Here is a 72,089-nt window from a genome sequence, read left to right as displayed (position 1 = left end):
ACATGGTGTTTTTAACCAGGTCATCAAGGTTGACCTTCCTTTTATCTTCAGCTGTCCACTCATGTCAAGGCTTCTAAATGGGTGAGAAACACCATCAGAAACATTGGTGGATGAGCGAGCCTTATAAATCTTTATGGGACTATTCGTAATAACGTACCACATGACGTGGTCTTGGAAAGCTAGGTGCACTTGCATGCGAATCTTCCAATTGTAAATCTTTTTGGGACCATTCGTAATAACGTACCACATGACGTCGTCTTGGGAAGCTAGGTGCACTTACATGCGAATCTTCCAATCACCATACTCTTCATTATTGAACATGGGAGGCTTCTTAAAGAGAGACATGATGATATCTTATTGCTTGAGAATATAAACACTTACTTTGATAACACTTGTTAGGAAATGAGTCAATAATAGAAGGGAGTTGACCAAGTATTGTTAACCGCAAAAACCTTCATTTCATATTAACTCTGTTATAAGTAATTATTTGTTTCTATTCTTCAAAAGTCTTCACAAACTCTTGAACAAAGTCAAGTACGGAACTGTTTGTTTAGACTTGAAGCGACAGATATAAAGTATGAAGATTTGGAAAGAAAAGAACACAAGACATAAAGTTTGTTTGTGGATGTTCGGAGAAAACTCTCCTACATCACCCCTTCTTCTCAACCTTGAGAATGATATTCACTAAAAGATTTGGTTTGAGTAAAACACTTACACAAACCCAGTCGGACAACCAGGACTTAAACAATGCCTATTTCCGAACTCCTAGCACACAACACTCTATTGAACAGAACAAATTATGTCAACTTACAATACTGAAATCTCACACAAAAAGAACAGTATGTAATACCACTTAATGATCTACAAAACATGTAGACCTTTAGAACTTGAAATCTTGAGCGCTTGATTACTGAAAAGCTTAAGAATCGTGAAAGTAGTAGTAGAAAAAGTTCAGTGAAAACCAAAATTACAAATTGTCCTCCAACTTCTTCTTAAATAGATATCTTCTCAATGGAAAAATTTGCTTTAGAGGACACCTGTCCTATTTCGGTTGGATGTTTCAGGGTAGTACATTAGAGCATATCCGTTAAAACGTGGATGTACTAGATGAAGATAGTGCACCGAATATCCTTTAGGAGATCGTGGTGTACTGGGAATGTACATAACATGAATTTGAATTAACTTGGCACGTGGAAGTCTTCTATAAGTTTAGCTCATGTGTCAGACTGTCAATAACGGATTTGATGAAGAACCTTAAGTGCTTCACAAAAGTCAAATACAGAGTTTGATCAAATACCGAAAAGGCTTCATAAAACCGAAGTTTTGGAAAAACCGGAAGCGTTTCATTTAAAACTGAATTTCATCAAATAGCGAATTTGATCAAATACCAGAGGCGCCTTGTATAAAACCGAACTAGTTAAATACGAAAAGCGCCTTGATATAAAACCAAACTGGACATAATACCAGACGCACTAATATAAAACCGAACTAGACATAATACCGGACGGGCTTCTTTAAAATACCGAAATGAACATAAATCCGGAAGCGCTTATTTAAAAACTAATTTGGACAAACTACTGGTCGCGCTTCTTCAAAATACCGAAATGAACATAAAATCGGAAGCACTTGTCCAAAAACCAATTTGGACAAACTACCAGATGCGCTTCTTCAAAATACCGAAACCGAACAAAAAACCGGAAGCGCTTGTCCAAAACCTGATTTGGAAAAATTACCGGATGCGCTTCTATAAAATACCAAAACCGAATAGAAAACCTTAAGCGCTTGTCCAAAAACCAATTTGGACTAACTACCGGACGCGCTTCTATAGAATACCGAAGTTGATCAAATACAAATGAATTCCCTTTCCGATTTTATTCACTTTGACCCTACACAAAATCAATAATACTACTCAGTTTTATTGATACACTTAAAATTAATCAAAAACATTAACTTAACATACGTCAATAACCATTAAAAAATAATTTGTAATATATTTAAATAAAAAAAAATTAATTCCTTTTAATTATTTGTCTTTTTTTATATTAAATTCTTTTCTCCTATTTAGGTTAAAGTTTATTTTTTTACTTTTTTTTTAATATTTATAAGATATGTCATTATTTTAATTTTTTTTCTGAACTTCTTTTTTAAAATCTTATATATATATTTTCTCTTGATTATTTTTTAATAAATAACATTATATTAACATCAATAACTCTATTTCTCTTTATTATTTTATAAAATATAGTTATATATATTAAAATTTAAAAAAATTTCTGCCTCACTCTTTAATTAAAATTTATAAATAATTTATTAGAAAAAATAAATTTTATACATTCTCAAAATATTTATTGTTTAAATAATTAATAAGAGTATTAAAAATTTATATATACATAAAATTATAAATTAAATTAAAAAATCACAAATGATGTAATGATTGAAATTTTTAAATTTGAAACTTAATACTAGGATTGGTGTCCTAACTTGTGCAAATTTTAGAAGAAATATTTTAAGTATTAAAATGATAATGATATATTTGGATACAAATTTAAAAGATTAAGAAAGTGGTCAAATTTTAGAAGAGCATGAATGCGAATTTAAGGGATTAAAACAATGCTAGTTCGAATCAAAATACATAAAAATATGGTATAATATGATCGATAATGAAGAATGAGTTGGAGCAAAATGCCCTATGTGAGAGTAGAAGGTAGTCGCGAATACAGTAGAATGTTAGCTTTTGGTGTTCAAACTTTTTATTATTTGCTCATTTTCATATATGTTATGATTGGAATTGCACAATATTAAATGTATCTTTAATAGTTTCTCTTACTTTAGAAAGGGTGACTTTAATTGCAAAAATAATCCCAGTTTGAATAATAATATTTTTTTTTATTAAAAATATTAATTTGTTTAAATATTTAATTTAAATATTAATTCAAATGAAATGATGGTCTAGAATATACTTGAATTATATATATAACAAATTCAATAATTTTTTTTTTATTTAAACACAATTCCAATTTAAGTGTTTCTAAATAAGTTTAGGTAAGATTAATCAATTTAATTAATAATTTATTAATATATTTAATTTGAATTAATTTAAAATTTATTAAATAATTTTGAATATAGATGATCTTGATTATTAAGTTCAAATATCTTTTTAAACTTTAACATAAAATATATATATTTAAAATATTTATTTAATATTTGATTATCACCGTTATAGTTTGATTTTTTATTCTCTTATTTAAATATATTAATTTTAATTTATTTAATATTTGATTAACATATTTCTAAATAAATTTTAACATATTTTAAGATTGAGGAAGAGAAGAAGGAGAAAAGAGAAAGATAAGATCGGTAAATTGTAACATAAGAAGAAGAGATGAAGGAGGAGAATCAAGTGAAGATTGAAGAGGAAGAGAAGGAGGAGAAGAAAAATAAAAAGAGAGGGGAGGAGGAGAAAGAGAAGGATGTGGAAGAAGTGAAGGGGAGTACAACCCAATATAAGCGAAGGAGGAGTTTGATCAAGAAGTCGAAACTATTTACTCCCTTGACCGACCCTACTAAAAAATAGATGAAGAACAATGAACCTAAGAAGGTCAAACTTCATCTTAATTTTCAACTTGAACTACTAAATCAATTGTTGAATTGGTTGAATAAAAGGATGTAAAATTGGTGGATGTCAATACTAGCAAGACACACTCTTTATTCTTCAAATGATTGCTAAAGAGATCTAACTATCTCAATGATGAAGTATATACATTTGAATTTATTCATCAATTGTCTAATTCGCGAAGCGAATTTTCTAATTTGTGATGCGAATTGTCTAATTCGTGACGTGAATTGTCTAATTCGCCACTCATATTGTCTAATTCGTCACGTCGTCATACATATTGTCTAATTCGTTACACGTATTGTTTAATTCTTCAAATGTTTTTCTATTGTGAAGGAGATTGTTGCCAACTGTTTCATACTAAGAAGAAGAGTTGCCAAATTACCAAAGACATATGGGAAGCATTTCACTATTGCGGATTGTCAGATCGTTTGTAGGTTTGCATTACAATATTCACTATTTGCTGAAGATCAAGAAGGATATTTTTTTTTTATTAATGCTTTCTCGAGTATTACTTGAGTCGGAGGAGAGACATATGCTCACATGGAATAAATTTAATGATATTTATGTCCCCTTGAACCTCCTGAATACACACTGGGTATTGTGCATCGTGCGTATACAAGAATGGTGTATCGACGTCTATGACTGCGATCAAACTATTTTCAAGGGGGGAATTGTTGACAACTTAATGAAACCCTTTGTGAAATGCTTCCTTATCTACTTGTGGTTAAAGTTAGGTATCCTAATATGAGCTTATGTCCCACAAACAAAATCACATGGGGATTGTGGTATTTTTTCACTTATTTATCTAGACTACCTAACTTCTAACCTTGATGTATCACATCTGACCTCAGATAACCTGCTTTTTTGGAGAAAGAATTGGACAGTTATGTTATTCCACCAAATAATATAACCATAAGTAAATTTATTTATTAATATACTATAAATACATTAGTCTTTTATTCATATACTGTAAATACATTAGTTTTTTATTCATATATTGTAAATACATTATTTACAAGTTTGTGATGATTTAGTTATTTTATTGTTTGTTATTCAGTTAGAAATTTTCAATTTTATGTATAAGGTAAGATGAATGTAATTATGTATCAAAAATATATCCCTTCAAGTTTAAACCAAAAGTTACGGGTACTTACATTGCATGCTTGTGATTTATACTTTCTAATTGTAAAGTTCGTGACGCTAATTGTATATTCGTCACGCGTATTGTAACAATACGCGTGACGAACTATACAATACGTCTTACGAATTATACAATACATGTGACAAATTATACAATACGCTTATTATATAATGAAATCTAATCAGACCGAAAAATTATTTAAGCTCAAATACTAGTAGACAACTCAATTCATACAAGTTCAAATACAATTATTCAAATTCAAATACAAGTTCAACATTGCAAAATTATTCATTTAATTATTAAAGTTCAATAGTGAAAATTTATTCATACAATTATTCAACGTTACTTAAAAAATAAGATATCTTAGCTCATGTATTAAGATAGAAAAAACATAAACTTCAGGAATACCACACATAAAATCACAAATTCAAGTTCAAGCTAAAGGTTCATGCTGTTGAAATGATGATGCTCTTGCTGTAGATGGTGTAGGAATCACTATTGAGCATGTTACCCTGTTATGACATTGACCACCACATGAACTGTATCGTCTCCGAACCTTAAAAAGACTCACATTGGAATGACCTACACTTTGTTATTCGTCGTCCTTTCTAAATCTTAACATGTGGTTTTAAGAACACTTGTTGCTTGATATTTTTGATAATATCCATAGCGTCTTCATTACAAACTAGATAACATGTATCCACATATGCATTCAACCACGATTCAGTTGAGTAACACTTGAAAAAGATAACGATTCAACATGTGAGCAAATTCACGTTGCGAATTATACATTTCACGTCACAAATTAAACAATTCGAATCACAAATGAATTATACAATTGGTTAGATTCAACATGTGAGCAAATAATTACCTTGAGCAGAAGTTATAGACATCCAATTTCAAGTTACGGGCAACAGCTATGGCATGCATAAAAGGAAGACCGGATACATCAAACACCCTACAACTACAAGTCATGCATTTGAAGTCAACTTTAAAATCAGATTCACCGACAAGTACATAAAACTGGAATCGGTCAAGAAGATGAACATTATAGAATTTGGCATTCTCGACTTGCTCACATAAGAAATTTTCATAATACTGATATAAATGTTCACACATTTTTCTCTTCTATTATGAAACTATTATTGTATTGTGAATCTTAAATAGTCAGCTTAACTTATTATGAGATACTTTCTGTTGGGAAATTGTTGGGAAAATTAAGTAAATAGTTTATTAAATGGAAATTATAAAATACTAAACAACTGAGTTTTGATGATGTTTAAATAAGAATGAAGCTAAGTTGTCTAATAGTTTTTGTGCAGGTGCATCATATTTTGCTAACTTAGACGTGGTCTAAGAAGGGTGACTCTAATTTAGTTAGAAGGCAAATCAATGGAGATTTCACAATCAAAGAACTGGGCAGCGTTACATAGTTAGATGTTGAGGTCTAACTCTATTAGACGTGGTAGTCTAATGGGTAACGTAGTTAGACATTGACGTCTAACTCCTTCAGACAAGTATGAAGTGATACGTAGTTAGACGCTGCAGTCTAATTCTACGTATTTAGACATTGAGTTCTAACTCCATTAGACATGGTAGTCTAATAGGTAACGTAGTTAGACATTGACGTCTAACTCCTTCAGACAAGTCTGAAGTGATACGTAGTTTGATGTTATAGTTTAACTCTATTAGACATGGTATTCTAATGGGTAACGTAGTTAGATATTGACGTCTAACTCCTTTAGACAAGTCTGAAGTGATACGTAGTTAGAAGTTGCAGTTTAATAGATACGTAGTTAGTCGTTGAGGTCTAACTCCATTAGACATGGTAGTCTAATGGGTAACGTAGTTAGACGTTAGCGTTTAACTCCTTCAGACAAGTCTGAAGTGATACGTAGTTAGACGTTGCAGTCTAACAAATACGTAGTTAGACATTGCAGTCTAACAGATACATAGTTAGACATTGAGGTCTAACTCTATTAGACGTGGTAGTCTAATGGGTAACGTAGACATTGGCGTCTAACTCCTTCAAACAAGTCTGAAAGGATGTGTAGTTAGACGTCGCAGTCTAACTCCATTAGACTTGGTGGTCTAATGGAAAATGCTATTAAACGTTGACGTGTAACTTCCTTGGACTAGGCAGTCTAATGGAGCACATATAATGCCTCGCTTCAGCAAACGTTTGAAGTTAGCATATATCTACCCAAGATAAACTAGCTATCTGCTACTCTTCTCCACTCACTCCTATGCAGTCTGACAAGCCAACTAATTGTATCCAATGAACGAACTCCACGTACACAAATGTCCTTTCAATGGTTTTTCTAGTACAAGACAATATCAGAGAGAATATCCGGCGCACTACCAGTTCGGTACAACCACGATCCATATGCTTAGAGTCTGTTGTACTCTTGTCTTATGGGCGTCCTTCCAATGGATGCTTGCCACGTGTCCATGATGAAGATTCGACCGTTGGTGTCCTTCTAATACAAATTGATGCTCAAGGACAATGGCCAAATCACTAGTTACTTTGCTCGCCATACTGTCTTACCGAAATACTTTTGCACTTACTAATTTCTATCATCTTCCAAGTTGAACAAATGTTAATCTATTCAACAGAGTGTTAGCTAGTTTAGTAAACTGTATTTGATTCATAGAGTTTAGTGAAATCCTTCCGATTGTGGAAGAAGGGGTGACATAGGAGGGTTTGCTACGAACATCCATAAACAACTCCCGTGTTCTTTATTTTCTGTCATTCATCTTTCATTGGTTCAAAGCTTCAAATCCGACGAACACTTCCACACTTGAAACCGTTTCAAGAGTTCGAAGGATTTGTGAAGAATTGAAACAAATTTTAACTTTTAACAAAGTTAAAATCGAATTGTTTGTCATAAGTTATTACCAATAGTCAGACTCTAGTCTCTATTGGTTACATCGATCCTATCAATTGGTATCAAAGCCAGTATTTCTATTCAAAAGCTTCTAAAGAACCTGAATCATGTCTAAAGATGCCAGCTCCTCCAAGATGCCCATGTTTTTGAAAGAAAACTACATGGTTTAGAAGAAGAGAGTTCATGTTCATCTTGCTTTCTTACATGATGACATGTGGAGTGTTGTTACCGAAGAACCTATCAAGATTGAGAAAGACAAATCAGAATGGACAAGTGAAGATAAGAGGAAGAACAACCTCGAAAACTTGGCCATAGACATCTTGTACAGATCCCTTGACGACAACATTATCAACTACATCATATCTTGCGAGTAAGCCAAAGAAATTTGGGACAGACTCACTCAAATCTGTGAAGGCAACGAGCAAACTAAAGAGAACAAGATTACAGTTACCACCCATCAACTTGATAACTTTATGATGCATCTTGGCTGAGTCTGATGCAAGATTCATCCATATTGTTACCACCCTATCCACTCTAGGCAAGACCTATAACAACAAAGAGATTGTTATAAAGGTCACGCGACCTTTACCAAGGGAGTGGGACATCAAGACTATGGCGATGAGGGAGTCCAAAGACCTCAATAAGATCTTCGACTTGTTTGTCGACCTAAAGACTTATGAGTTAAAGTTGAACTTTAGGAATGAAGAGGAGCACCCCAAATTCTGCATCATAACCAAGGCTTTGGTGACTTCCGATGAGTCACCAGTTTCCACTAAAGTAAAGACAGTTGTTCAGTAGTGACGCAATGGCTCTTCTTGTGAAGAAATTCGTTAAATTCATGAAGAAGAACAACAATTATAATTCAAGCTCTTCAAATAATACCAGTGATGATAAAGATAAATCTAAGGCTAATGTTAAATGATTTAATTGTGGTATTTTAGGTCATTACAAATCGGAGTGCAAAAAGTCGAAGCGTGATGAGAAGAAGAAGGACAACGAAAACGAGTTGAAGGACCTCATGGTGGCTGACAGCAAGGACAAGTGGATGCAAACCGACTCAGACTAATCATCATCCAGTGATAGGGATGATGAAGAGGTTGCTTGCTTTATGGCAAGAGAATAGGAAGATTCTTATGAATCTGAGGTATTAGATTTCTCTTCTGAAAATTTTAAACGAGATGAATTAGTGGCTGCACTATATGATATGGTCTCGGACTACAAAAGGCTTTTAGAATCTCAAAATGAAACAAGTTCAAATTCTGAAAATGATCAATATATTTTTTTTGTCAAACCTCCGAGCCAAAAGCTTTTGAAAACAACATGGAAGACCTCTCATCTGAGAATGAGACGCTCAAGGAAAAGATTCAAACTCTTTCTTATGAAAACCAACGTTTAACCTATATTATTAGTTCTTGGAAAAGATCTGGAGAAGTTGTGAAATATCATATTAGTCTGTTGAAGCCTGTTGGATGTAAATCCGGTATAGGATTTGACAGCGATGACTAAGATAAGTCCTATAAGAAGTTAAACTCATCAAATGACAAGCTTAAGCCAATAAGCTTTGTTAAAGGGAGTTTAACTGATACTAGAACCGATCCAAGCTATGTGGATCAAATTCTAAAGGATGAGATAATTTATGTTACGCCAACTGTTAGTTGGCTGAAACATAAGTTAGAAGTAGCCAGCAAGTCTGGCAAACCAAAAACTTACAGGAAGTCAAGAAGTTTTAAACGAAAACCATCCTCTAAGGTTAAGGGATCTGCTCCTAGAAGGAAGATGTCTGCTAAACCTAAATCATACACATTAATCACAACAAAAAATGAGAAATTCATCAAGATAACTCAAACATGGATCCTTAAGGGCTGATGGACCGAGGACCCAAGTGAATGTGGGTACCAAAAGATGTAAATACATTTTTGTGTGGGTGATACAGGGTAGCTGCATGGAGGAAACTTGGAGCATAATCTATTGAGAACATGCTCCAGAAGATCAACAAGTGGAACATTTTTCATTTCCACAGACTAAGTGTTTCTTCCTTAAAAATATTTTTGGACTTGAGGACCTCAAAACATTCATTTATTCATTCTATAAATATGCATAAATTGAGGGGAAAATTTAATGTTTATAACGTTTATACAAATGCACGCTGACAAAAGCTTTAATCGATCTATTAGACGAGGACGTCTAAAAGAGAAGCAAGTACTTAGACGTATATTTGTTTACACAGTCCGTGCTTTCTAGTTGGACTGTCTTGGTTTAAAACCTGCACTGTTAGATGTCGAAGTCTAATAGACATTTAGACGTTTATAAGACTAGTGTAATTGGACACTAACGTTTAACCAGACACACGTCTAATACATGTTGCCCATGCGTAATTAGACGTCTACGTCTAATAGACGCCTAAACATCTATAAGACAAGCGGGATTAGATGCCTGCTTCTAATAGACTCATACGTCTAATAGATGTCAATTCAACTTAGATGCCAGAATGTAGAAGCAAATGACACGTCTAACTACGTGTGCAATTAGACGTTTCATCTTTGGACTAATTGAGAACAACTGTTTTCTTGCGTGGTCATCTAATTTTCCCGCTCAAACATTAAAGTAGTCATTTATTAATGACTTGAACATGTGTGTTTTTCAATGTCAAGGAAAATGACTAATATACCCTTAAATATTAAACTATCATTGGTTTAAACCCAATTAATGATGACTACCCTTGTGAATAGCGTCTAACATTAATTGGTGGGCCCTCTTTGTCAAAAGTTACGGTTAAGACATGTGACTTTTCAGATTATATTTAAGGACATCGTGCATGTGTTTAAAGATTTTACACTCACATGTTTCTCAAGAACCCAAGTTTTTCTCTAACTTTTCTCTAAGAAATCGTGTTCATCTTCTTCATCCATTCTCAAATGGCTAACAAGAAACCTATCACTCTTGGTCACAACACCTTGTAGGTGGACTTCGCATCGGTTTACACCATTGATCAACAAGACATTGTTGATATGCTCCGTTCTCTAGAATATTCCGGTCTCAGAAAGTACCTTGGCGGACCGTTCATCTACTACGAGAATGAAGTCCAGGAGTTCTTCAAAGCGACGAACGTAGTTGGAGAGTCGATTATGACGACTGTCATTGAAACCTCTATCTCTTTCAATGAAGCTGTCTATGCTGAGTTTCTAAACTTCTATCAGAAGGTCATACATTCAATCTAACTCTTCCAGCGGAAACCATCTTGGAAATGCAAATCGCTTTCTCCAACGATGGCTCTTCAATCAGGCTAAACGGGAAGAAGAAGGCCCTAAAGCCGCATTTTATTCTGTTGAACGATATCGTGGCAAAGGTCTTCAACGCAAAGCAGGTTCGTTCGACCTGTACAACTAGGACTGTTTCGACTACATGAAGGCCATTTCTAAAGGTATGCAAATCATTTGGGCATCTACCTTATTCTCTAATCGGAAAGTCATACATTCAATCTAACTCTTCCAGCGGAAACCATCTCGGAAATGCAGATCACTTTCTCCAACGATGGCTCTTCAATCAAGCTAAACGGGAAGAAGAAGGCCTTAAAGCCGCATTTTACTCTGTTGAACGATATTGTGGCAAAGGTCTTCAAGGCAAAGCAGGTTCGTTCGACCTGTACAGCTAGGACCGTTACGACTACATGACGGCCATTTCTAAAGGTATGCAAATTATTTGGGCATCTACCTTATTCTCTAATCTATACCAGTTGATTTACTCAAGGAACATGGAGAGTGTGGACTTCTTAGCCCAACTTGGATGGTTTATGAAACACTTGGGTGTGTCTATAGGCGAGGGTGAGGCTATTAACTCGAGTCGCATATTCACCAATTTTTCTGTGAAGAGCACTCTTGCAAGGATGAAGCTCTCGAAGGACATAACTTCTAGCTCATCCAGCCAATAAACAGGAGGTGGCCAATTAGTCACTCGATCTAAGCGACAGGATGCTTCCGTTCAGTCTACGGGGGCGAGAAGAACAAAATATGTCATGGAATCTACGGCTAACACTAATAGCCAAAAGAGTTTCTCTAAAGAAGGATTTAGGAGTAGTTGACTCCAAGGCAAGACCAAGTATTCCTACTCTCGCTGCTATTCCCATCCAATCCCTTTCACCATCCCCCAGCCCGCTGAAGAAGCCGGTTAAGTCTTCTGGTCGTGATGCTGATTAGTCTAAGGCGTCTAAAGCATCTAAGGCGTCTAAGCCGTCCAAGAAATCTAATAAGGTAACTTCTTCCTCTCATATGGTCTCAATGCCTATTATTGATGTTCCTGTGATGGAACAAGCTGAAGGGCCAACTGTTGAACTAGTTGGTCCGAATAGTAAAAATATTGACAGGGTTGTGTCGCATGTCCTCCCCGAAGAATCAGTAGCGGTTGAGGCTACTATTAATGATGTGATTTCTACTGAAATAGAGCTGGAAATTTCTCCAATTCATGTTGTTGTTCTTCCATATGAACAGGCTCATACCCTGCCGAATATTGAGCCGATTGTGGTCAAACCCAAAGTCACAAGAAAGGGTGTTGTGTCTGGACTACCAAAAGGGGTCTTTTTGAAGCCTTTGTCCCTTTTCGAATTTATGATAACAATAAGGGGAGATCCTGGAATTACTATCCATGAATCCTTGCCAACTCCTAAACCAACTGTGGTTCATGGAAAGGGAAAGGGGATTGCTATAGAATCTCAAGAGAAGGTCTCTAAAGCCAACTGTATTGTCAACCTTGTGATGGAGGAAGTAGAAATGAAGGCTATTGAGAAGATTAACATCTTCGACACTTGGGTGAACTACATGTTAGTAACTCAATTTGATGAGATGTTCTCGAAAAAGGAAATTATGAATGAATGGAGGAATGGAGGAATCTTATAAAGACAGAGAAGAGAGTCCTGAAATAGCTAAAACTGATGAGGTCTTTAAAGCCCTTAAAAGAAAAGATCTGGTGGTGGAAAATATCATGGGAAGTATTCTATTTCTCATGATTAAGAAGAGGAAGTCCAACTTCAATTCGATCGATAGGGATGCTCCTGCAGAGCAGAATGCTTTGAAGCGATTGGATCGTATTATGAATGGTTATTGTTTGACAGTCCTTCAATAGGTTAACGAAACAATGTCTTCCGGGTTGAGTCTGTTTTATGACTTGTCTAGTGAAGACGAGCCAATGGAAATATTTGATGTTGATCAATCTGTTTCACAAGAAGATGAGAAAGTTGTTGCCCATCTTATTGAGTTGATCAACATATCGTTTGAGCAGTTATTGGCGCAACAAATTATTGAGCAAACCCCGATCTTGGGTCAACCTGAAATAAATCTGGACGTGGAGGTTGTTGCTAAAGCTCTTCAATCGCCTATTCAACAAAAAGAGTGTTCTGAAGTGGCTCTTGCTATTCTTGAAACAAAAGAAGTATCTCTAGTGGTTGAAGAAGAATCATCAAAGATTGTTGATTAGTCTCCAAATTCAGAAATAGAGTGGGATCCTTTAAAGGAGGCAACGTCCGAGAAGATTACCTCTACTGAGGGGGAACAAGCTGATAAAGACGAGTCTTCCTCATCCTCATCCTGGGAAGATAGTCCAATTCCCTCCCCTCCATCAACTCCGATCATAACACCAGCAGATGTTACCGATAATTTTATTGAATTACCTCTTCATTCTGAAGGTATCTCAGAACAGATTCATCAAGTATGTGTAGATATTCTCAATAATCAGGAGCAATCTAAGGATGTGTCCAAGGCTCCTTCTTCTCCTTCCAAATATAAAGAACTAGAGCGTTCTTTACAAGTTAATGTGCATGTGAGTCCGATTCGTACTGCTCCAGCTTGCTCTTAGGTTTTGTCCTCTACTGCTCATTCTTTAGAAGAAGCTTCTCCTGGAGGAGAAAAATTTTACAATTCCATGTTGGAAGCAATGAGATCAATTTAACAAAATATGCTGGATATGCAGTCCAGACTGGCCAATTTTGAGAAGGGCTTAATTTCAAGTAAGGAAGAGGTGTCTTCTATTCTGGCTACTCAAAAGGAACTAGAAAAGACTATGAAGAGAAACACTTATGAAGTCAACATTGTTAACTCTATGTACTCAAAGTTTGAGAATAATTTCTTCAATAGACAATCAGAGCAGTTTTCTAAATCCAAATCTCTCACCCTAGAGTTTCATCAAAATGTTATATCTGCAATGGATATTTTGCGAGAACAAATGATGGAGATGTCCAATGCAATGAATAGAGATGAAACCGAGCGAATAGAGCAAGCTTATTGTTTTTCTAGGACGGTTCAAGCTGTTGAAGTGGCTGAGGCTGCTGCTGCTAAAGAAAAAGCTTTTATTAAAGTCGATAATGTTAAAAAGGGGAAGGTAGCTCTAGACGTGGTATCTCAAGAGTAGGAGCTGCTAGAGGAACTCGATCGAAATCAAAAGGCAAAGCTTCTAAAGAGATCGAAGAAAGTTGCAGGCCTCGAAAGAAAGGTCCACGTCGTGGAGGCCAAAGATATGGTGGAAGTGGAGATGGCTGAGGTGCTATCACCCGATTTCACGACCTCCTAACGGGAAACTCTCTAGTAGAAGGAGAAGCTGATCCAAACATGAAAACGGAAGGACCATAAATATCTCTCTTTGCTTTTCATATTTTAAAAACTTATGTTGGAATATTTCTTTTGTGAATTACTTTGATTTCTATCGTATTTGATGGGTGTTTACATTGCTTTATTAAGATTACATGGTTTTAACATCATTAAAAAGGGAAATATTTAGATTAAATTATGAACTCATCTGATTTTGATAATTTATCTTAAATAATCAAAAAGGGGGAAATTGTTGGGAAAAATTAAGTAAATAATTAATTAACTTAAAAGAAATTGTTGGGAAAATTTAGTAAAGAGTTAATTAAACGGAAATTATGAAATACTAAACCTCTGAGTTTTAATGATGTTTAAATAAGAATGAAGCTAAGTTGTCTAATTGTTTCTGTGCAGGTGCATCAGATTTGGCTAACTTAGACGTGGTATAACTAGGCTAATTAAACGTGTTTCGAAGTTAGACGTTGAGGTCTAACTCCATTAGAAGTGGTAGTCTAATGGGTAATATAGTTAGATGTTAGCATCTAACTCCTTTAAACAAGTCTAAAGTGATACGTAGTTAGACGTTGGAATCTAACAAATATGTATTTAGACGTTGAGGTCTAACTCCATTAGACGTGGTAGTCTAATGGGTAACGTAGTTAGACGTTAACGTCTAACTCCTTCAGACAAATCTGAAGTGATACTTAGTTAGATGTTGTAGTCTAAAAGATACATAGTTAGATGTTGAGGTCTAACTCCATTATACGTGGTAGTCTAAAGGGTACTATAGTTAGACGTTAGTGTCTAACTCCTTTAGACAAGTCTGAAGTGATTCGTAGTTAGATGTTGCAGTCTGACAAATACGTAGTTAGACGTTGAGGTCTAACTCCATTAGACGTGGTAGTCTAATGGGTAACGTAGTTAGACGTTGGTGTCTAACTCTTTCAGAAAAGTCTGAAGTGATACGTAGTTCGACGTTGCAGTCTAAGAGATACGTAGTTAGACGTTGCAGTCTAACTTAGTTAGACGTTGAGGTCTAACTCCATTAGACGTGGTAGTCTAATGGGTAACGTAGTTAGACGTTGTCGTCTAACTTCTTCAGACAAGTCTGAAGGAATGCTCCATTAGACTTTGCAGTCTAACTCCATCAGACTTGGTGGTCTAATGGAACACTCTATTAGACGTTGATGTCTAACTCCCTTAGACTAGGAATTCTAATGGAGCACGTCTAATGCCTCACTTCAATAGCCGTTTAAAGTTAGCATATGTCTACCCATGATCAACTAGTTGTCTTCTACTTACTCCATTCACTCTTGTGCAGTCTGACAAGCCAGCTAATTGTATCCAATGAATGAACGCTACGTACGCAAATGTCCTTCCAACGGTTTGTTCAGTACAAGACAATATCAAAGAGGATATTCGGCGCCCTACTAGTTCAGTACGACCACAATCCATTTGCTTAGAGTCTACTGTACTCTTGTCCTATGGATGGACTTCCAATGGATGCTTTCCACGTGTCCATGAAGAAGATTCGACCGTTGGTGTCTTTCTACTACAAATAGATGCTTAAGGACAACGGTCAAATCACTGGTTACTTTGCTCACCTTAATGTCTTACTGAATTACTCTTGCACTCACTAATATCTATCATCTTTCACGTTAAAGAGAGAAAGAATCAAAACATTGTCTAGCTGAGAGATATTATTATAAGTTGAACAGAGGTTGTTCTATTCAATAGAGTGTTAGCTAGTTCAGTAAACTGTATTTGATTCAAAGAGTTTAGTGAAATCTTTCCAGTTGTGGAAGAAGGGTGACGTAGGAGGGTTTGCTCCGAACATCATTAAATAACTCCCTGTGTTCTTTACATTGTCATTCATCTCTCATTGGTTAAAAGCTTCAAATCCGACGAACACTTCTGCACTTGAAACCGTTACAAGAGTTCGAAGGATTTGTGAAAAATAGAAATAGATTTTAACTTCTAACAAAGTTAAAATCAAATCGTTTGTCATAAGTTGTTATCAATAGTCAGACCCTAGTGTCTATTGATTACACCGATCCTATCATTTTCTATCATTCATATTATGACTATTAATGCTCTCGGCATAATTGCTTGTTAGTTGATTGTATCACTTATTGGAGAAAAATGCACAATTTCATTTCTCCAGCACAATTTCTTCCAAATAGACAGTAATCCAATGGTCTTTAACCCTGATCTTATTAAAATGCTAATTAAAATTTGAGACTGTATATGCGCGGTAAGCCAAATCAAAATCCACGTGCATTTATTAGTTTTAAAATTGGCCATAATATTCATTTTGATGTGGTATGTGCATGCACCATGATATTCTTCTAGAAAAACTGTGGACAAAGCCATTAAAAATACTTGGGTGTCTATCAGATACGAAGACTAGATTGGAGACTAATTCAATTGTTTCTATTAGTTTTTGCATCAAATATGTCTAAGAGTTATTATTTTGTATATCAACAATGCCAAAATCAACATGATATAGTTGCTCATTCGCATCCAATGTTATCACCACCAATAGTTGACCTACGACCTTGTAACCCCTAATGGAGACGCCTAAGGACATGAACATATACCTGAATTTGCCGAGATCATTCGTATGGATGTCTGTTATGGTACCTGGATTATTCATCTCTAACTTGTAAAAGTATGATAGAAATTTATCATAGGAGTCCTCTACAGTTCCTCGCACCTCCATTAAGGCGTTTTCCCTAGACCTCCAAGCCTTATTATAACTCATCTTTATCCCATAAATTCTCTACATGTCTTTAATTATTTTTTTAGGCATGTGACCAAGGGGATGGTCCATATACTTATTCTTCATACACTTTCCAATAACCTATGATGATTATTGCCTTTTATGCTCTCGCCTCGTCACAATTGAGCATGTGTGATCTTTTATAAATTTATGAATCTCAAATATCTCTAAGAATTTTCTTTTCACAACACACAATCTCCACATGCACTTCTCATCCAAACATTTAATATACCAAAGTTCTTTTTTGACTTCTCCACTTTGAATTCAAAATTATTAACCATCGCATATTTATGTAACCTTAGTTGAAATTCTTTTTTATTCTCAAACAACGTTTTGACTTCCAATCTGATTTCACAAGTTAATGTCTCAAGTACTACTTCGATACTAGCAACCCAAACACTACTTGGTTTAGTACTAGCCAATCACTACTTGGTTTGGTACTATCAACCCAATCACTATGTGGTTTGGTACTAAAACCCTAATCGCTTCTTGGTTTGGTACTAGAAACCAAATAATTTCTTGGTTTTGTACTAGCAACCCAATCATTAAGACGCAAAGATGAGTCTTCTTCTCTTTATTCTTATAGGTTCACTAATATGTCATTTTGATTTTCAAAGACATCTGATAGGATCGGCTTTATCGATAGAGACGGGGGTCTAGCTAAGGATGAAGGCTTATGAAAAACGGTTTGAAAGAAATCCTGTTAAAGATTTGATTCGCTTTCTATTATAGGAAAACTTGTGTAAACACTTGAAACAGATTCAAGGCGGAATTGTTTACTTGGGTTTGAAGCACAAGATGAAATATGAAAAGATGACAGAAAAGAAGAACACAACAGTTTGTTTATGGATGTTCGGAGAAACTCTCCTACATCACCCCGTCTTCCAACCACCGAAAGGATTCACTATAATATGATTAAAATCAAATACAGTTTACACACACACTTAGCTCACTATTGAACAGAACACTTTCTATTCAATTACAAGATGAAGAATATCACTCAGCTAAAGGTGTTTTGATTCTAGCTCTCTCTCTCGATTCACACACAGTACAATCAGAAAGAAGCTTCACAATATTCAAAGGCTTTATTCTCTGTAGTTTCAGTAAGCAAGATTGGCAAGTAACAGGTGTTTCGTCCGTTGTCCTTAGGATTGGTTAAATATTGGGCAGGAGCTAACGATCGAAACTTCAAGAATGATACGTGGCACTCTTCCATTAGAAAGCCTCCATTGTACACAGTAGGTTCTGAGCACAAGGATCGTGGCCGTACAGAACTGGTAGTGCACCGAATATTCCATCAGGGATGTACATGCAAAACAAGTAATTTGAAGAAAATTCTCTTACGTGGCATTCCTTGATTGGATGCGTATAGCTGTTGTACTAATTTTCACTAGAAAGTGGAGCAGAAGTAGGGTAAAACTATAGCACGTGGGTATGTGAGATTCTAGATTCAAGTGTACTGCTTAAACTGAGCATTAGACGTATTTCAGTTAAACGGATTGTGAAAATCAGTCTAATGAAATAAGTCATCTCCTTCTAATAGAAAAATGTCTATTAGACCGTCTGGTCTAATAGAATTAGACTCGCGTCTAATTATTCAATAACCATTAGACTGCACGTCTAACTCCACTAAGTTAGACTGCACGTCTAATTCCGGTTGTACCTCAGACTTGTCTGAAGGAGTTAGACGCACGTCTAACTTTCATTAATTAGACCACACGTCTAATTATTCAATAACATTTAGACTGCACGTCTAACTCCACTGAGTTAGACTGCACGTCTAATTCCGGTTCTACCTCAGACTTGTCTGAAGGAGTTAGACGCACGTCTAACTTTCATTAATTAGACCATATGTCTAATTATTCAATAACCATTAGACTGCACGTCTAACTCCACTGAGTTAGAATGCACGTCTAATTCCGATTCTACCTTAGACTTGTCTGAAGGAGTTAGATGCACGTTTAACTTTCATTTTCTATTAGACTGCACGTCTATCTTTATTAAGTTAGATTGAACGTCTAATTCCGCATAAATTAGACTACCCGTCTAATTGCAAATATATTAGACTACACGTCTAACTCTGATGAGTTAGACTGTACATCTAATTCCGAATATCAATTAGAATACCCGTCTAATTACAAACATATTAGACTTACGTCTAATTCCATGTATTCATTAGACTTGCGTCTAATTCTTTACATCCATTAGACTACACGTCTAACTCCGATGAGTTAGACTGTACGTCTAATTCCGAATATCAATTAGACTACCCGTCTAATTACAAACATATTAGACTTACGTTTAATTCCGTGAATTCATTAGACTTGCGTCTAATTCATTACATCTATTAGACTACACGTCTAACTCCGATGAGTTAGACTGTACGTCTAATTCTATGCAATGAATGCCAAAATCGGTCTAATGACCCTCATTAGATCCAAGTCTTATAACATATTGTTTCAATACACCTGTATCAAAACTCATAAGTTATTTCATCATAAAAAAAATAAGTGGCTAAATTATTTCAACACTTAGTCAAAATAATTTGACCCAACAATTTCCCCCTTTTTGATGAAGAAATTGCAGACCTGCATATATATATCAAAACATGCATTCATCATATAAACAAAACCAATAGCATGCAAGTAAATCATTCAAAAACATCCAAGTTAATCACATATGAGTGTTTTCAGAAGAAACACTCAAAACATTGTTCAATGTAACCAAAATAAGTTTACCAAAAACATCGTGAAAACATTCAAAATAACTTCAAAAAGACACTTAATCACTATTCTTCTTCTTCTTCTTCTTCTTCCTGGTCATGACTTTTGGAAAGGATAGACTTCAACCTAAGAGATCTGTAAGACTGCAGTTAGAGGGGAGTTGGAGTCTTCTCTTTTCCTTTTCTTAGACTTGAGCGTTTCCACCATTTGAATGTAATCTACCACTTTCTGGTAGTTCAGGATCTTAGAAGGAAGGGGAATGCTCTTATCGGGTTCGTTCAGGAGAAAACAGAGAAGAGAGCTGAGAGGACCATCAAATCTGAAAATCTTCTTGCGAGAATCAACCATTCTGACAAGATTCCTGAAGAAAAAGCTTGTCCAGTTCACAGGAACACCCTTGGTGATAACCACTATTATCTGAAAGACTTTCGTACAATATTTGTAAGAAGTTTCTTTAGACAGAAGGGATTTCGATATGATATCGCTTAAGAGAGCATATTCAACCTTCAGGAGGTTTTTCTTTCCATGAATATCTACTTCAGGGGAATCGGAAAAGACTTTCATCATCGTAATCATTAGGTTAGGAGGAGTGGTCGAGAAATCATCAATACCTTCTTTTGGGAGATGGAAAAACGCACCAAAAGATTCTTCTGAAATACAGACCATCTGGCCCATTACTGCACCAGCAATAACACTGTCTTGATAGAAGCTAGCTGTTTCAAAGAATTCGTTAACTAGCTGTTCGTGATAGGTTTGATGAGGGGTGAGGAATCTTCTCAGCCGAGAAGCTTTTAACGATTCGAACATCCTATGAATTCCCGGAGATTGTAAAGAGGATATGGATTGAAAATCTACTTGAATCGATTTTGGTCGGAAAGGCAGCATTATGATTTGATGAACAAGGGTTTGAACGATTCGACTTCTAAATAGAGAGAGATTGATTTCAAGGATCTTCTATCTTTTAGAGTGAATGATCCTATCAATATAAAGGTTTAAATCATGTAGAAGAAAACTAATGATTGTTCCTACCGTCAAGAACTTCAAAAGACAGTTCCCAATAAACAGCATTTAATGTTAACATGAAACAGAACGTCTAATACTAAGTGTACAAGCAAAAGTTGTCAGAAATATTAGTCATTCCTTGCATATTGAGAGACATGTGTCTTCAATTCTTTTGAGGAATGACTGAGTTATTTTTCGGCGGGAAAGAAGACTTAAACAGAAATCATTAAAAGATAGCTGTCCGAATAGACAGAAATGAAGAGTCTAATTACACCAGTAGTTAGACGTTTTAATTTCTTTCTCACATTTTCAACTTCTTTTTGAAAATCAATCTATTAGACGTGTACGTCTAATTATGCTATAACATCACGTGAGACACGCGTGTCTGATTAGACGTGAGCATCCTCTTGCTCATGACGTAAAAACGTTTAACGTCTATTAGACGTGTCCGTCTATTAGACGCATCCGTCTAACCAAGCAGGTTAAAATAACCGAGACAATGATTTCATATAAAGATGAAACTGCTAAGGTAGATGTTCGTCTAAGTAGTTGTGTTTCTCAAAACTCTGAATACTTAGGACAAATTAAGACCTCCGTCTTTCATATCTGTTCAGTTGCGTTTTGAACAATATGTTCCCCCTTAATTTATGCACGTAATTACGTCAATCAAGATCAACAAGACCTAGCATGTTTCTAAAATGAGAAAACTTAGCTTCCGGTAGAGGTTTCGTGAAAATGTCCACAGTTTGTTGATCTGTAGGAACATGTTCAAGACGAATTTGATTTTGATTGACGTGTTCTCGGATGAAATGATGCCTGATTTCAATGTGCTTTATCCGAGAATACAGAACTGGATTGTAGGAGATTGCAATAGCACTTGTGTTGTCGTAGAAAATTGGAGATTCATCAGCCTCAATCCCATAGTCTCTGAGCTGTTGTTGAATCCACAAAACTTGAGAGCAACAACTACCAACTGCAAGATACTCTGCTTCTGCTGTAGACGTGGAGACCGAGGTCTGCTTCTTGTTGAACCATGTAATTAGACGATCTCCAAGGAACTGGCAAGTTCCACTTGTGGTTTTCTATCAATTTTGTACCCTGCATAATCTGCATCTGAGAAACTAATTAAATTGAAACTGGAATCCTTCGGATACCACAGTCCCACATTTTGAGTTCCCTTTATGTATTTAAGAATACGTTTAGCAGTAGTAAAATGAGAGAGTTTAGGATCAACCTGAAATCTGCCACAAACACCAACAACAAATTGAATGTCTGGCCTGCTAGCAGTTACATATAGCAAAGAACCGACGAGTCCTCTGTATGCTGTTACATCGACACTTTGGCCACATTCATCTTTATCCAATTTAACTGAAGAACTCATTGGAGTAGCTGCTGTAGAACAGTTCTCCAAACAAAACTTCTTTAATAATTCTTTGGTGTATTTGGCCTGGTTGATAAGAGTTCCGTTTTCTAGCTGACGGATCTGAAGCCCAAGGAAGAATGTAAGTTCTCCCATCATGCTAATTTCCAACCTATCCTGCATCAGCTTTGGCAAATTTCTCACACAGTTTGGGGTTAGTTGACCCAAAAATAATGTCATCAACATATATCTGAACAAGTAGTATGTGAGAATCTTTAGTAAATCTAAACAGGGTTTTATCCACTGTTCCAATAACAAAATCATGATCAAATAAGAAATTGGTTAGAGTGTCATACCAAGCTCTAGGAGCTTGTTTAGACCATACAATGCTTTGTTAAGCCTATAAACATGATTTGGAAAAACATGATCTACAAAACCAGGGGGTTGTTCAACAAATACTTCTTCACTTAATTTTCTATTTAGGAATGCACTTTTTACATCCATTTGAAAGACTTTAAAATTCTTAAATGATGCATATGCTAGGAAGATTCTGATTGCCTCTAGTCTTGCAACCGGTGTAAAAGTCTCATCAAAATCAATACCTTCCTCTTGTCTGTATCCTTGAGCAACTAAACGAGCTTTCTTTCTAATGACTAATCAATCTTCACTAAGCTTGTTTCTAAATACCCAACTTGTTCCTATCACTGACTTGTCAGTTGGTCTAGGAGTAAGATACCACACTTTATTTCTATCAAATTGGTTTAACTCCTCTTGCATAGCATTGATCCAATCTGGATCAACTATAGTTTCACCAATTTTCTTCGGTTCAATTTGAGAAATAAATGCAGAATTGGCCATTTCATTCATCAATTGACGTCTTGTCCTTCGAGGAGAAAAAGGATTTCCGATTATCAGTTCTGGTGGATGATTTCTGTTCCATCTGAAGTTGGAACCAAGGGGATTGGTCATCTGAACCGCTGACACCGCGACATCCAAACTCTCAACTTCTTGTTGAACAGGAGTTTGCACGTCTGGTTGAATTTCAACCGGATCAGCCACAGGATGAGATAAAGTCATCCACTTGTCCAAGGTTTCTTCTTCTTCACTTACAGACTCAAGACTAGTCACTTGCAGTTTGTCATCAAGATCAATGGGTTCATTAGATTTGCTCTCAACAGGATCATCAAACACTACATGAAGGGATTCTTCAATAGTCTGTGTTCTTTTGTTGTATACTCTGTAAGCCTTACTTACTGATGAGTATCCCAACATGAATCCCTCATCTACTTTAGCATCAAAAGCAGTCAAATAAACCTTTCCATTGTTATGGATAAAACATTTACACCCAAATATCTTAAAGTAAGAAACTGTGGGAATTCTCCCATAATACAGTTCATAGGGAGTTTTATCAAAACGTTTGTTAATTATTGACCGATTTTGTGTATAGCAAGCGGTACTAATGGGTTCCGCCCAAAACCTCTGAGGAACATCTGATTCAGCAAGCATAAACCTCGCTACTTCCTTCAGAGTTCTCACTCTTCTCTCAGCAATGTCGTTTTACTGTAGAGTTTTGGCACTAGACAACTCGTGCTTAATTACAGTCTCCTCAAGATAAGATGATAGGTATCTGTTAGTAAATTCAGTTCATTGATCACTTCTGATGCATGTGATATTTAAAGATTTCTGATTCTGAATCCCTTTAAATATCCTAATCAAATTTTGAGCAGTTTTATCTTTTGATGGTAAAAATGAAACCCATGTAAAACGAGAAAATTCATCGATAACAATTAAGGCAAATCTCATTCCTCCTATACTCTTTACAGGAATTGGACCAAAAAGATCCATATGTAAAAGTTCTATGATACGGCTGGATTGTGATTTCCCTTTGCTTTTGAACGATGATCTGCCCTGTTTTCCTAACTTGCAAGCAGTGCATATCTTATCCTTTGAAAACTGATGTTTGGGTAAACCAATAACTAAATTGTTTGAACAAATGTTATTCATGGTTTTAAAATTCAAATGGTTCAAACGTTTATGCCATAACCATTTCTGGTCATTCTTGGCAATCATGCAGATGGGATCAAAAGTTTCTTTTTGCCAGTTCATTTTATATGAGTTTCCTACTCTATTTCCAGTTAATAAAATGTTTCCATCTTGGTTTTTAACTAAACATGCATGAGTTTGAAATTCTACTGACAAACCATTATCACATAGTTGACTAATGCTGATTAAATTATAACACAGATTGTCAACCATCAGCACATCATTAATAGTTAGGTTACCATTAATAATCTTACCCTTACCCATGGTCTTACCCTTCTTGTTGTCACCAAATCTGATCTTAGGTCCAGAGCAGTCTGATATATCAGTGAGAAGCCGTCTGTTTCCTGTCATATGCCTGGAACATCCGCTATCAAGATACCATACAGATTCCTCCAGTCCTTCATTTATTTGTACCTACATAAATAGATATTTACAATCTTTTGGTACCCACCTTCAATTGGGTCCTCGGTCAATCAGTCCCTTAGGAATCCATATTTGAGTTATTTTGATGGACTTCCCATTTTGTGTTGTGATTAATGAGTATGTTTTTGACTTAGAAGATGACTTTCCGCTAGCCACTGATCCTTTAATTTTTGAAGAAGGTTTTATTTTAAAACTCCTTGACTTAGAGTCAGGTTTTGAATTACCAGACTTATTAGCTTTTTCTAGCTTATTCTTAAGCCAGCTAACAGTCGGTGGAACATAAACTATTTCATTTTTGAAAGCAACTTCTTCATCAATAGGATCAGATTTAATGTCAGTCATACTGCCTTTGACAAAGTTTATAGGCTTAAACTTGTCATTTGGTTTTGACACTTTGCAGGACAAATTAAGGTCATTGCTATCAAATCCCAAACTGGATCTAGATCTAGCAAGTTTCAACATGCTGATCTGATATTTGACAGCATCTCTTGATCTTGTCCATGCACTGACAATATAGTTTAGTCTCTTATTTTCGGATGAAATAGTTTGAATCTGTTCTTTGAGCATCTCATTCTCAGATGAGATATCTGTTAAGTTTTCATCAAAAACGTTTGGTTCAGATTCTTGGTTTGGAGAAAGAACAGTTGATTCATATTTAACTTTCATTTCATAAAAAGAGTCAGCTAACTTCTTGTACTCAATGGCCATTTCATTGAGTGCATTAGTTAACTCCTCGTTTGTAAATTCTGGTGCAAAGATATCATTTACCTTAGATTGGTCATCTTCCATCAGATAAGTTACAGCTTCATTCTCTTTTTCAGCTGGAGACTCCTCTGTATCGCTGTCATCCCATCTGGACTTGTTCTGACTGCAAATGAATGCTTTCTGGTTCTTCTTTTCTTGAGAATTTGCACCGTAGATCTGGTTGAGCTTATCCCATATCTCTTTTGCAGTGGAACAGGACTTGATCTCACCGAACATATTCATGTTGAGTGACTGGAACAGAATATTCTTAGCAACATTATCCAGGTTGTTGGTCACCTTTTCTTCAGTAGTCCACTCACTTCTTGGCTTTGAAATCTTTATGGGGCCATCAGTGATAACACTCCACATATCATAGTCAATAGCAGCCAAGTGAGCTTACATCCTTATCATCCAACAATCGTAGTTATCCTTTGACAGAAGAGGAATTTCATTGATGCAAGACATGCTTTGGGTTCTTGATGCTTGAGAGTAGAAACAAGGCTCTGATATCAATTGATAGGATCGGCTTTATCGATAGATATGGGGGTCTGGCTAAGGATGAAGTCTTATGAAAATTGGTTTGAAAGAAATCATGTTAGAGATTTGATTCGCTTTTTATTCTACGCAAACTTGTGTAAACACTTGAAATTGATTCAAGGCGAAATTGTTTACTTGGGTTTGAAGCACAAGATGAAATATGAAAAGATGACAAAAAAGAAGAAAACATCAGTTTGTTTATGGATGTTCGGAGAAACTCTCCTACGTCACCCCTTCTTCCAACCACCGGAAGGATTCACTATAATATGATTAGAATCAAATACAGTTTACACACACACTTAGCTCACTATTGAACATAACACTTTCTGTTCAATTATAAGATGAAAAATATCACTCATCTAAAGGTGTTTTGATTCTAGCTCTCTCTCTCTCGATTCACACACAGTACAATCAGAAAGAAGCTTCACAATATTCAAAGGCTTGAATTCTCTGTAGTTTCAGTAAGCAAGATTGGCAAGTAACAGGTGCTTCGTCCGTTTTCCTTAGGATTGGTTAAATACTGGGCAGGAGCTAACGCTCGAAACTTCAAGAATGATACGTGGCACTCTTCCATTGGAAAGCCTCCATTGTACACAGCAGGTTCTGAGCACAAGGATCGTGGCCGTACAGAACTGGTAGTGCGCCGAATATTCCATCAGGGATGTACCTGCAAAACAAGTAATTTGAGGAAAATTCTCTTACGTGGCATTCCTTGATTGGATGCGTATAGCTATTGTACTAATCTTCACTAGAAAGTGGAGCAGAAGTAGGATACAGCTATAGCACGTGGGTAGGTGAGATGCTAGATTCAAGCGTAGTTCTTAAACTGAGCATTAGACGTATTTCAGTTAGACGGATTGTGAAAATCAGTATAATGAAATAAGTCATCTCCTTCTAATAGAAAAACGTCTATTAGACCGCCTAGTCTAATAGAATTAGACTCGCATCTAATTATTCAATAACCATTAGACTGCATGTCTAACTCTACTGAGTTAGACTGCACGTCTAACTCCACTGAGTTAGACTGCACGTCTAATTCCGGTTCTACCTCAGACTTGTCTGAAGGAGTTAAACGCACGTCTAACTTTCATTAATTAGACCACACGTCTAATTATTCAATAACCATTAGACTGCACGTCTAACTCCATTGAGTTAGACTGTACGTCTAATTCCGGTTCTACCTCAGACTTGTCTGAAGGAGTTAGACGCACGTCTAACTTTCATTAATTAGACCACATGTCTAATTATTCAATAACCATTCGACTGCACGTCTAACTCCACTGAGTTAGACTGCACGTCTAATTCCGGTTCTATCTCAGACTTGTCTGAAGGAGTTAGACGCATGTCTAACTTTCATTAATTAGACCACACGTCTAATAATTCAATAACCATTAGACTGCACGTCTAACTCCATTGAGTTAGACTGCATGTCTAATTCCGGTTCTACCTCAGACTTGTCTGAAGGAGTTAGACGCACGTCTAACTTTCATTTTCTATTAGACTGCACGTCGAACTTTAGTAAGTTAGAATGCACGTCTAATTCCGCATAAATTAGACTACCCGTCTAATTGAAAATATATTAGACTACACGTCTAACTCCGATGAGTTAGACTGTACGTCTAATTTTGAATATCAATTAGACTACCCGTCTAATTACAAACATATTAGACTTACGTCTAATTCCGTGTATTCATTAGACTTGCGTCTAATTCTTTACATCCATTAGACTACACGTCTAACTCCGATGAGTTAGACTGTACGTCTAATTCTATGCAATGAAAGCCAAAATCGGTCTAATGACCCTCATTAGATCCAAGTCTTATGACATATTGTTTCAATACACCTGTATCAAAACTCATAAGTTATTTCATCATCAAAAAAAATAAGTGGCTAAATTAGTTCAACACTTAATCAAAATAATTTGACCCAACAACATCCAATTGAAACATCAGGAATATGCGAGGATCATTAATTTCTGGAACCAAAACCACTCTGTTAGATAAAATTTGATTTTTAGATAAAATTGACAAGCTAAAAAAAACTTAACAAAATAAACTTTTTGTGCAGGAACGGTCAAGAAATTCAACCGGTCAAGTAATCAAACCGGCTAGAAAAAACAAATGACAAATCCAAAACCTGAAGTTATCCGGTTGAACTAAACAACCTGTAAACATAATCAGTTGAAGTGAAGAATACAATCCAAATCCAACGAGAAGACTATTTAGAGAAAGAAGTCAAGGATATCAAATTAAGAACAGTGTACAAATTGGTGCAAAGAAATACTTTGAGTATATGCAGAAGATTACATCAAAGGATTAGACTATAATATTGCCATATTCATACAAGTCTGATGATATGCTGCAGGCTGCAGAAGATTGCCTGAAGAAAAGTTACCATTTTGGTATAAGTCAAAAGAGCAACTTCCCAGGTGCAGGCAATAGTCCAACCGACAGTTGCCATAATCAAGCAAAGACAAATGAAGTCGGTCTGATTCATACATTAAACGCATTTAATGCTATGCTGATCCTCTTCTCAACCAATCTAATTCAAGGATTGTCCTAAAGGTATCCATTGAAGAAATGTGACCGTTGGCACATTTCATCTATAAAAGGAGAAGTTGAAGAAGTAAGAACATACAACAATTGAAAGACATACAGAACACACGTAGACAAAGTGATCAAAAGCCCTTATCTCTCTAAAAAATTAAAAGCTTAAGTGTGTATTTGTGAAGTGTATTACAGTTTCTGTGAGAGTGATTATCGAGCAGTAAATAAGACTCGATTGTGTATTGTGTGAGTATTCCTTAGTGAATATCATTTTCGTTGTTTGAGAAGAATGGGTGACGTAGGAGTTTTATTTCTGAACAACCATAAAAACCTATCTTGTGCTTTATTTCCTACCGACTTCATACCCTAACCGACTCATATCATCCTAAACGCCTCACTAATCTTCAAACCGATATTCTCCAAATCCCATCTTTACTCATCATGTGTGTGTTGCTTCAATCTGAAACAAACCACTTCCGCACTTGAACTCGGTTCAAAGGTTTGTGACAACTTGTGTAGTATTGAAACAAGTGTTAATTCTTAACCGGATTAGCGCCAACAGTTGAGTGTTGTCAGAGATTATCCTTTAGTCGGACACTGGTCCACTATCGGCGATCTAGATCCTAACACACTCTACTTTATTGAGTTGAGTTTGTAAGTAGAAAATTCTCTACTAAAGAGACACATAGTAGAGTGGAATGTTGGAGTGAAATGAACGTTTATGCTAAATAGAACTTCAAATCCATATCTTGTTTGATATTAATAGGAGGAGAAAATTTGACATCCATATTTGGCATATAATACTTGACATTAAGCACTAAATCATGTCAGAATTTGTCTACATTAGTAGCACGATAGATGGTATCAACTAATACGACATATGTATTTAGTGATACACTCAAACATTTGGACAAATTTGCAATAAAATAATTAATACCATTCGTAATTTTCCACTCTCTATTATAATAAACTATTACATGAGTTGCAATTAGAAACAGTTAATGGATAATACAAAAAAGTGATGTGTATTGTAAAAGTGTGTATTGTAAAAGTGCTTGATGTAATTGTATAGTGCGTCACAAGATTGTTTAGTGCAACAAACAAATTATATAGTGCGTCACGAACTATATAATGTTTTTATAATTTTTACTGTAATGTTCGTCAAGATCGTGACGAACATTACAGTAAGTAAGTAAAGACCATGATGAACATTACAATTAAGATCCTAACGAATATTATAGTAAAAATTGGGACGAACATTAATGTTCGTCTGGATTTTTACTATAATGTTCGTCACAATCTTTTCTATAATGTTCTTCACGATCATTACTTATTATAATGTTCATCACGATCTATAAAATTTGTGTGACGAGTATGTAGAAATGGGATGAGGCAATATTTTGGATAGATTCTTTGAAATGGATGAGAGAAAAGTAAAGAAAGAAGATGTAGTTTCTCCCAAACTATGGGATGAGAAGTAGTTCCTTCAAACCAAGGTTTGGGAGGAAGTACCATTCATACTATATCTTCCTCCCTTCTAGTTCAAAGTATTCATAAAAAATACTGTATCCACCAAGTTCTACAATACGCGTTATACAAAATATACAATACACGTCACGCGAAATATACAATATGAGTGACGAACTATAAATTTCGCGTGAGGAGTATTGTAGAAATGGGAGACAATATGTAATAGATTCTTTAAAATAGATGGGAGAAGAGAATGCATGAAGATGTAGTTTCTCCCAAACCTTTGGATGAGAGGTAGTTCCTTCCAACCAAGGACTGGGAGGAAGTACACATTTATGCTTTCTCTTCCTCACATCTAGTTCAAAATATATATATAAAAACATTGCATCTCATTTTTACAATATGCATTACGAAGTATACATTTCGCGTGACTCGTATTGAAAAAATGGAAGACAATATTTTTGATACATTGTTTGAACTAGATGGGATGAAGATAAAGAATGAAGATGTGTAGTTCCTCCCAAACCTTGGGAGGAAGTACACATATTCATGCTTTCTCGTCCACCCATCTGGTTCAAAGAATATATCAAAATATGCCTCCCATTTCTAAAATACGCGTCACGTGAAATATATAAAATTTGCATCACGAACTATAAATTTTGCATGACGCGTTTTGTTGAAAATGGGATGCAATGTTTTTGATGAATACTTTGAACTATTCTCGTCCACCTGGGTCAAAATATTCATCAAGAATAATGCATACCATTTCTATAATACGCTTCACGCGAACTATACAATTCGCATAACGAACTATACAAATTATGTCACGAACCAATACATAAATGTGACGAGAATCAACTATAGTATTCTTCATAAAATCATGTCAATAACAAATAATCAAACCAGCTCTCACACAACTATACATCAAAGTCTAAACTAACTATAACATAAAATGCACATTGAATATACCCCTTTGAGAATGCAATGGTTGTCTTCTTCTAAATGAATCACTATTACTGAATAGAGAGTCGTGGGGATCACAAGTAAAAAATGTTTTTTAACTAGAGCAAACTTTTGGTGAAAGTCAATATGCCCTCAGTTATAATTTTCATCGTGAACGACAAACGCTCTTGGAAGATGTTAGTGATAAGATTGTAGGTGAAGGAAAAATTAATATCACCGAGAGCATTTGTCGCTCTAAGATATAAATATATTTTTTTTACCAAAAGCAAAGCATTGGCTCGGTGATAATTAGTCTTTCTAAACAAAAAAATAATCTGAAATCTTCTAGACGACTGTCCTTCACGAGTCAGAAGGAATGCTTTTGTTTAATCTTCAAATTACCAGCCACATGAGAGGAAGGATTCTTCCATTAATGAAGAATTTGACATGCTAAGAAACATAATCTAGTTAGTTATAGGAAACTTACAATAGTTGAAACGTGAGAAACTCCAGTCACCGGTCCTTCACGAGCAAGACCAAAGTCCAATAGCTTCAGATAGAAATCTTCATCCAACAGTATGTTTGATGGCTTGAAATCTTGGTAAATCACCTTCACAACAAGTATAAAAAATTTAGACCAGATGTGAAGCCACCAACCAACAACAATTAGGTTTCTGAAAATTGGTACCTGGATTTCGAAATCATCATGGAGATAAGATAGACCTATGGCAGCGTAAGCATAATCTGCAATCTAGGAAGAACATGGCCATATTTGTTGAAAAGGTGATACTCTAAGCTCTTGTTAGGCATGTATTCGGGTAAACTAGAAGAAGTTGCGTTCCTCTTTCACTATCTTCTGAACAGTAACCTGGAAGTTTAACTAGGTTAGGATATCAACAATGCCAAGAACTCGAACATCTGTGATGCGGTGCGAGTCGAAGAGGCGTTTATGCGAAAGTTGCAGCATCCGAAAATATCTCGCAAGTGTCAGATTTCGACGATTGCTTAGTGTTTTTCGGGCGGAAACGTGGTGCTGTGAAGAAGTCATGGTTTTGCCATGAGGTATGATGGTTTAAGGCCATCTGACGACGTTTAGGGGCTCAAAATCGCATTTTTATTAGTTTCGGGTGTTTTTTGCAATTTATTAAAAGTTGTTTATTTCTTTTGCAAGCTAGGGTTTGAGTATTTAAAGAATCTTAAAACACTTTGTTAGGGGAGGATTATTAATCAGAAAACGAGGTTTCCTCAATATCTATCAATTTCGGTATTCGTAAGAATCAACGAATCTTGATAAAGGTTCATCCTAGCCACGCACGCTGCATCAGTTGGTATCAGTTTCCAGTCGACCCTGAGGTATGCCGCCCCGAAGACAGCCGCGCAACCCTACCCCTGGTGCTGATGATGGTGACCTTGCTGAGTTGCGACGTGAAAACGCTGAGTTTCGCCGTGATAACGACGATTTGAGGCGGCAGGTTGAATGGTTGACGCAACGGATGGATGCATCTATGCACATGCACCACCCTGAAGATGATGTTACGGTGACAGATGAAAACCCTCTCGGTGGTCTTCGGAATCGATCCCCTGAACGCCCCAATCATCGCTGGGAGCAGGCTTTCAGGGTGGACATCCCTAAGTTCGATGGTAGTCTACCACCGGAAGAGTTTATTGATTGGCTTTCTCAGGTTGAAGAGATTCTGGATTTCAAGGAAGTTCCTGCAGATCGTCGTGTACCCCTTGTTACGACCCGCTTACATGATCGTGCACAAGCATGGTGGCAACAGTTGAAACAGACACGTGTTCGTCATGGTAAGGCAAAGCTCACGAATTGGGACAAATTCAGGAAGCATATTAGGGTTGCGTTTCTACCATATAATTACGAACGTAACCTGTACCAACGGTTCCAGAATCTTCGTCAGGGTTCTCGTTCCGTGGATGACTATTCCACTGAGTTTTACACCTTTGTGGCTCGTGTTGACCTGTCTGAGTCCCCTCTCCAGTTGGTTTCTCGCTATATTGGTGGCCTTCGCCTCCAGTTGCAGGATATTTTGAATATGTTTGATCCCTTGACTGTTTCTGAGGCACATCAGCGTGCTTCACAGGCTGAGAAACAGCTAGCCAGGCGCGGTTCAGGTAGCTTTGGAAAACAGGTTGTCCCCACTAGTGGCATTGGTTCTTCTTCCCAGTCGGCCCATCCCACCCCAGCCCCCCCTCGCGGCACTACAGCCCCCCCGCAGGGACGTCCCGGTGGCTTGCGTTGTTTCAATTGTGGTGAAGTTGGCCATCGCCAAGCAGAGTGTCGCAACCCAAAGTCCACCAATCGTGGTCTTTTTACTGAGGTGGATGATCCTGACTCTGCTCTTCCTTCAGATTCAGCCCCAGTGTATGATGTTTATGATGATGAGGCAGCGGAGGAGTATGTTTCTGGTGATGTTGGCCCCCTTTTGGTGATTCGTCGATCATGTTTAACCCCTCGTGCTCCTGACAACGAGTGGTTACGCAATAATCTGTTCCATTCCACTTGTACCATCGGTGGCAAAGTTTGCACCTTCATCATTGATGCTGGGAGTTGTGAGAATGTGATTTCTGAGGTTGCAGTTTCGAAGCTGGGTCTGTCCACTGAACCTCACCCCAAGCCTTATCGCCTGTCATGGCTGAGTCAAGATTGTGTTGATGCCAAATCAGCCCAAGAAGGGTGCTGCCCCCACTCATCATGCGTCCCCCCTGCCACCTTGTTGTCTCGGGGTCCTTTTCAGACCGCCATGGTTGAATCTGGCATGGTGTTTGCTCTATTTTGTTCGCTGATTACCTGTGGTGCTAGTTCTGAGGTTCCTATTCCAGTGCAGCCGCTGTTACAGGAGTTTGCAGATGTTTTTCTTGAGAATCTGCCTTGTGCCTTGCCTCCTTTGCGTGATATCGAGCATCACATTGACTTGGTTCCAGGTGCTGCCCTACCCAACCGTCTTCATTACCGCATGAGTCCCAAAGAACATGACGAGTTGCGTAGACAGGTGGAGGACTTGCTGGCTAAGGGACACATTCGAGAGAGCCTTAGTCCCTGTGCTGTCCCGGCCCTTCTTACCCCAAAAAAGGATGGGTCTTGGCGTATGTGCATTGATAGTCGTGCTATCAACAAGATTACAGTGCGTTATCGGTTTCCTATTCCCCGGTTGGATGACTTGTTGGATCAGTTGGGTGGTGCTTCTGTGTTTAGCAAACTGGATTTTGTCCTTGGGCTGCCACGTAACCAGCGTGGTTCTGATTCGATTTTTGTGGTGGTTGACCGATTCTCGAAGATGGTTCATTTCATTCCCTGCAAGAAAACCTCTGATGCTGTGGCTGTTGCACAGTTTTATTTCAGGGATGTGTATCGCCTTCATGGACTTCCTGCCTCCATAGTTTCTGATCGGGACACTCGCTTTGTGAGTCACTTTTGGAGGAGTCTTTGGCGTTTGGTTAATACTCAGCTGAATTTTAGCAGTGCCTATCACCCGCAAACTGATGGCCAAACTGAAGTTGTTAATAGGTCTTTGGGGAACCTTCTGCGCAGTTTAGTTGGGGATCATCCTAAGGCTTGGGATCTGAAGCTGCCTCAGGCCGAGTTTGCTCACAATCATGCTGTTAATCGCTCCACTGGTTTCAGTCCTTTCCATGTGATTTACGGGTTGTCTCCGCGTGCTCCTCTTGATTTGTTAGCGCTGCCCAGCAAGGTGCGTCCTCATTCCACTGCTGCGGATTTTGTTGGTCAGTTGGCTCAGGTTCATCAGACCACTCATGACCGTTTGGTTGCTGCTACTGCCAAGTACAAGGAGAAGGCTGATTCGAGAAGGCGTGCTGTTGATTTTGAAGTTGGTGACTTTGTGTGGGCTATTCTGACTAAGGATCGTTTTCCAGCTCATGAATATAGCAAGCTTGCTGCTAAGAAGATTGGTCCTGTTGAGATTGTGGAGAAGATCAACCCCAATGCTTATCGTTTACGCCTTCTCAGCCATGTGCGTACCTCTGATGTGTTCAATGTGAAGCATCTTGTTCCTTTTGTGGGTGAGTCTTTTTCTGATGAGGATGATGCGGTTCCAGATTCGAGGACGAATCTTTTCTACCCTGGGGGGAATGATGCGGTGCGAGTCGAAGAGGCGTTTATGCGAAAGTTGCAGCATCCGAAAATATCTCGCAAGTGTCAGATTTCGACGATTGCCTAGTGTTTTTCGGGCGGAAACGTGGTGCTGTGAAGAAGTCATGGTTTTGCCATGAGGTATGATGGTTTAAGGCCATCTGACGACGTTTAGGGGCTCAAAATCGCATTTTTATTAGTTTCGGGTGTTTTTTGCAATTTATTAAAAGTTGTTTATTTCTTTTGCAAGCTAGGGTTTGAGTATTTAAAGAATCTTAAAACACTTTGTTAGGGGAGGATTATTAATCAGAAAACGAGGTTTCCTCAATATCTATCAATTTCGGTATTCGTAAGAATCAACGAATCTTGATAAAGGTTCATCCTAGCCACGCACGCTGCATCAATCTGCTAGTCATTGCTTATGATCCTACATCAACAACAACAAAGCAGTTCAAGATTTATTTGGCTTAAATTTGCCCTAATTTTTTATTTTAATACTTGTAAGCCTTGAGTATTGAGTTTTTTAATGGCGACTAGAGAAGGACGACTATTATGAAATGAAAACCAGAACAATGTAATTCGATAAAGCTTTACGCGATCTTCGTAAACAAACAGCTCTTTTCATTAGTCTCCTCTTTTCATTAGTCTCCTCCAGATCTCTCCTTCGCAAGAGAGCTTTACGCGATCTCTGCATCGCACATCAATTGAATATGTAGTTGGTTATCTCAAAAACAGTTTCAGATCTGGTTGACAATGTTAGGAAGAAGAAAGGACAATAGGAAGAAGAAAGAAGAAATAGGAGACCGAGAATAAAAAGAGAGAGCAGATCTGGACATTGTTTGGAGGAAGAAGAAAGAAGAAAGAGAGACTATCAAGAATAAAAAGTGAGGAAGAGAGAGTCGCAAAAATAATAGTGCAAGTTAATAATGATATACGAGGGCAATCCTTTGCCCCTGGTAATATTAAAAACTATCATCGAGGGAAACTCTTTGTACTTAGTGATATTAATATTCCCAAAAACATTATTTCGCTCTCTCGGTGATAATTTTCGGTAATTGTGCTAATTTTACTAGTGGATGAGGGAGAGATCGCTGCTGGCTGTTGATGTTGAACGGAGACTCGTGGGAATTGGGAATATGGATTAGGGCTTAGGGAGAGGGAAAGTGGTGGCGGTTGATATTGAGTTGGAAAGTTTAGAGTTTTTAAGGAAAGGGAGGGAGAAGATGAACTGAAGGAATGATAATTCCCGAGATTGGGAGATTATAAGGCCCTTTAAGGGCAATGTGGACATTTCATATGCCCAAAAGATCATTTTAGAAAACATTATCAACGTTGGATATTTTTTGAATCAGACCTATTATTAGGGTCATTTCGTTCAATTTCTCCATAGAGATTTAAGAAGACAAGCATTACTCCAACCGATCATCTATTTCTTCTGTACGCGTTTCTCAATTAACTCCTTTTCTAACATTGTGAGTTCAGTCTATTATGATGAGTATAACTTAGTTTATTGTTCATCATTAGACGGCTATTGATCGACTCTATCTTTATAAAAATTGCATTATCCACATTTTTTCTTTCTTCACAATCAACCGTTTGAAATACATGAAAAATAATAGTGTAAATTCTTAGTGCAAAATATTAAATCTCTTATTAAGATTAACAAAGATGCATCCAAAATTGAGAAATATAGAAAAATTATAAAATATGCAGGAGCGATTCTACAATCGTATGGGATGAAAAAAGTCCTTAATGCCAATAAAACTTGACATATATACAACTTAGCCTTTATTATTATTTATAAACTTATCTAAATAAAAAATAAAACTATAATAAACTAAAGTAGTGCTTTGTTTAAACTTCTGTATAAAAAACATATAATTGTATTAGTTATTAATTTAAATTCAAACATAATAAAATATTTATCTCAATACTCCTATTTTTGAAAAATAGTTAAATCTCAAATATTTGAAACTAAAAAAATTCGAGTTTATTTAGATAAATACAATAATTTAATAAATTCAGCCAAAAACATACTTCTAACCTCATGAGTAAAGTAAGAAAAAATAATAATATATACTTGGCTAAATGCATGATTGACACCTCAAAAGGCTATATAGGATTTTTATATATGTGAATAAAAGTTTTCTTTTAATTGTTTTTAATAGATAAAAGTGAAAGTTAGAGAAAATTAAGAAAGTGAAAAAAAGAGAAAGAAAGGTGTTTAAGCAGTTGAGAAAAAAATTTTTTGGAAGAAAAGAGTTTAGGGCTAAAAGTTAACTAGTTAAAGGTAATATATATATATATATATATATATATATATATATATATATATATATATATATATATATATATATATATATATATATATATATATATATATATTCTTGTTTCAAGATTGAACATTATTATTCAAAATGAGTTTATAAAAATTATGGATCATGAATATATGTATATGTTGATAATAGATTTCGAAAATAAAAGGATACTTTATGATAGCTGATTTTGAAATGCCTTTTGATAAAATGATGGTTTATGATAAATGATTGTGATAAAATGATGATTTGTGATAAATGAGTTTCAAGTAATTTGATATGGCCTATTATTTTAACATTGAAATTGAATATGTTATATTTGAACTTGAAAAGGAGGCTTTAAATAATTATGATTAATGAGTTATTTTTATTACTATGGACTTGATATTGTACTTGTTTATCTAATAATGAACTATGTGTGCCTCGACTGCCGCTCATACCAGTTAATGCATCAACACAAGACATTTATGTCTTCGTTGATGGCTATTACGTCAACGCAAGGCAAGACATTCATGTCTTGGTTGATTTCTATTGCATCCATTCAAGACTTTCATATATTGGTTCATGATTAGTGAGTCAATGCAATACCCTAATCTTACTTAATGGATATTGCATCCATACAAGACTTTCATGTCTTGATAGATGACTTATTATTAAGTATTACGATATTACAGTCATTATCTTGATCATAGAGCTATTATAAATATATTTACGATTTTATGATAAAGAATTTATACATCTATTTAAGAATTGGTTTTCTATCAAGTTATATATGTTTTTTAATCCAAATATAGAAAGATATGATTTTTTTTACTGGGTGTGTTTAACTCATCCATTTGTATTGATTCATTTCAGATAAGAATAAGGATTAGTAAGGAGGATGATGGGGAAGAAGAAAATATATAATTAGACTAGTCGGTAAAGAAGTTTTACTCTCTATTTTGTATTGGAATAGATGTATAGAGAGTATGCACATAGGTAAATATAATTTTTGTAAGAATGTGATATGTCATCATCTATTTTGAACTAATGTTGAAGTGGCAAAAGAATTATGTAAGTTTGAAACTATTGATGATAAATTAAGGTCTTAGTCTAGCATGTTATGTATGGATAATGACATACGACGACTGCACGCCTCAATAGTTTGGTCTGGGGCGTGACAATTTTTTTGGTATCAGATCATAAAGTTTACCTCAAATATTAAGGATGTTTTTATAAAACAAGTATGATATAAATATAAAAAAATAAAATTATTTGGGATATCAGGTTTATGAGTGATTTTTTGAATATTAAAGGTTTGGAGGAAAAGGAATTACTTGAAAATCTTCCTCGAAGGAGGATGAGTAGGCCGAAAAAAATTCCCAAAGACACAGTACAAGTGAAGAAAGGGAGAATGTTGTAGTGGAGCAACAACACCAACAAGTAAAGCATTCATTACTTAAGAATTTCAAGGAATTCAAAAATTTAGCTCCACCATTTTTCGAAGGATAGATGGATCATTTGGAGGCTGAAAAATGACTAGAAGAGATGGAAATGATGTTTGAAGTACTTGAATACGATGACAAGAGAATGTGTTCTACACTGTGTATCAACTACATGAAATGCACGTGATTGGTGGAAAGCGGAGAAAATGACAAACGAACAAGATGCTACTACAATGTCATGGAACAAGTTTAAGGACTTGTTCTATGATAATTATTTTCCCACCAGTACTCATCAACAAAAAGAAGTAGAGTTCGTAAAATATTGAGCAAGGAGTAATAAAAGTATCATAATATCGAGCTAAGTTCTTAGGGCTCGCCAAATTTGCTGGAAAATGGATCGAAGATAAAGCGGGAAAAACAAGAAAGTTTGAGATGAGTTTACAACCTCGTATTCGACAAATAGTGGTTCTATTTAAGCTGAATACTTTTAGTGCAATGGTTGAAAAAATAATTATTGATTGAAAGGGAGATAACTAAATTATTTGAAGACGAACAAACAAGAAAACGAAGTTTTCCAATGACTTCTGAAGGATCTTTCTCATTAAAATTCCAATGGAGAATCATAGATCATGGGATAATATGTCACGAAGCTCCGATGTTCAATGTTCATATTGTCATAAAAATCATGAAACTAAAGACTATCGATGGCTTAAGGGTGCATGCATTATTTGTGAAAAATATGTTCACTAGAAGGCTAATTGCCCACAACAAAGGGAGAATTTCATAAATAATTCTAGACAATTCAGGAGGGACGTTTAATTAGAAGTTTGTAGATAGGCAAGGTAGCACACCGAATCAAGCATCAAGAAGCGGGGAACAAGTATTATCATTTAACAAAGAACAATCTCAAAATTCTAACATGGTGGTTTCAGGTACTATTCTAATATCATTTGTTTATGCTTTGGTATTATTTGATTCTGGTGCTACAGATTCATTTGTCGCTAAATATTTTGTGAAAAAACATGGTAGGATTTCAAAACCATGAAATGATATATTAGTTGAAACTTCATTAGGTGATAAAAAAAATTGTGAATTTAGTGTGTAAATCTCTTAATATTTGTATAAAAAGTAACATATTATTAGTTGACCTTACGGTACTTTATATACATGGATTTGATATTATACTCGAAATGGATTGGTTTCAAGAAACTTTGCTATACTATATTTCCATAAAAAGGAAGTGTCATTTCAAATTCCGAGATTATCTATATTTTTTTATTACTTTTAGTGTCATTACTCCTCTACGAATGATTTGTGCTATAAAGACTAAAATATTCTTAGGAAAGGGTGTCAAAACTATCTAGTCGTTCTATGTGGTACTTAGAAAATCGAACCTATTGAAAGTATTCTTGTATGAATTGAATTTTAGGAAGTATTTGTAGATGAACAACCAGAATTTCCTCTAGAGAGATAAATAGAATTTGTGATAGATTGTTAGGATTGGTGTCAACTATAGAGAGGGGGTTCTGAATATAGTTAACAATTTTCAACTTTCAATTCGATGTTAATCCTGTGAGGGATTAAGATCCATTTCTATTCTTCACAAATCTCCGCAAGCTCTTGAATGGATTCAAGTGCGACACTACTTTCTTGTTAGTATAGACCACTACACAAATTCGGTCAGAAATATAGAACTTAACAACTGTCTGTTTCTGAAATCCTAGCTAACTCTCTGTTGAACAGAACAACCTATGTTCAACTTACAATACTGAGATTTCATATAGAAAGGACAGTATATTGATTATAGAATTATCATAGAGAAAGTAAGCAATTTGCGCTTGATCTTGAGAGTTGGAAAATTCGAGAGCGCAAGATTGTAAGAGATCGAGATGTTCGCCGTTGTCCTTGGATAAACTTTTATACTGAAGTTTCAACAACAATCGAGTATTCTTCTTTGATACGTTTCAGCTATCCGTTGGATGTACGCCAGGTGTACGGGAAGGTACACAAGAATATATTTGTTAGATCATAGAATACCGGATTGTATTAGAGAATATTCGCTAGAACTTGAGCAGTTACACGTTGATAAGAAGACTAGGGATACAACTGATAACAAATCTTGCTTATGAGCTGGGCAGAAGGGCAAGCGCTTCTTCAGAAGGCTGCTGAAGTAAGGCGTCTGCTTGCGCACTTCTTTAGAGTACACGTCTGATGAAGTTAGATGACGTCTGCTCACACACTTCTTCAGACAACACGTCTGATGAAGTTAGATGACGTCTATTCGTGCACTTTTTCAGTCTACACATCTAATGAAGTTAGACGACGTCTGCTAGCGCACTTCTTCAGACTAAACATCTGATGAAGTTAGACGATGTCTGCTTGCATACTTCTTCAGACTACACATTTGATAAAGTTCATACTATGTCTACTCACGCACATCTTCAAACTGCATGTCTAATAAAGTTAGACAACGTCTGCTCGCGCACTTCTTAAAACTACACGTCTGATGAAGTTAGACAACGTCTACTCGTGCACTTCTTCAGACTACACGTGTGATGAACTTCAGACTACGTCTGCTCGTGCACTTCTTAATACTGCACATCTGATGAAGTTAGACGACATCTGCTAGCGCACTTCTTCAGACTAAATGTCTGATGAAATTAGACGACGTCTGCTCGCGCACTTCTTTAGACTGCACATCTAATGAAGTTAGACGACGTCTGCTCGCACACTTCTTCAGACTACACATTTGATAAAGTTCATACTACGTCTACTCGCGCACTTCTTCAAACTGCATGTCTAATAAAGTTAGACGACGTCTACTCGCGCACTTCTTCAGACTACACGCCTGATGAAGTTAGACGACGTCTACTCGCGCACTTCTTTAGTGTACACATTTGATAAAGTTCATAATACATCTACTCGCGCACTTCTTCAAACTACATGTCTAATAAAGTTAGATGACATTTACTCAGACACTTCTTCAGAGTACACGTATGATAAAGTTAGACAACATCTACTCGCGCACTTCTTCAAACTACACGTGTGATGAACTTCAGACTACGTCTGCTCGCGAACTTCTTCAGGCTGCACATTTAATGAAGTTAAACGATGTTTGCTCGCACATTTCTTCAGACTACACGTCTGATGAAGTTCAGACTACGTCTAATCGCGCTTGCTTTAGACCACGTCTGAAGAAATATGTCTTTTGAGTTGTACCAACGCAAAGAAAATTTTCACAATTTAGTTTTGTTTAGATCAAATCATTAAAACTATGTCTTACTTATTTTCTTAAGTTTATTAATTAATTATTTATCTTTTAAGTAATTTTCTATTTTCTTTATTTAATTTAATTTAATAATTTCTCCTTTTTTGATGATGTTAAAACTAAGTTAAAATATAAAGTAAGAACACTAGCTCAAAAACTAACCAATATATTTATAATAAAAATAAATAAAATAGTTTAAAGTTCCCTCCCTTTTAATAATGATCGCAGAGTACAAGTCGTTGTAGCTAGCCTCCTCCTCCTCCTCGACTTCCATTACCACCACTGCGATCACTTCCACGACCACCTCCTCGATATGCACCGTGATCTGCTTGGCAATTACCTCAACCACCTTGGACAAGATTCGTTCTGAAATGAGTTCCACGAGAAGGTGTACATCATTGATTTTTACCTTCCCCTTTTTTAACATAATTAGGTCAACAACAACAAGAGCTTTGGATTTAGCAGTTTCGACAATTGCATCATCTCTGTCCTAGAAACGCAGAGCAACTGCGTCGATGTTTTCTATTCGCTCAGCTTCAAAATCTTTGAGGGATTTGAAGATTTCGATCATCTGGATGGTTATGGATTCAATCAAAGACATTGTCTCATTTTGAAGCTCAAGGATGAAAGACTTGGTCTTGTCTTGAATCTCATCGCTTTTATTGATTAGAAAACGTTGCATTCTTTTCTCATGAGTGTGAAGTATCGCTACTTCATGAGTGGTCTTCATTAGATCTTTATGTATACTCCCTTGAGCAACGTATAAGTTGAAAGTCGCTCAGGAGTTCGCCACAGATTGCTTCTCAATGATCTCCAGCCTGATGAAAATGGAATGAATTCTTTGCGGCATCTGAGTAAGTGTTTCCAAGATAATCTTGCGGAGATCCATAGTTCCTGGAGAAGCCTCCTCGTAAGAGAGGGTAGCAGAGGATACTATATGGGAGCCTACTAGAACAGAACGAATAGGTTCAGGGTGACAACTTACTTGAATACATTGCTCCGGTTCCTTTTTTGGACAGGATTCCTGAAGCACATTGATCAACGCCATGGATTCACCTCCAACTCCTTCGATTTTATTGCATAGATCCTTGACAAGACCCGAGATCTCATTGGTGTGGAGGGATACACAAGAATGTGTCTTAAGGAGAGACGAATGTCTTTCGTCAAATGCCTTTTCTTTAGATGCCTTTTCTTCAGATGCCTCCTTGTCTGAAGAGTTTTCTAAACATTTAATTTAGACACCCTCTTGGAGATAGTGTCTGAAGTTTTCTCAGATGAGGAAGAAGAGGACTTAGAAACTTTGGCTTCAGATGCCCTCTTGGAATAGACGGGTTCCCCCTCAGTTGACGAGGCCTGCTTCTGTTCAGAAGGCTTGGAAGGTTCCGCCTCAACAAACGAGGTCTGTCTCTATTCGGACGTGGGGGAACAACTTCGGATGCTTCCTTCTGAACAGACGAAGGATACTACTTAGACGTTGGAGCAATTTCCATATGATCATCCGAGAAATGAGAAAAGAACTGCGTTTCTTCAATAGACGATCGCTGCTGCTCGGTGACGTGAAGAGTCGCTTGCTCTTCAGCCACCGAAACTAGCTACTCAGTCATAGATATAGGATTCGGCTCACCTTTAGCAAATGGAATCTACTCGATAAATGACATCTGTTCAGACCCGTCTGAATAGTTCAAATCTGCTCGAGAAGCCCTATTCCAAAGAGCATCAGAATGATACGACCCAATTCCACGGACGTATTTGAGACTATTGAACAGTGCGATTCCATGATAAATTTAAGAAGACGAATAACCTTCGCGTTAGTTTGAGTTGTTCTGTCCAAAGGATTGAAATTTTGTTCTCTTTGGCAAAAGATGGGGAAGAGAGTGTGCCCTCTAGCATTGGCCGCAACGAGCTCTCTTCTCTTTAGAACTTCATTGAAGTCTTGCATTTTTGCCCAAGAGAGGTCTGACTTCTCTATTTTTAGCATCTCTTCCACTCTTTTGCCACATTCTTACTTTTCATAACCTCATTGAATTTCGTGTGAAGCCTAGTTCTAACCCATTTATCGAACATATTGATTTTAATAGACTCCTTATCCTCAACATCCTATAGGATGAGGTCAATCGTCTGAGTGTCTTTAGATGAGTGTTCGGGAGTTTCAATGACAATGTTTTTTCCATCCTTACAACTTCAGCAGGTTTAGATCATGAACAAGTTCTCTGAAAGAAATGCTCGGATCCCCACGAACTGCTCTAAGTAGGGAGAATGGAGACACATTCCTATAAAGGAAATTTGCTTGAGGTTCAACGACACGACCAACATCTGTTTGAACGAGTGCTAATATTTTAGTCTGCCCAGTATTTAGACCAACAATTTCTTCAATAAGAGAAGTAGAAGATGCAGTTGCATCCTCCTACTCTTCTAAATGAAGGATAACATTAATCTGACCAACAGCATCAGCAACCACTAGTTCTACATGGACGATAAGATTGTCTTCCCCCTCATTCTTCTCAACGATTTGACCAACTGTCTCAGCAATTGGTTTAGTAGCATGTTCCATAATGGGAACTTCAATAATAGCGGGCTCTATGACCAAGTTAGGAGTAATATTTACCTCGAAGGTCGTTTGAAGAACAGGGAACACCCCCGTTTGACTAGTAGGAATAATAGGCGTCGTCTAGATAGAGGCTAGACCAGATACCTCACCAAGAATCTTGATTTGACTAGCCAGTACATCAACTACAGAAGATGGATGACCCGAGAATAAAGGAACATCAACAACAAGGGCTACCTCAATTCTCGTGCTTTTTGGGTTTGAGTCAACATCGCTAGGTTCTTCAATGGGTGCCCATTTTAGGCTATAGGAACTAGTAGAATATTCCATAGCCGAAACTTTCAATCTCTTCGTAGGGTCTTACGACTAGAGGTCTCAAGACGCTTGGACCGAGCGGTCGACTAACCACTCGTCTGTTAAGACGAAAAGTCTTATTTAGATTCCTTGACGAGTTTCATTCGCACCACATAGCTCCTTATAGTGGAACTCATCATTATCCTACTTTCATTAATGGGCGCACCTTTGCCCAAAGACACCTACAAATGCTCCAAAAACCAGGTACGTTGGATTGAAAATCCCATACTTAGCTTGTTAAGAGAAGAAAAACCATCTAGCAAAGGATCAAGAACAAAACTAAGCCCAGTTGACAACCATCCCTTTCATAATTGCCATCATCATCTTAAATCGGTCTTAAGTGTAGGCGTCAAACGATCCCTTGAATCGATTTAGCCACAATATCGCTCAGAGTATAGAATGGATACTTGAGGAACTTCTTCTTCCCGTAGAAGTTCATATGACCACCGATGTCTGGAAATAGGGTTTGCATCTCTAAAATATCATCGGCCGAAATCTCAACAGCAAATGTGTGACCTTTCGTCGGAAGCCCAAAGAATTCAGTGAAAGAGAACTCAGATATAAATATTTCGACATCTTCACAGTTTCCACAATAGAGTCACCAACAATCTTTCAAGAAGTAAAGAACTCACGCACCTCCGAGTCGTGAAGAATGAATAGAACACCAAGAAACCTCCTGAAGTTAGACGCCTCTAGAGATATAAGCGTACCCACCCTTTTCGGCGATTCATACTCATATACAGAGTTGAAATCCACATGCATGGTGTTTTGAGCGAAAGAAACGATCTTCTTAGTCATATTTAAGGTTTAGAAAAACAAAGAGCAATAAGAACACTATTCTAGAGAGAAGGAAAAGCTAACTAGGGTTTAGGGATTTAGAAAAATCTCAAAGATAATGAGACATATTTTTGGTGTGCAAAGCACCCTTAAATAGATTTAAACAACCATGTGTCCCAAATGACATCATTAAAGTAAACCGTCATAAAATTAAACGTTTTCCCAAACACCATCATTAACATACGTCACTTAAATTAAAACGTTTCCCATAAAGCCATCATTAAATGACGTCATTTAAATTAACATAAAAGCTATTATAGATTAAAAGACGTGCGGTAATGAACCGTCAGATATATTAGTCATATTTTTAACATTGATAGACACGTGTCTTCATGATATTCAATATTTGGAGATATTTAAAAGATTTTATCTTATCTAAAAAATATTTCCCTCCAAATACTTCGAAATAAGACTGTTTATTGTCTAAGTTGAAAAAGTATAAGGACAACGCATAACAAATAAGACAGCTATCCCATTCGTCTGTTAAAGAGCTGTCTGAAGACGCAGGTAGACAAACGTCTGTCTATGTTATCCGCATACATTGCGTTTAGGCTTGGTGAGACGTCTAATGAGAAGGCGTCTGCTAACGAATGGCAACAACTAAGTCAACAAACGTCTGTTTAACATTTAAACTTCTGATCACGCCTAAATTGTATGCTTCTTAAGAACATCTTGTCTGTTACATGGTTTTTTCAGACGACTAATCTAATTAGTCCGATTTGAAACATCCGTTTTAATATGTTTGTTAGGATTGATGTCGAAAATAGAGACTGGGGTCTAACTATAGAGACGGGGGTCTGATTATCGTTGGCAACTTTCAAACTTCGATTCAATATTAATCTTGTGAAGATTAAGATCTATTTATATTCTTCACAAATCTTCGCAAGCTCTCTTGAAACAGATTCAAGTGTGGAACTGCCAGTTGGATTTGAAGCATCAGATAAATGAATGCAAGTAACATAAAGTAAAGAACACGGGGAGTTTTATGGATGTTCAGAGATAAAACACATACGTCACCCTTCTTCCTCAACATGAAGGATATTCACTAGAAAACTTTAATTTAGTACATCGACTACACAAACCCAATCAGAAAATACATAACTTAACAACCAACTGCTTTTGAACTTCTTTCTAACTCTCTGTTGAACAAAACAACCTCTGTTCAACTTACAACACTAAGATTTCACATAACAAAGACAATAGATAAATTACAGAATAATCACACAGATATACAGTAGGTAATTCACACTTGAACTTCTTGAGTGAAAGAGATTCAGATAGCACATAATCAAGAATAACTTAGAATCAGGAATGAGAGCTTGTATGTTTCTAAGATTCGTTTCTTGTCCTTGAACTTCTATTTATAGATGAAGTACATAACCGATCGAATCTTCTACTTGGACACGTGTCCTAATTTCATCGGACGGCCGCCTACAGTACAAGATGGTACAACATGAATATTATCGTTGGGATCGTGGTTGTACCGGACTGATAGTGCGCCGAATATTCTCTGAGCTCGTGTTGTACTGGAAAGGTACAACAAGAGAAATTTGAATGATAAAGTCATACATGGAAGTTGTTCATTCGTTGCTTGAGCTGACTTGTCAGACTATTGAAAACGAGAATTGCAGATGAGATAACTAAGTTGACGGATACCTCCTTTAGATGTTTGAAGAATTTAGACAGTGTCCAACTACGTGCTTCTTTGGACTAAGACTAAAGGATTTATACGACGTATACTTGCGCACTCCTTTAGACCACGTCTAAAGGAGTTAGACAACGTCTACTCGCGCACTCCTTTAGACCACGTTTAAAAAAGTTAGAAGACGTCTAATCGCGCACTCCTTTAGACCAGATTTAAAAAAGTTAAACGACATCTACTCGCGTACTTCTTAAGACCACATCTAATGGAGTTAGATGAGTCTACTAGTGCACTCCTTTAGAGCACGTCTAATAAAGTTAGACGACGTCCGAATAGACAAGCTTCTTTAGATCTGTACCTGCACAAAAGCAAATTACCCAACTTAGTTTTATTCAAGCCACATCATCAAACTATGTTGTACATATTCTCTTAAATTAATTCTTTCTTTCTTAATTAATTTTCTCTTTTCTATATTTAATTTAATCTAACAATTTCCCCCTTTTAAATGATGTTAAAACTCAGTTAAAAAACAAAAGAAAAATACAAACTTAGAAAAAGCATTAATCATTGTATTTATAAAAAATAAACTACAAGAATTAAAAAAAATTGTTCAAATGTTCCTCCCTGATTTCCTTCTTGGTTTGTCGTTGATGTCGTAGAAGTATCTATGCCATCCTTGACCACTTTGACTTCGACCACCAAAGTCACTTCCTCGACCTCTTCCTCCACTTTGGGTAGGCAGACTTTCTTGGGTAAACCTCCTTATGGAACGAATTGCCGCACTTGTTCTCCCTTGATTTCTTTCTGCTAGAGCTCTATCTTCCCCCTTTTTTTAATATGCTCAGCTACCTTAGAAGCTTCAACAACCCTATCTTCCTCATCCTGGAAGCACTGAGCAACCGCGTCAGCATCTTCTATACGTTCAGCTTCATAAGAGATCTGGTGACTTCAAGCAGATGCTGAGTTACAAATTAAATCGAAGACCTCGTCTCATTGTGAAGTTCAAGGCTGAAGGACTTGGACTTGTCATGAATCTCATTATTTTTCCTGAGAAGGTTTTCTTACATCTTTCTATACTGAGTGTGCAAGATCTTGACTTCATGAATAGTTTTCAGCAGATGTGAATTAGTGCTCTTCTGAGAAGTAGTTAAGTCAGCATTAGCTTTTGAAGAGTCTCTTTCAAGATTCTCCAACCTTGAGGACATGGATTGGAGAGTCTGCTGCATTGGATCCAGAACTTCCGTAATGAAGTTTTGGATGTCCATGCCTCATAGAGACGCCTCCTCAAATGAAGATCGGCCAGAAGATGCCATATGTGAACTAACATGAATAGAGAGTATATGATTATCATGAATGCTTACCTAGATTGAATGTTCTGGTAACCTAGTTAGAGCGGATGCCCTTGGAACATTGATCAACGTCGTGGAGTGACCTCTAAGTTCTTGGATTTCGGTGCATAGTTCATTGACGTATCCTGATATATCTTTAGACCGAAGAATATTATCAGGAAGGGATTTGTACTGCAATGGAGACGGACGCCTGGATTTAGAAGCCTTTCCTTTAGTTGAAGAGGAAGACTTGTAAATTTTGGCTTCAGACGTCCTCTAGGAACGAACACGTCCCCCCTCAACAGACGGGGTCTACTCTTTTTCGGATGACTTTGAGGGTTCCCCTTAACAGACGACTTCTACTTCTATTTGGACGACGAGGAAACTTCGGATATTTCCTTTTGAAGAGACAACGTCTGTTCCAACGCAAGAGCAATAGCCTCCTCAGCAAGAGGATTTTCCTATTGAACTTTAGAAGGCAGGGGTGTTTACTTAATATAATGACATCTAAAGAACTGCATTTCCTCAATGGACTAATCTTTTTGATTGATGATATGAAGAGCCTCCTGCTCTTCATTTACCGTGAGCATCAGCTTAGTTCTAAAAATTCGTCTATGCTCGTGTTAGGATCGGGATCGCCGATAGAGGACCGGCGTCCGGCTAAGGAAATCTCTTACACACAAACAACAGTTGGCGTTAATTTGGTTAGTAATTAACACAGGTCTTAACACTACATAGTCTGTAACAAACTCTTGAACCGAGTTCAAGTGTAGAAATGTTTGTTTCAGCCTGAAGGAATACACATAGACCGGATAGAAATAAGAATGGAGAGAGGTCGGTTAGAATAGATGGAAACTAGTTCGGTTAGTTAAGTGATCGAAAATAAGTAAAGAACACAAGACATAAATTTTATGGATGTTCGGAGATGAAACTCCTACGTTACCCCTTCTTTTCTAACAACGAGAAGGATATTCACTAAGAAATATTCATCAACACAATACACCACACAATGGAGTCTTATTCACTGCTCGATGTTCACTTTACAACACTCACATTGTATTGTAATACACTTTCACAAATATGTAAAATACTCAGAACTTAACAGTTTGTTTTTATCACTCAATAGCTTTGTAGATTTCTCAAAGTATGTTCGTAGGAGTGAAAAGATCACGCAAAGAGTTTCTCAAGACAGAAGGAGAAGGCGACCAAGACCGAGAGCAAGAAGCTCTCATTCACTACTCGATGTTCACTTTACAACACTCACATGGTATTGTAATACACTTTCACCAATATGTAAAATACTTAGAACATAACAGTTCGTTTTTATCACTCAATAACTTTGTAGATTTCTTGAAATATGTTCATAGGAGTGAAAAGATCACGCAAAGAGTTTCTCAAGGCAGAAGGAGAAGGTTACCAAGACCGAGAGCAAGAAAAAAATTTCTTCAGCCCTTTAGCTTCCTTTTATAGTGGAAATATGAAAACAGTCATATTTCTCTCTAAGAAGGTTGGTCAAAAGGATCAGCAATTCATTGGAAGCTTCCCAAATTATGATGTCATACCGGCTCAAGTCAGGTAACTTGTACGTTTGTGTATTTGTACACTTGACAACTATACATTAGTCTACTACTTGCTCCTTGTAGGTTGCTTCTAGATTTATACCAAGTCAGCTGACTGTTTACCTGACAACTGCCTTCAGTTTAATCAGCAGACTTGTTTCAGAAGAGAAGTGACGCAGTCTGAACCTTTGAAGATCTTCATCTGCACATTCCAATGAATATATGTTTGCATCATCACGTCAACTGCCAATGTATCCATATCTTTTATCTTGTTTTGGTTTAAAACTATCCGGTGAAAGTATATGTTGCCTTAGGATTTGATCTGACCGGATACATATCGGTTGATAACTTGACCGGTCTGAATTCTAGCCGAGCCGGACTTCCGAGAAGATAAATAAGTTGTTTCGGTTTATGCTGTTTCGGGAGAATAGTTTTGACCGACCAAGTTGAAAGTATGTACCTGCACATAAAGTTGAATTTAATTAAGTCCTTTAGATATTTAATTACTTATTAATTAACTTATCTAATTTTTTCTAACAATTTATCCTTTTTTTGATTATTTAAGTTAAATATTCAAAATCCTGTAGTCGTTGGCCGGTTTTAAAGAGCTTATATTTATTTGGCCGGTTTTAGAAAACGGTTTGATAAAAGGAAAACTTTATTTGAGGTAAAATTTTGTATGAAAAATTTTGTATTTGTATATTTAACAATTTCTCCCTTTTGATATTTTTACTTAAAAGTATCAAAACCAGTAAGTTTATACTAAAACCGAAGACTTTGCAATTTCAAAATATCATAATTTCCAAAAATATTCGTAAGTCATATTATATATATAATTTTTAAACTGAGTAGTATAAATTTCCAAAAATATCATAAGTTATAGTTATAAGATATATATATATATAATTAAAAAGGAAAGCTTAAAGGTTGAGAGTTCATTGGCCCCTTTTACCCGGTTGGTTGATCGTGTCCATGACCCAACCGTATACGAAACCCGTTCTCGGAGTAGTAGGATCTCGTAAACTGCTAGCCGGTTGACCTGAGCGTCCAGCCGACTGTTGGGATCTTATCGGTCGAGCAGGAGATTGGAAAGATGAAGTTCTCTGACTGTGCATAAAGTTTTCAACCGAGTCTGCTCTAGTTCCTTTATTTGACCGGGTACTAGAGCGAACAGATTGAATTGGAAGTACTAAGATCGGTGTGGTTGAACCTACATGTCGGCACCTTCTTGGATTAAGAGATGCAACATCTTTCTCTTCTTTGTCAGCAGTTGGATTATTTAGACCACTAGCTGAATTCGTAGTTGTTTGATATTTTCCTGATCAACCCGAGCTAAAACCACTGCTACTTGTTCTCTTTTTCTTTTCATTGCCTGAGCCCTTGTCTGTTTGGTAATCAGAGTGGGTGTCTTTTTTCTTTCTTTATTTGCCACCTCTAAAATTTGTCGTTGTTGAATGTTTCTAACCGCATCGGCATTTTCTCGTTCAGCCGCTTCAGGATTATCCTCTTTGTCTTGAATTTTTGGGCTAATTTTGCATCAGTAATTTCGGTTTTCTTGGCTAGACGTGCCCTTTCTTCCTCATCGGCCTGAATTTGTTTGGTCGTTTCTTCATCTCTTCGTGTTTGCTTTTCATTGGCAACAACTTTGATTCTTGTCAACTCATCTATCTGGATCGACATGGCTTGCACCATTTCTGAGGTTTGAGAAGCGACCTTTTCAACATTTTCAATTTTGGAATCGGTCGATGAAGCCCTAGCTTCCAGGGATTAGTCCTGAACTGTTTTTTGAATGAAAGCCTTCATTTCATCCGGAAATGGAACAACAACTTGATTTTGTACCGGATGCGCAGAATGAACCGATAGAGATATAGTTGGATCGGTCTGTCTTAGAGGATTGTTCTCAATAGAGTTATTTTGGTTAGGAGACTTACCCGATGGAGACTTTGCATTAGTTGTGTCCTTGCCCTGGACATTTTCGGTGTATGGAGAATTCGTTGCACCGTATTCTTTTTCCGGAGACGCAGAGGGATATTCAAGTTGACTTTCTTCATGTTGATCCCTTACCGGTCTGGATGATTGACCAAACTCAAAAGTTGTCTATTCCGGTTGTTTCTCGTTTCAGTTAGCCTCTTCTTCCGGAGTGAAGTACATTGCAACCGTTCTTTCAGTTTATTCTTCCATCCTTTTTATATCGGCCTGAAGTCTCTCTACAACTGATTCTAGTGCTTCCATCACGCTCTTATTTACCCCGGTTATTCCACCCTTAGCCATATGATTTTGATGAGCGGTGTCCATTGTCGACATTAGTCTTTTTAATTTTGCGTTGGCTTCTACCAACCTTGCCATTGACATGGCTACCGATACGGATGATGTCTTGGCGAGCTCAATCACCTTTTTCTCCAAGTTTATGAAGGTGCACCACTTGTCGGTTTCAGAATAATCAGGGAGCATGTCCTCGAATAGTATTTCAGTCGTTAGTCTCGTCCATTCATAAATCATGAGTTTCTTCCGCAACCATTTTGAGAACACCATCAAAAATTTCATCGGCCCTATCATCGACCAAGAATCCAGAATCACTGAATCCGGAATGAATGTGTTGTTAACTGTCTCCTCACGAGTCAGATTTTGATTAGGTCCGGTTGAAAGGTTTTCTTCAACAACTAGACTTGTTGAACCTCTCCCGGTATGAGCACTCTCATGCACTGGAGAATGTTCACCTAACATCTCTTATTTATTTATTTCAGCCGTCTCATCAGCTTGTTCAGTATTATTTGCCCGGTCAGTTTCAGCGATCTGACAGGTCTCAACACGGTTACTCGTCACATAAGTTTTAACCAAGCGATTGACATCACTTACAATGTTATCAATTATATCCGACGTTCTCTTTTGAACCTCTAAAGTCGCAGACCCAACAAGTTGAATATTGGAGTTTCTAGGTACAGAGGTAGTAGCTAGAATAGGGGTACTAACCTCAGAGATTGGAGTTTCTTTTGATTTGTATCGGCCGGTTACGCTGGCCGAAGATTCAGCACGAATAGGAATTTCCAAATTTTGAACAGGTTTGGCTAGAATCTGATCATCAACCGGACTGGGGATAGGAGTACCTTCGCGGTTAACCGGTCTTGGAGATGTAGCAGTATGAGTTTTCTCATTGTTGGTTGGCTCACTAGCCGTTTTCTCAGCAACTGGTTTCTTCCCTTTCTTAGTTGTTTCCTTGGTTTTTTTCACCTTTGGCTTCTTAGCCTTCAGTTCTTTCTCTTTCGGTTCTCTTTCTCTTGGTGCTTTAACATTTTCGGCTCTAACCAAGCTTTTCCCGATATTTACAGAATTTAAAATTATGTTTTTATGAAAAAAAGTACCTGAAGTGGTTGGAATCTGAAGATGTAGCAGAATCTTGCCGATCTGCATCGCATATCCTAAGGACCGATCCTTCTTCCCAGCCACCATTTCACACAAAATTTCAAACAGGGCACCGATCTAATTTATTTTATCACTGCGGATGATTTCATCCATCATCTCGAATTTAGACCAAGTAAGGTTGTCGAAGTTACCTCCTTTTCCTTGAAGGGATTTGGAGACGATGTCAAGTAGCAGCCGATATTCGAACATCAAGGCACTTTTCTTTTCGGTGAACTCCACCGATTCATCAGAATTGGAGATCTTCTTCTGAATCTCCAAAGCATCTTCTTCATATAAATCGGTCAGAAAGTCGCACCCCTTTGTTGGAAGACGAAGGGCCTCTGCAAAAACCTCCTCCGTTATCTAAAATTTTTGACTTTCCACCATTTCATGGATAACCTTCTTCTTGAGTTTGACCTCCTCCTGATGCAAGACGAATGGGCCTCCAAGGAAGAACTCTAGCCTTGAGCTCTTAACCGATTCCATCAACCTTGGAAATTCCTCTGTTACATTGTGTTAGAAAAATTAAGGAAGTTAATTTCAAACAGACCATACATTACAAGTTTTGAATATTTATTCTAAATAATCAAAAAGGGAGAAATTGTTAGAAAAATTAAGTAGATTAACTTTAACCGGCCAAAGAACTTAATCAATCTCAATATTCCTGTGCAGGTACAGATCGAGCCGCATCATACCGGCTGAAATACATGATTCAATGATCCAGTCATAGTCTATAAAACTGACTGAACCCCTTAATCATCCGGTCATAGTCTATAAAACCGTCTGAACCCCTCAACCGGATCGGCTAGCCAAAGCTGATTCATAAGGCTGACTCACTCGTATTGAAGATCATAAAAGTTCAACGGAAAGATATGAAAAGTGGTGAGTATGAGAAAATGACGTAATATGAATACATAGAGATTTATTGAAAATACAAAAGAAGATAAGATCCGGATCAGAAGCATGCAAAGAAAACAATGATGAAATTAGTTATCCAACTCTACAAGCAACCTTTGATTCAGGCGGCTGACAAAGTGCATGCATTCCATGTGTAAAAAATGCAAGTCGGCCTAAGTGCATGACTGCCAAGTGTCCGAAATGACAAATCGTGCACGCAACCTTCTGAACCGGATCGGCGTGACTTCAAATGACCAATCAAGAGGAGAGAGAAAATTATGACCGTTGTCATATTTTCTCTATAAATAGAAGCACACGGTGCCGAAGAAACATACGCGTGAGATAAGATCTTACGTACAACTCGATCTTACGTACAACTTCGAAGAGTGATTGAAATTCCTGATAGTGTTATTGTATTGTGTGTGTATTTTACCAAATGAGTAAAAGTATTGTATTACATCATAGTGAGTGGTGTAACCGACGAGATGTTACTAGTTCGGATTGTGCGGTGTGATTGTGTAATATTCCGTAGTGAATATCCTTCTCACTGTTTGAGAAGAAGGGGTGATGTAGGAGATTAAACTCCGAACATCCATAAAATTCTTGTCTCGTGTTCTGTACTTTCATATTCCGTCTTACTCTCTCAAACCTAACCGAAACATCTAAACTGAGATAACTAATATATTCCTAAACCAAACCGGTTCTCTCCTTAATCAATATCTCCTAAATAACCCCCAAACCGAACTGTGTGTGTTGCTTCAAGTTGAAACAAACCATTTCCGCACTTGAATCCGGTTCAAGAGGTTTGTGACAGCTTGTGTAGTGTTAAGAAGCGGTTTTAGTCTTTAACCGGACTATTACTAGTGTGTGTGTGTTGTGTTGTTGTAAGCGTTCTCCCTTGAAACCGGAACCCCGGTCCTCCAAAGGAGATCCCGATCCTTACAAGTGGTATCAGAGTAGGAATCTTAACACTCAAGCAACCGAAGAAGATGGGAATGGGAAGCATGACCCATAGCGACAAGCCATCGATGCTAAACGGTGAAGGATTTAGTGGCTGGAAGAAACAGAAGTACCTACATCTGATCACGCTCGATGATGAGATGAGAAAAGTTCTAAAGGAGGGTCCGATAAAGATTAATAAGGAGACGGAAGAATGGACGACTGAAGATCGAAGAAGTAAGAACCTAGACAACCATTGCATGAGACATATCTTCAAAACGATAGATGACAACACGTTCAACAAAATCTCGGATTGTCAAAATGTAAAGGAATCCTGGGAAACTATCATTCAGATCCATGAAGGAAATGACAAAACTAAGGAGAACAAAATCTTGGTGGCAATTCAAAAATATGAAAACATCAAGATGAAACCGAGAGAAAACATGAAAGAGTTTAGTGACCATTTCACTAGTGTAGTCAACGAGCTACACACACTTGGAAAGAGATATGACAACCGAGAGATCATCAAAAAATATTGGAGATCTTTACCAAGTGCATGGGATATCAAAAGCATGGTGATTAGGGAATCAAACAATCTCGGACAGATGAAGATGCACGATGTGTTTGAGGATCTGAAGGCTTACAAATTCGAGATAAAATCTCGGATTGAAGACGAAGCATCAACCTCAACCGCAACAAGAGCCTTGGTGACATCGGTGGAACCGGTGGTCCATGTATTAATCGTTCCGACTCCTGTCAAAAACGTTGACCAGATGAGTGAAGACGTGATGGCCATGCTAGCTCAGAAATTTGGAAGATTCGTGAAGAAGAATCAACCATCGAACAACAACTTCAACTATAACTATGCCGATAAATCCAATGTAAGCTGTTTTAACTGTGAAGGTTTTGGTCATTACAGGTCTGAATGCAGGAAACCGAGAAGAGACGATCGAAAACCGGGAAACAATTATCAAGGAAACAACTACCAATGAAGCAACTACCACAGGAATGACTACCAAAGAAATGACAACCAAGGAAACAACTACCAAACGAGTAACAATCAGCAAAACGGTGCAGGAAATAAAATCCAGAAGGCACTCATCGCATCCGACGGTGGAAGCGATTGGGCTAACTCCGATACCGAGAACGAAGAAGAAAGAATTAAATGCTTCATGGAACATGAAGGAGAGGTATTTGATTTCGCATCTGATGAATTTACTAAAGAAGATTTAGTTACTGCACTAAACGACATAGTCGTTGAGTTCAGAAACTTGTCTACTTATATAGCGACCCGGTCAAACTATGAAACAGGAGAGTCAAGTGGTACCGCTGGTGAGCCATGCGAATGCATGGTATATGAACCGGTCGGACTATCCTTAGAGAAAGAGAAGCTCAAGAAGACAGTCCAACCAGTAACGGAAGAAGATGAAAGAACCAGATATGTTACGGCTTCTTGGGAAAGATCCCGTGAAGCCGTAAATCAAATGTGTAACTATAAAAGACATCCTAAATGCAAATACGGTCACAGTTACAAAAATGACAGATCCGACAACAATACCTCTCAAAATGGGATGAAACTCACAAAAAACAATCTTCCTTTCATAAGATTTGTTAAGAGCTCTTCAGCCGACATTGAGGCAGAACATAACCTAAAACCGGAAAAAGAGATCAAATATGTAAGTCCAACCGACTCGGACAAATGGCTTCATCCTGAGAGAATGAAAGCCAACCGGTCAATAAACAAACAAACCAATACACGTTCAACAAGAACTAATATACCATCACCATCACGAAAACATAAGGTACTATTCGGAAGACACGAAACTGTCAAGCCGGGAACCGGAAAATCAATTAAAACAATCACTGGGAAGTGATCCGACTTATTAAAGTTTGGATCCCAAAGGAACTAATCAACCACGGACCCAACTGAATGTGGGTACCAGAAAAGTATAAATATTTATTTTTAGCAGGTTAGGAGGAGCACGCGGCTGGAGAACTCTGAATGGTACTTGGACAGCGGGTGTTCAAGACACATGACCGGCAACAACGGACTTCTAACAGATATAATCTATGAAACCGGAGTAATGATCACTTTCGGTGAAACTCAAAAGGTAGAACCGTGGGCAAGGGTAAGATTGTCCATGGTAACCTATCCATAAATAAAGTGCTTTTAGTTGAAAACTTGCATTTTAACTTGAATTTTAACATAAGTCAGATGTGTGACATAGGGTACACTGTTGAAATTCACAAACATGCATATATTGTTAAAAATCATCAAGGTGTTACATTATTAACCGGAAACCGGATGGGAAACATTTACAAAGTTGATTGGAAAACTAAAATTGAAAATCCTGTTTGCATTATAACTAGGAATGATCCGATCTGGCTCTGGCACAAACGGCTAAACCATCTGAACTTCAAAACCTTAAACTTTATATGTTCTAAAGAATTGGTTCATGGTTTTCCAAACATTAAATTTTCCAAAGATAAAGTATGTGATGCATGTCAAATGAGAAAACAAATAAAATCATCTTTCAAAAGCAATGGAAACTTTCAATCCGAACGATGTTTAGAACTTTTGCATATGGATCTATTTGGTCTGGTTAGAGTAACTAGTCTAGGTGACATGCAATATACATGGTAGTTGTTGATGATTATTCTCGATTTACTTGGGTAACATTATTGGAACTTAAATGTCAAGCTACTCCAAACCTAATAAAACTATTTTTGAGAATACAAAATGAAAAATCTATTCGAATTAACCGAATCAGAAATGATAGAGAAACTGAATTCACAAATAATACTTTAACTACTTTTCTTAATGATTCTGGTATTAGGCACGAGTTGTCTAGTACTAGAACACCTCAACAAAACGGTCTGACTGAGAGAAGAAACCGAACTCTCAAGGAAGCCGCAAGGTCAATGATAGCTGATTCGGGTGTTGCTAAAAATTTTGGGCCGAAGCTATCAACACTACTTGTTATACTCAAAACCGTTCTTTAATTACTAAACGTTTTACTAAAACTCCTTTTGAAATATACCATGACAAAGTTCCTAATATTTGGTATCTTAGGATCTTTGGCTGTAAGTGTTATATTCACATCAACGACAAAAGTTATTTGACCGCATTTGATGCTAAATCCGATGAAGGAATAATGTTGGGTTATTCAGCCGTAAGTAAAGCATATAGATTTTACAACACTATAACTTTAACGGTTGAAGAAACATCTTATGTTGTTTTTGATGAATCGGTTGAACGAAACACTGCATTACCCTTCGACCTTCACAATAGAATGGAAAATCTCAATATCTATTCTGATAATAAAGATAAGGTTCCGGTTTACATACGGTTTGTCAATGATCAAGCGGTTGATGCTGAACCTAAGCCTGATCAAACTACTTTACCGCAGAAAGTTTACGCTTTAGTTTCAACTGAAGAAATCGGTCGGCCTGACTCTATTCAGCCTACCGATCAGTCTACCCTTGATCAGCCAACCGGATGCTTGGAAGACATGTCCCGGATAAACCTTAGAAGGAATAAAATCATCCTCTTGAACTAGTAATAGGTAACATCTCATCACCCATCTGAACTAAAAGACAAAATTTAGAACACTATGAAAACTCAGCTTTCATATCACAAATTGAGCCGAAAAAGGTGGATGAAGCTTTGCTAGATCCCGATTGGATTATAGCAATGCAAGAGGAATTAAACGAGTTTGAGAGAAATAAAGTCTAGTACTTAGTCCCTAGACCGAAACATAAATTGGTCATAAGAACAAGATGGGTATTCAGAAATTAACTCAATGAAGACGGTTTAGTTACGAGGAACAAAGCCCGGTTAGTGGCTCAAGTTTACAAACAGGAAGAAGGCATTGATTTTGAAAAATCTTTTGCTCATGTGGCTAGACTCGAGGCCATTAGAATATTCTTGTCATTTGCGGCTTTTAAAAATTTCAAAGTTTTTCAAATGGATGTTAAAAATGCTTTTCTAAATGGAAAAATAAATGAAGAGGTATATGTTGATTAACCTCCAGGTTTTAAAAATCCAGAAAACAAGAATTATATTTTCCGGGTAAACAAAGCCCTTTACGGTTTGAAACAGGCTCCAAGAGCCTGGTATGATACATTAACAACAGTCCTATTTGATCACAAGTTTACAATATGTTCGGTTGATAAAACTCTTTTCAAATTTGAGAAAAAGGAACACATATTACTTGTTCAAATCTATGTTCATGATATTATTTTTGGATCAACCGATCCAAAATTATGTGATAAAATTTCAAAAATGACGACTGACAAATTTCAAATTAGTATGATGGGAGAATGAAGTTTCTTCTTAGGTCTTCAGGTCAAGCAGATTGAAACCGGAACTTTTATAAGCCAGCCAAAATACACAGCCGAACTGTTGAAGAAATTCGGAATGGACACATATGCCGAGGCAGCTACACCGATGAGTTCATCCGTGATGTTAGATAAAGATGAGGACGGTCAAGTAGTAGACATAACAACATATCGAGGGATCCTCGGTTCACTACTTTACCTAACAGCCAGTCGACCGGACATTCTGTTCGCGGTCGGAGTGTGCGAGAGATTTCAAGTCAATCCAAAGCAATCACATTATTCTGCAGCTAAAAGAAGTCTAAAATATCTGAAAGGAACCCAAGACGTGGGATTGTGGTATCCAAAAGACTCTAGTTTTAATTTAATAAGCTACTCTGATGCAGATTATGCAGGCTGCAAGATCGATCGAAAGAGTACAAGTAGGACTTGTCAGTTTCTTGGAGACCGGCTAGTCTCATGGTACAGCAAAAAGCAGACCTCAGTTGCTACTTCAACCGTAGAGGCAGAGTACCTAGCATCCGGAAGCTGCTGTGCACAACTCCTCTGGATCCAACAGTAACTTAGGGATTTCAGTGTAACTGCCGAAGAATCTCCTATCTTCTGTGACAACACAAGCGCAATAACAATTACATACAATCCGGTGCTGCATTCAAGAACTAAACACATTGACATAAGACATCATTTCATTCGGGAGCATGTGCAGAAAAAACACATCCGGCTGGAATATGTCTCAACTAAACAACAAGTGGCCGATATCTATACTAAACTGCTACAGGAAACTAAATTTTCTTATTTCAGAAACATTTTAGAACTTACTGATAGTAAACAAATTATGCCATAAACATCAATGCTAGCTATCAAAACATACATCATAATGAAAAACCAGGGTATCAACTCAGGGAGAAGCTCTCGCTTCTCAAGTCGTACCTCAATAGGAAATTAAACATTCAAGGATGCTAACCGGAAAGTTGTCTCCGGTTATGCCTGACAAACTCTTACTACCAAATCACATGTATTTATATTGAGCGGTTCAAATGACTTGGTAAATAGATAGTTTAATCCAAAGCTGAACAAATGTCGATCTGTTTCAACATTTCTTCACACCGGAATAAGCTATCTCGATACAACCGGTCATGGAAAACGAACCAATAAAATGCATCATGGTTTCCATAAATTGAAGTTTTCCAGCTAACTTGGGATGGCCGACCGCATTTTCATGCATACCTTGAAAATGGAACCTATAAATCATAAAACAGTCTATCTCAATCGAGATGACGACACGTGTCCATCATCAAGAGAGGAAAACTAACATTTTTTCCATATATTTATTTTAATCATGAAAATCTTTAGCCGTCATTACTATTACATTGTACATCTAAACAAGTTAACCTCATATTAATTACCTGATGACATCACTAAGCACGCTCATATCCTTAATCAAGCCGAACCCTTGGCTATATAAACAACCCTTCATATCTCAAAACATCTCACAAGATTATTATCAACAAAACACTTGAACAAAGATTATCACAAGAACATGAACTCCTCTCCTCTCTCTAAAAAGATCCTTTTAGTCTAGTTCGATTCGATCTACCAATATGAAGAATACGGCATTTAAGGATTGTTTCTTGCCCTTGAAAGAACCGGGCTAAGAAAGTTCTTGGAGAATCGTTTCATCATCAACTACTTGGTATTCGATGAATTCTTTGAAACCGCTAAAGAGGTGCACCGGGACCTCATCCTGGCGCAAGTCTATAGCCAAACCTTCCTATTTAGCGAGACGGATTTCTCTAAATACTGCAGTTTACCCACTAAAGGGGTAACCAATCTCACATACTCTTTAGTGACAAATGAAGAAATGTGTCACTTGTTCTCAAGCTCTAATATCCCGGTTAAAACCTGGGGTCCTAAGAGTTAACTTTCTCACAAGTACCATATTCTCATCGAGATTCTGGGAAAGACAGTTCTGGGTAGGGAAAAGAGCTACTACTCTACCCAGCAAATGTTTGAAATGATGATTGCTATCACAGTTAGCACCCTGGTCAATTGGTCCTGGATCATCTTCAGCAATCTGAAGAAGATGATCACCACCAACAAAACCGGCTACGCTCCCCAACTGAGCGATTCTTGTGCTAGTCTTGACTTCCACTTCGGACAATTTGTCACTCTCCACCCGAAGCATGTACTAACCAAGGAGAGAATCCAAGAGATGATCGACCGATGGACAAGGCAACGACTAAGAAGACCTCAACCGTTAGATCATCCAACGTTTAATCTTTTCATGTCCTTTCTCTAACCATGACATCTCATTCTCTTATTGTACCGAACTGGTAATTTTGCTGTACTACTAGTTTCGGTACATCTATTAATGAAAATCATTTCTTTCCTCTTTTAGCCAAAATCTTGAGAAAATAAAAACATTATTAATCTGAAATACTCTACATCGAATAATCACAAATCATTATTGGGAACAGACTTCTTCATTTTCGAAAAGGCGTGCCTAGTCCGGATAGACTAGACAGTCTACATCACATCTTTTCCAAGCAAGTTATTCCCTTGAAAATGTATCAAACATTTAATGCATTTAATGACTATACATAAATGGTCAGATTTTTAAAAATATTCTCATTAAATGCTCCTCAACCGCCTGCACTATATAAAGACATCATCCCTCTTCAAACAAATCACATTTCAGAAATATCTTTCTCTCTATATATTTTGAATCTTCACCTTCATATTTCCGTCTCTCAATTTGTTCTTCAAGATGAATGCTGAACTCCGAAACTCAATCATCATTGACTTTGAATCGGTTCTCAACTCTAGATTTGAAGGTGTTCTTATTCAACCTCTGCTCATAGTCGGCTTACGAACCTTCCTTGAAGGATCGGACACCATCCTCGAAGAGAAGGTGCACGAGTTCTTCAACAATGGACACATAAGGGACGATGGCAGCATCGTTACTTTCATTGAAGGTGTACTACATCGGCTCACTAAAGAGTCATTCTCAAATATCTTCAACCAACCATCCGAAGGATTTTCGGATTTTCCAACCCTCCACTTTCCAGCAAAAGAAAGTTATTTATTCTTCTTCTCCGGCACCAATCATCTGGTTGAACACCACGGTTTGAAAGACAACCTAGCTCCCCACTTCCAAGTCCTTCAAGACTTAATCCAGCGGTCCATTATGAGCCGAATGGCGAATCAAAACTATTATCGGGAAGTGTTTGACCTCATGATCTCTATAATCAAACTCTAACCCATAAATTGGGCCACTTTTCGTTTCAACAACTTGAAGGAGCTCATCAAAGCTCCGAGAAGATGAATCGGCTTTGCCCCCCAAATAAGTCGATACATTCGTTCCATCATCCCCAATCGTGGATCAGGAATCCCGGTAGGTCCGGCCAACACCCTAACCAGCCACATGCTGGAAAGCTGGATCGGAAGAATTGAGAACCGGACCGGCAACACCGTGGAGAAATGGATCGAGAAGATAGAAGAAGGAGACTTCTAACAGTCTTAAAATTTATTTTGTTTTTGTTTCCGGTCATTTTGGTCATTTTGTTGTACGACCGAGTGATTATCTATATCATCATTCATTCGGCTTATTTATAATATTTTCATCTTTCTTTCTTCCGGCTTACTACTCAACTCAACTTTTCCGGTTTGCCAAATCTTCAAGCATAACATCATTTTTTCCGGTTTATCAAAATTTCGGTCAAACACTAAAAGCTTCTGGTTAAAGCAATAAATCTCAAACATTAACATTCAACTAAACTTCAAATTAACCGCCAACAGTTTACCGCCAATAGTTACCGTCCCTAGATTACCGCCCATATTTACCTCTCTTATTTACCGCCAAAAAGTTACTATAGTAACTTTTGGAGAGAAATTTGGCGCCAAAACAAAGAACCAAGCGACAGTTCAATTCCTTAACCGTCAAGTAACCGCCCACTATATAAACTGGAAGTTAAATCATTATTCACCCACTCACTCTCTCTCTCTAGAAACTCCAAAGCAAAACTGCATATCTATCTCTCTCGATCATCTTCATCATCTTTATCAATCATAATGGGACAAGACAACCCTGTTTTCACCTACATCTTGCAGGTCGACTTCAAAGACATCGGCGAAAATGGAACCAGTGAATACAAAGCATTGATCGGATCTTTGAGGGATTCTGGGCTGGAAAAGTTTCTCTCTAATCCGTTTGTTCTTCATCAGGATGAAGTCCTAAAGGTCCTCAGCCAGGCAAGTCTGACGAAGAGAACTATCACCGCCACCGTGAGCGGCACTACTTTTGAGATTACTGAGGAGCTATATGCTGAAGCCCTCGGTTTACCAACTGTTGGAAGGGATTTCCGAACCAGTCTATCAAAAGCCGACTCCGCGGCGGTCCGGCTAGCACTTTCAAAAGATGCGAGTGACCTGGTGGACCACACTAGCCAGAAGAATACTTTGAAGCCAGAGTTCGGTGGCTTCTTGATATCGTCTCCAAATCCTTACAAGGAAAAGGAGGAAATTTTGATAATATGTCCCGGCTGAAGTTAGAAATTATGATGGTCATAGTCTACGGTGATAAGATTGATTGGGGTTGCGTCTTATTCGAGCAACTATGCGAAGTGGTTGCCAAGACAAAGGATCGGGTTCAAGCTTATGCCATGCCGATCAGAAAAACTCTTCAATACTTAAAAATCCGAATAAGTGAAGGTACACCTCTCTATCTTCAAAATCATGAAGGATGAAAGTGTATAGACCCGGATTGTTAAACCGACAAAGGAAAGAGCTCCAAGGACCAGGGGTTCTAAGGAAGCCGAACCGGCTACACCGGAAGGCGCAGGTCCTAAAGTAGCCGAGCCAAAAGGTAAGGGCAAAGCTAAAGAAACCGAAGTGGCGAAAGAGAAGAAAGGAAGAATCAAGTCTGTAGCAAAGAGAGCCAAGAAGACGGCTAAGAAGAAAGCGGCTAGCAAGACAAATGATGCTGAGAAAACACCTTCCGAGCGATCCCATCAGTCATTTGATCTTCTATTTCAACCAACTCCCTTAAAGGTTGACATTCTGGTTCCTGTCTCCTCAACACTCTATCCATCTGATAAGGTTAGTACTACTCCGTCCACTCCAAATTTGTTTAGAATGTTATAGAGAAAGTAGTACAGGATGTCACTCGTCCTAATGAAGACAAGGTGACAAGTGTTCTTGAAGAAGCTGGTCAGGTTGGTGTGACTGATTAGACCAAAGACAACCCGGTCGAAGAAACGGCCAATATTGAAACTGAAATCCCTCCGGTGCGAGAGGGTGATAATGAAGAAAGACAACCATTCGGTCCGGTTGTGGGAGACTTTGTCCCAACCGGATCCAACCCAGAACCGGCTCAAGAAGGGCCAGTGAACCAAGCTATTACGCCGGAAGGCTGAAATCCGTGTAATAAAGAAAATCAAGAAATGACTAAGGATGATCCTCCTGTGCATGGAGGAAACGGGTCCAACTACTTAGGCACCAGAACAAACCGAAATCATACCGGATTCTACTCCTCCGGTTTCTGTACAGGAAGTAGAGGACATGTTTCAACTACAGTCAACTCATCTGGAGGAAGCGTCTGAAGGAATAGTGCGTCCTTATCGCTTGTGGGGCAGGGTCAGAAGCCAAACCAAATTCTCACACATGCTTCTCGATCTTACCGGGAATAAGTACTGGTCGGAACTGTTGATCATTGAGGAGGAAGCTCTCGGTCTTGCGAAAACCGATATTATTTCGATGGATTTAGCAAGGAGGTCCCTGATCGATGAACATGCCAGGCTGAAGGCATTGAATGAAGCATTTAAGAACGTTCAAAGTGATCCAAATGAGATGGAAAAGATAATGGTTGAACGGTTCACCAATGTGAGAAACGATACCCTCCTCAACATCAAACGGATAGAGGAAGAACTAGAACCGGTATGCCATGATTGTATCTTGCATCCGGAAGGGTACCGAAGTAAGCCGATCATTGAAATCGGTGAATACTCCAGAGCAGCAGGGAACCGCATCCAAATGAGTAAGTCTCATTCTCACTTTGCCTCCAGGGATAACAACAATTCCACCGGCCAAAAGAAATGAAAAACTGCAATGTCGGTTCATACTCAACCAAGTCAGGAAATTGAGCATACATCTGAACACATCAAGGGTATCATCGATAATGCTGTTGCCACTTCAATGAATGAATGACACAATGTCACGGAATCAAGAACCTTTACCCTCAAAGCCTAGTTGATTGAATCGGTTAAAGAAACGAGAACTTAGCTTTCGGTAGTGGCTTTGTGAAAATATCGGCTACTTGTTGATCGGTCAAGATGTATTCCAGCCGGATGTGCTTCTACTGCACATGCTCTCGGATGAAATGATGCATGATGTCAATATTCTTTGTTCTTGAGTGCAACACTGGATTGTATGTAATAGCTATCGCGCTAGTGTTGTCATAGAAAATTGGAGATTCCTCAGCAATTATTCCAAAATCCCTCAGTTGCTATTGGATCTAGAGGAGTTGAGCACAGCAGCTTCCGGCCACAAGATACTCCACCTCTGCGGTTGAAGTAGCAATAGGTCTAACAACCGTCTGAATGAGTGCTTCTTTAGGAATAACAGCAGTAGCAGCCGAAGGCACAACTTCCTGCTCTACTTCGGCCACAACATCAACACTACCATCATCATTTGCCTCCACTAGTTCAACGAGGAAAACAATTGTGTCTTCCCCATGATCATCTAAGTAATTACACCAACTGTATCAGCAGTTGGTTCAACAACATGTTCCACTACGGTAACTTAAAGTATTGGCACTTCGGCTAAGAGTGTGGATGGGGTTACCTTGGAGGTCGTCTGAATGGCTGTAGACGCCTTTTGTCTGATCAGTTGGATGAGAATCCTTGTGATTAGTCGCCAAGTTCTTCATCCGACCAGCAGCAAAGGCAGACGCCTCCAACAACTTCTCGCGTTGACTGGTCAGAACCTCGACTAGAAGCAATGGCGAGAGCAAGGATAAAGGAACAACAATGATAGGGGTTTCTTCGGTTCTTTCCCTTTTCGGAACTAAGTCAACTTCGCTAGTTTCTCTGATGGGTGCCCTCTATGGCTGTTAGAATTAGCGGCAGACTACATAACAGAAGGCCTAACCCTCTTCGTAGGGTCTTACGACTTGAGGTCACAAGACGTTTGGACTGAGTGATCGATTGACCACTCGTCTGTTGAGTTGAGAATTTAGACTTCAACTCCTTCACGAGCTTCATTTGCACCATGAAGTTCTTCACAGTATTAGATGTCATTATCCTATAGTGGTTAACAGTTGCACCCCTGCCTACAGGAATTTGAAGATGCTCCAAGAGCCAACTGAGTTGGACTCAGAAGTCCACACTCTGCTTGCTCTATGGAGACACCACACCATATGGAAGAGAATCGAAAATAAAACGGATGCCCAGTTGACCGGCATCCCCTTGGTTATGGCAGCCATATAATTAAAACGGTTTTGAGTATAGATGTCGAAGGACCCTTCCCTTCCATAAATTGATTTCGCCACGATGTTGTTTAGAAGGTAGAAAGGGTATTTAAGAAGCTTCTTCTTCCCGTTATTATTTATCATACCACCGATGTCCTAGAAAAGGTTTTGCATCTCTACAATTGATTCGGCCAGAATTACAACGTCGAACATGTGACTCTCTAAAGGAAGCTGAAAGAACTTGGCAAAGGAGGCTTCAGAGATGGATATCTTTATGCCTTTCACCTTCGCCTCAATGGAATCTCCAATGACCTTCCCAGAACTAAAGAACTCCCGAAATTCCTTTTCATGGAGGATGAAAGGACCTTCGAGGAACCTTCTTAGTCCGGATGCCTCTAGGGTTTTGAACATATCGACGATTTCCAAATGTTCATGCTTGTAGACTGATTCAAACTCTACCTGTAGAATGTTTCTAGACAATGAAATAGTCTTCTTATCAATCTTAGGGTTTGAAGAATAGACAACGAAGAAGATGAATGGGTTTTCTAAAGAGAAGGTAGAGAAAAAGATTATAGGGGTTTTAAGAAAGATTTCAAGTATAGCGTGAAAATCCTTTTGGAGTGCAATGCATCCTTAAATAGAATGTGAAAAGTAGTCTATCCTGAAAAGTCATCATTAAACAGTAAAACTTCATTATAATAAAAACATTTTCCCAAAAAAGTCATCATTTAAAAAGACATCATTAAAAACATCATACAACTATCATTATTTAAAAGACGTGTATTAATTCATCGTCAGATATATTAGTCATATTTTTAACATTGATAAACACGTGTCTTCATGTTATTCAATATTTAGAAATATGACTGTTCAATTTTTGGGCGGGAAAAGTATATAGATAACTCATGTACATTTTACAACTGTCTCACTCTTCCGAAGATGAGACGTTTAAGGATGCACGTAGATAGACGTCGTCTATGCTATCCGCATTCCTTGCATCTAAGATGGATAGACATCTAGTTTGGACGGCGTCTGATCACGCACGTCTACAGACGCTTAGCATACGTCTATTCGGACGACGTCTGATCACGCACGTCTACAAATTCTTAGCGTACATCTGTTCGGATGACTTTCGATCATGCACGTCTACAGACGCTTAGCATACGTCTGTTTGGTCGGCGTCTAATCACGTACGTCTATAGATGCTTAACATACGTTTGCTCGGATGATGTCTGATCACGCACGTCTAAAGACGCTTAACATATGTCTATTCGGACGGAGTCTGATCACGCACGTCTACAGAAGTCTAACCATGATTAAACTATAAGTTTCTTAAGCACAACTGATCCGATGCATGGTTCCTTTAGACGACTAATCTAATTAGTCCAATTTGAGACATTTGTCTACACACTTCTATCCACCACTTTAATCAATAATTTCCCCCTCCATTTGTGCATGTTTAATTAAATTAAATTAATTTAGGTCTACAAGACCTAAAATATTTCTAAAATAAGAAAACTTAGTGTTGGGGAGTGGCTTCATGAACACGTCTTCCACTTGCTGATTTGTTGGAACATATTCAAGACGAATATGCTTTTACTGACATTCTCCCGGATGAAATGGCATCGGATGTCGATATACTTCATCCGAGAGTTTAACACCGGGGTGTAGGTTATGGAAATTGCGCTTGTGTTTTCGTAGAAAATCGATGACTCGTTCGCCTGGATGTCGTAGTCCCTCAGCTGTTGTTGAACTCACAAGAGCTGAGAGCAGCAGCTGTCCGTTACAAGGTACTCATCTACTTCTATAGACGTGGCAACAAAATCCTTTGGATACCATAGTCCCACATTATGAGTTTCTTTAAACACATCAAGATACGCTTAACAACAATATAATGAGATTGTTTAGTATTAGCCTAAAATCTACTGCAAACATCGATAGAAAACATGATGTCTGGCTGGCTGGCTTTTCGGTAGAGCAAGTAATCCATGATCCCTCTATAAGTAGTGATATCGACACTCTGTCCATCTTCATCTTTGTCGAGCTTTCTGGAAGAATTCATTGGAGTAGAGGCAACTAAGCAGCTTTCTATTCCAAACTTCTTCAGCAGCTCCCTTGTGTACTTGGCTTGATTGATGAATATATCATCTTCAAGTTTACGAACTTAAAGACCAAGGAATAAAGTCAATTCTCCCATCATACTCATCTCGAACTTGTCCTACATCAACATAGAAAATTTCTCACATAGTTTGGGGTTAGTTGACCCAAATATGATATCATCAACATATATTTGGACAAGTAAAATGTGAGAATCTGTAACAAATCTTTAACAAATTTAAATAAAGTTTTAACAACTTTGCCAATGATGAAATAATGATCAAATAAAAACTTTGTTAAAGTGTCATACTAAGCTCTAGAAGTTTACTTAAGACCATATAAAGCTTTGTAAAGTTTAAAAACATGATTATACAGGGTGTGATATTTAAAACTAGGAGGTTGTTCAACATATACATCCTCATTTAAAATTCCATTTAAAAATGAAGTTTTCACATCCATTTGATAAACTTTAATATTTTTGAAACATGCATAAGATAGAAAGATTCGAATAACTTCAAGTCTAACAATATCGGCGAATGACTCCTCAAAGTCAATTTATTCCTCCTGCCTATAGCCTTGAAATACCAATCGGACTTTGTTTCTCACAACCAAGCCATCTTCACTAAACTTGTTTCGAAAAATCCATCTGGTTCCAATAACCGATTGATCAGTCGGTCTTGGAGTTAGATGTCACACTTTATTTCTTTCAAATTGATTCAACTCCTCTTGTATGGTATTGATCCAATCTGGATGAAGCAATGCTTCATCGATATTCTTTGGCTCAATTTGAGAAATAACGGCGGAGTTTGCAATTTCATCCAATAATTGATGATTGGTCCTAAGAGGGGCATTAGTATTACCAATTATTAATTTGGGTGGATGGTTTTTGTTCCATTTAAAGCTTGGTCCTAAAGGATCAGACGTCTGGTAAGACGGCCCCGAAATGTTCGGACATTCATCTGTTTGTTGACTTGTCTTGACGTTTGGTTGAATCTCAACCGAATCAGCTGTCTGATTAGACGTGTTATTCCTGATGACCGGAGATTCTTCATCACTATCAGATTGGAGAGTAACACTTTCCAACCTGTTAGCAACCTCAATGATCTCATTATAATTATTTTCAACAGATTCATCACAAACAACTTGATAGGATTCTTCAACAATTAGTGTTCATTATTAAACACTCTATAAGCTTTACTAATTTAGGAATAGCCTAGCATGATTCGAACATCTACTTTAGCATTAAAAGCAGTCAAATAATTTGTCTCATTGTTATGAATAAATCACTTACATCCAAAAATTCTAAAATATGAAACTTTAGAAGTTCTTCCATAAAATATTTCGTAAGGTTTTTTATTAAATTGTTTGTTAATCATTGATATGTTTTGTGTATATAACAAGTTTTTTTTATGACTTCTACCCATAGATTTAAGAAATACCTGAGTTGGCTTGCATAGATCTCGCTGCTTCCTTTAGTGTTCTGACTTTCCTCTTAGCAACGCCATTTTTCCGTAGAGTTCTAGTACTAGACAACTCATTTCTAATACCAAACTCTTCGAGGTAAGAAGACATGCGTCTATTGATGAACTCGGTTCCCCGGTCACTTCAAATTTTGATGATGCTTAAAGATTTTTTGTTTTGAAGTCTTCTAATGATCTTTGTCAAATTATCAATAGTTTGATCCATAGAAAGTAAAAATATAACCCAAATAAATCTTGAAATACTTGAGTTGGCTAGCATATATCTCACAACTTCCTTTAGTGTTCTGACTTTCCTCTCAGCAACACCGTTTTGCTGTGGAGTTCTATTACTAGACAACTCATGTCTAATACCAAACTCGTCGAAGTAAGAAGACATGCGTCTGTTGGTGAACATAGTTCCCCGGTCATTTCATATTTTGATGATGCTTAAAGATTTTTTGTTTTGAAGTCTTCTAAGGATCTTTATCAAATTCACAGTAGTTTGAACCTTAGAAGGTAAAAATATAACCCAATTAAATCTTGAAAAATCATCAATTATGAAAAGGGTGTATCTTATTCCTCCCAAGCTGTGTACTATAGTTGGACCGAAGAGGTCCATGTGCAATAGTTCCAAGCATCGGTTGGATTGAGAATTCCCTTTATTTTAAAAAGTTGAACTGACATGTTTGTCCAACTGGAAAGCGAGATAAACTTTATCTTTTGAAAACTTCAACTTAGGTAAACTAAAAACTAAATCATGTAAACAGATGTTGTTAATGGTTTTAAAATTATGATGATTTATCTCTTATTCCATAGTCAGTTCTGATCATTTTTGGCTATCATGCATACAGGATTAGATATCTTATTTTTCCATTTCATTTTGTAACAATTTCCTACTCTACTTCCGGTCAGTAGGGTGTTACCCTGCTAATCCTTAACCAGACATGCATGTATTTGAAAGTGAACAATATATCCATTATCACACAATTCACTTATGCTAATCAGGTTATAACACAAGATCTCAACAAGTAACATGTCGTTGATGGTGATGTAACCGTGGATAGTCTTACCCTTACCCATGGTCTTACCCTTGTTTTTATCACCAAAAGTGATCTTAGGTCTTGAGCACTTTGTCACTTCGGTCAATAGTTGTTTGTCTCCGGTAATATGTCTAGAACATCCACTGTCTAGATACAAGACGGATTCTTCTAAGCACCTGACCTATTGTATCTTTAAATAAACATATTTACAGCTTTTGGTACCCACATTTAATTAGGTCCTCGGTTAATCATTCCCTTGGTAATCCATATTTAGGTTATTTTGATCGA

Source organism: Impatiens glandulifera, chromosome 6 (genome assembly GCF_907164915.1).
Source record: "Impatiens glandulifera chromosome 6, dImpGla2.1, whole genome shotgun sequence".
In the NCBI taxonomy this organism is placed as follows: domain Eukaryota; kingdom Viridiplantae; phylum Streptophyta; class Magnoliopsida; order Ericales; family Balsaminaceae; genus Impatiens; species Impatiens glandulifera.
The sequence above is the reverse complement of the archived record's forward strand: the minus strand, read 5'-3'. Positions refer to the sequence as shown.